This window comes from Pinus tabuliformis, chromosome 9 (genome assembly GCF_031772625.1).
Source record: "Pinus tabuliformis cultivar Carrire ecotype Pingquan chromosome 9, CPIR1, whole genome shotgun sequence".
Classification (NCBI taxonomy): Eukaryota; Viridiplantae; Streptophyta; class Pinopsida; order Pinales; family Pinaceae; genus Pinus; species Pinus tabuliformis.
The window spans coordinates 477,500,202-477,572,290 of record NC_142307.1 but is presented as its reverse complement, the minus strand read 5'-3'; positions in this window follow the sequence as shown (position 1 = coordinate 477,572,290).

Below are 72,089 nucleotides of genomic sequence, written 5' to 3'. Positions count from 1 at the left end.
AATGTATGATTTAGTTACAGGAAGATACCTTCTTGGATAGTAAGGTCTGCACTTCCAGGCGAGGAGATGTTGAGTATCTTCGAGTGTGACTCAAAGGAATGAATCCAAGTAAAGCAAGGTGGATGGAGATCGGAAGGGTGAAGGAGTTATACCCTCACCTCATGTCTACTTAAAACCAAAATTTTGGTTGTCCAAAAGCTTCCAGTGGAAAGGAATGATCCAGGAGGATCCTCAAAATGCTCAAAATTTTATAGTCTCATATGCTCATGTAACCAGCGCCAAGTCGAATAGCTCATTGCATTGATTCTAGTAGTATATACAGTTTGCAAAATGGCCTCTGTATGAGGGAGAAAACGCATTCTGAAGTTTTTCCCAAACAAGAAAAAAAATGTTCCTTTTCAGGCCAAGTGGAAGTCTCACATCATGACATGTGGCAAGTCAAATTCAATGCATGTGGTATTCAAAGTCGATGCAATATGTCAGAGGTCAAATTGGTAGCTTCAGGGTCGAACCCGTGACCTCCCACACAACATCACAAAACTTTACTATTAGCCCATGGGCTTGTCTTTATATTACAATGGCACGTGGATACATTTAAATTTTTGTTAAATGGTATGTGGGTGTAAGGTTTGGCAAAGCCCACCAACCTTTCAGCCATGCCAAACCCTCAGCTTGTGTTATCATCGCTACAACACTAACTCCAAACTTGGCGCGTTCAAACTATATGATATGAAACCATATGCCAAAACTATTCCAGGTCATAGAAATGGCGCGAGAGTTTAAGTCCAATGTTAAACATTTGTTATAACCACCTGCCACAGGTATCACTATCGGTCAACTGTAAAACGTTGGCTAGAAACTATATGATATATATACTACCACAGGTTGATACAGGTTCCATTGTTCCAAGGTTTTAACCATATGCTATATTAACATTTTGTTAAAACAATAATTGGTATGTGGTGCATTCATATTCTATATTTTATACATTGTATATTAAATATGGCGTAGGGGTTGTAGCAGTAAAGACATATATGTAATGTGGTTGTAACACATTACCATATTTAAAATGTTGTTGCACCAATATGCTATTGTTTCCATTCAAAACCTCGGGAGGTCCGCGAGTTTGACCCTAGGACCTGCTTGTTGGCATTATGATTCAGGTGTTGTCCTTGATGGCAAACTCATTCAGGTGGTAAATCAAGAAGGACGCAGGAAATATGTTCAGCAAGTGCGTCCCCGCAGGTATACCATACAGAACCCGCGTCCAGGGACGCAGGCCAGCCGTTCAGGAGGTGCGTCCGCCCAGTGCACACATTTCAAGGCAGAGAAAAGCACGTGGGGGTTTCTTGTGTGGTATCTAGCCGACGGTTTTGTGTTTCTATGGTGTCGGCTCGTGGTTTTGTTCCATGTTTTGGGGAGAAGCTTGCCTATATAAAGCAAAGGAGTTCATTTGGATTAAGCATCATCTTGGTTGAATATCTCTTGGTGAGATCTAGTCCAAATCTATAAGGGCGAATCTTCTAATGGACTACGATCTATATGGCGCATAATCAGATCTGTGGATCTGAGTGTTTGGGTTGGTTCTGAAGTCCTCTTATCTTCTATATCTGAAGGGACGCAGATTCAGTGAAGGGAAAGTGCGCCGGGACGCAGTACAGTAAAGGCTCAGGTGCGTCTCTGAGGCAAAGGACGCGGCGCGACTGTGGTATTGGGTGCGTCTCTGAAGCGAAAGACGCGGCGCGATAGTGTTGCTGGGTGCGTCGGTCGCAGAAAAGCAAAGAGGAACAGTGCGTCTGCACGCAGAACAGCATAAGGTATACTGCGTCCAGTCACAGGCCACAGAAAGAAAATATGCGTCCCTGTCTTAAGATGATCTGTTGATTGTATATTTCTGTTCATAAGGTGTTCTGGGTTGTTTCTGTAATTACTGATCTGATATCTGTAGTAGACTGTATCTGTTGTATACTTGTTGATCATTTGATTCTTCATGAAAAGAAGTAGGGGGTTGTAGCTCCCTTCCAGGAGAGACTGGAAAACGAGAGAGAGTTGTAGCTCTCTGCAGGTTGCAGCCTGCGTGCTGGTAAAGGACTGCACCAGTACAAAATCATTGTAAAAAGAATTTCTTGAAAGAAGATAGAGACATATTGCAGCAGGTGGTTTTTCTCCCGCATTGGGTTTCCACCTTACATCTTGTGTTCTTTGGTGTGACTGTCTATTTTCTTTATTCATGCTCATTGTTTTATGGTACTGATATGCAAGAATATTTCAAAAGATCAAATAAGGAAGATTTGGTAAATTGCTAGATAATACTGATTCACCCCCCCTCTCAGTATTATTTCCAACAATTGGTATCAGAGCAGGTCCTTCAGAAAAGCTTGATCGCTTGAAGGTAGATCGTTCATCATGAGCAACTACGAGAGAGAAGCATCAATCAGGCCACCCGTCTTCGATGGGACAAACTTCAATTATTGGAAGGTAAGAGTTACTGCATATCTTCAATCTCTTGGTACAGAAGTTTGGAACATTGTAGAATCAGGCTATGCCTTTCCTTCAGCTACTCCTACAGATCCAGCTGAGAAAAAGCAGTATGAAACAAATGCAAAAGCAGTCAGTACTCTATTAGGAAGTATATCCCAAACAGAGTTCATGAAGGTCATGCACTTCAAATCAGCAAAAGAGATATGGGACAAAATGATCACTAGCTATGAAGGAGATGAACAGGTAAAAGAAGCTAAACTTCAAACTCTCAGGATTCAATATGAGACTCTCAAGATGTATAATGATGAAAGTGTGGCTAATTATTTTCTTCGGGTAGATGAGATTGTTAATTGTATGAAAAATTTGGGTGAAGAAATAAAAGAGACTATAGTAGTTCAAAAGATTCTAAGATCTTTATCCCCCAAGTTTGAATCTAAAGTATCTGCAGTAGAAGAAAAGGAAAATCTCCGTGTTCTCACTATGTCTCAGCTGCATGGAATTCTAACTGCTTATGAAATGAGAAAGGGAGGTCCATCAGACAGAAGGGAAGCTGCTTTTAAAGCATCAGGCAAAGAAGATCACTATGAAGCAAGTCATGTTCCAGAAGAAGAGGAAGAAGAATCAAATTTTGTCAGAAATCTTCAAAGGGGTTCTGGAAGGTTCAGAGGTAAGCTACCTTTCAAATGCTTTGCTTGTGGAAGAGTAGGTCATTATGCTGCAAAATGCTCTTATAAGGATAAAGGAAAGGAACCAGTTAGATGGAACAAGAAACAGAGTGCAAATAAGAAAAGCTACTACACCCATGAAGATAGTGATGGCTTATCAAACAGTGATGAAGATGAACAAGGTAACAAATATAGATTGTTAATGGCATTTGAAGATGATGATTATGAGGATGTTGTAGATGTGGATAACCTTTATGATGAAATTACTAGACTCAAGAGATGTATAGAAGAAAAGAACATGATTATTGATACTCTACAATTTCAAATTGATGAAAAGGAAAAACATCTTGAAAAATTAGAAGGTGAAATTGTTGGTCTTAGAAAAGAAATTGAGAAAACAAAAACTATTAATCTCAAGTTTGTCAAAGGATCTGAAACTTTGAATGAGATTATCAGTGTGCAGCGGTCTCCACTAAATAAGACAGGTCTGGGCTATAATGGAGAAACTTCTCAAGCATCCACTTCAAAAAGTTATCTTGATGCAGCAAGAAGAAATGAGCAAGAGCACAAGGAAGATCATCAGGTAAAGCAGGGACAAACGTCAAACAGAAACTATCAGGGGCAATCCAGCTTAAGGGTGAACAAAAGCCACAACCAGCCACAGGTAAAATCTTCCCAATTTGGTTCAAGAATAGATGAAAATAGAAATTACAATCAGTTGGCTGGTAGATTCAATAATCGCAGAAGCTTCTTCAATGGACAATGCTTTTCTTGCCATAACTTTGGTCACAAAGCAGCTCAATGTGTTGCGTATAAAACAATCATGACTAGGGAAGCTCAAAAACAAAGAAGTATGACAGGGATTACAAAAAGGACCTATAACAACTTTTCAGCTCTTGAAAATGAAGTTGAATGCTCTATTTGCAATAATTTTGGACATGAAGACTTTGAATGCAGAAGCAGGTTTCCGGAAAGAAAGGTACAAGAACAAAAAAAGGAACAAGCCTCAGGCACCAAAACATGGAAAATAAAGGAACCTCAAACAGAAAGATGTGGGATAGCATTCTATGCAGAAGGACAAGAAAATCTATGGTACATTGACAGTGGATGTTCAAAGCATATGACAGGTGATAAAGAAAAACTTGAATCTTATTCTAATTTAGAAAAGGGAAAGAAAGTCTCTTTTGGAAATGATACTCCTGCAACTATAAAAGGAAAAGGTATTGCTCCTTTAAAAGAAGATGTTAAGGCTGGAAATGTTTTGTTTGTTGATGGACTAAAGCATAATCTTCTAAGTGTAAGCCAGATGTGTGATCAAAGAACCGAGGTTATATTCAGATCAAATGGATGTCTTGTTCGTGATCTTGATACAGGTAAAACAGTTCTCAAAGGAAAAAGAACTCCAAATAATCTATACATATTTGATGAAGGACAACAACAATGCTATCTAAGCAAGGATGAAGAGCACTGGTTATGGCATCGAAGGTTGGGACATCTAAGCTTCTCACAAATAAGGAAAGCTTGCAAATATCAGGCAGTTCGCGATCTTCCAGATATCAAAATTCCTGACAACACCATATGCAGATCATGTCAGTTTGGAAAACAAACCAGAACTAACTTTCCAGAGAAAGAAGGATCAGCCAGCATGCCTCTTGAGCTAGTACATACAGATGTATGTGGACCATTCAGAAAAAGAACACCTAGAGGAGAGGAATACTTGATATTATTTATTGACGATTTCTCCAGGTTTGTTTGGTTAGGACTTATGAAGCACAAAGATGAAGCTTTCGAAAAATTCAAATCCTTCAAAGCTTTGGTTGAAAATGAATCAGGTCACAAAATTAAGTGCCTCAGATCCGACAGAGGTGGAGAATTTACTTCAAATGAATTTTTCGATTTCTGTGATGAACATGGGATAAGGAGAGAATTTTCTACAGCTAGAACTCCTCAGCAAAATGGAGTAGTGGAAAGAATGAACAGAACAATTCAGCAAATGGCTCGTGCTATGCTTGATGAATCAGGAACTCCTGCAACCTTCTGGGGTGAAGCTGCACATGCGGCAGTTATTATTCTCAACAAGACAAATGTCCGAGTGAACAGCACTCAAACTCCTCATGAGCTCTGGAGTGGTAAAACTCCTTCGGTAAAGCACTTCAAAATCTTTGGGAGCAAATGCTATATCAAGAATACTGAGGAGCAGCTTGGCAAACTTGATCCTAGAGCAGATGAAGGAATTCTTCTTGGCTACTCTCCACATAGCAAAGCATACAAATGCTACAATAAAAGACTTGGCAGAATTGTTGACAGCATTGATGTAGTGGTTGATGAGAAAGGATACATTCCTAGGCAAATACATCGTGAAGACATTGAAGAAGATGAAAGCTACCCTCAAAGACAGAATGATGAAGAAGAAGAACCGCAAGAACAATCTCAAGAAGGACCTCACGAAGAAGCAGAAGAAAGAACAAGAATAGAAGAAAAGACTCCATCCAGATATGTTCAAAAGAACCATCCAGAATCTCAGATCATGGGACAAAAAGAAGCAGGTATACAAACTAGAAGAACAGTTGCAGAAGCTTCAAGTTATTTGGCATTACTCTCCTCTACTGAACCACAAAATGTGAAAGAGGCATGCAAAGATGAATGTTGGGTGAAAGCAATGGATGAAGAACTTGAGCAAATCGAAAAGAACAACACTTGGGAGCTGGTTCCTAGACCAAAGGATAAGAATGTTATCGGAACAAAATGGGTTTTCAAAAATAAATTGAATGAAAATGGAGAAGTAATTAGAAACAAAGCCAGACTTGTTTGTAAAGGGTATGCACAGCAAGAAGGAATAGACTTTGAAGAAACTTTTGCTCCTGTTGCAAGACTTGAGGCCATCCGAATGTTTCTTGCTCTCTCAAGTTGTCAGAACTTCAAAGTATTTCAAATGGATGTGAAATCAGCCTTTCTGAATGGAGACTTGGATGAAGAAGTGTACATTGAACAGCCAGATGGTTTCATTCTTGGAAACGATCCAAATCTTGTATGCCGATTAAAAAAGGCTCTCTATGGTCTCAAACAAGCTCCAAGGGCTTGGTACTACCGGTTGGACAAATATCTTCATCAACAAGGTTTTTCAAAAGGTTCAGCAGATAGCAATCTTTATATAAAAGTTGAAAATGACAAATTACTAATACTTGTTGTGTATGTAGATGACATTATTTTTGGCAGTAATGAAGAAGCTATGAGTCAAAGCTTTGCCTCGGTCATGCAGAAAGAATTTGAGATGTCCTTGCTAGGAGAACTGACATACTTCCTTGGTTTGCAAATCCAACAAAAGAAAGGAGGAATCCTTTTATCTCAAACCAAGTATCTCAAGCATATTTTGAAGAAATATGGCATGGAAGATGCAAAACCAGTATGTACACCCATGGTCACAGGATGTAGTCTCAGTGCAAATGATGAATCTGCAGCAGTACATCAACCAACCTACAGATCTATGATTGGAAGTTTACTATATTTGACAGGTACCCGACCAGACATCATGCATGCAGTTGGAATAGTTGGAAGGTTTCAGGCAAATCCAAAGGAGACTCATCTTCAAGCAGTGAAGAGAATCTTCAAATATCTTCAAGGGACTCAAAATTATGGTCTATGGTATCCTAGAGATACAGATCTCACTCTTCATGCTTATACAGATGCAGATTGGGCCGGAAGCGTGGATGACAGGAAAAGCACAAGTGGTGGTGCATTCTTTATGGGTCCCAGACTGGTATCTTGGTTCAGCAAGAAACAGAGTTCAATTGCCTTGTCTACAGCTGAAGCGGAATATGTTGTTGCTGCATCTTGTTGCACCCAACTTCTTTGGATGATGCAGACTTTGCAGGATTATCAACTCACTTGTACACCTCCTATTCCTATCTTATGTGACAACACAAGTGCAATCAGCATCTCAAAGAATCCGGTTATGCATTCAAAAACCAAGCACATACCAATCAAGTACCATTTTCTCCGGGAACAAGTACTTGAACAGAAGGTCAAGTTGGAGTATGTTCCTTCTAAGGAACAAGTTGCTGATATTTTCACCAAACCGTTGCCCAGGGACACTTTTGAATACCTCAGGCAAAAGTTGGGGGTTGTTGATGCATCATCTCACTATTGATCATCTTCCTATTGATGGTATAGGCTCAGGGGGAGCACATAATGCATTGTTGGCATTATGGAGAAGGAGATCTTGGAAATAGCCGCAATATGTCTCTGTCTCCTTCATGATGGATTTCTGGTTACAGATCTGGAGAAGCATGAGCATAGGGGGAGCATACCCTTTGCCCTTGATGTCAAAGGGGGAGAATGATGAAGCTGAAGATTATGTGGTTGCCATCAAGTCCAAAGGGGGAGTTTGTTGGCATTATGATTCAGGTGTTGTCCTTGATGGCAAACTCATTCAGGTGGTAAATCAAGAAGGACGCAGGAAATATGTTCAGCAAGTGCGTCCCCGCAGGTATACCATACAGAACCCGCGTCCAGGGACGCAGGCCAGCCGTTCAGGAGGTGCGTCCGCCCAGTGCACACATTTCAAGGCAGAGAAAAGCACGTGGGGGTTTCTTGTGTGGTATCTAGCCGACGGTTTTGTGTTTCTATGGTGTCGGCTCGTGGTTTTGTTCCATGTTTTGGGGAGAAGCTTGCCTATATAAAGCAAAGGAGTTCATTTGGATTAAGCATCATCTTGGTTGAATATCTCTTGGTGAGATCTAGTCCAAATCTATAAGGGCGAATCTTCTAATGGACTACGATCTATATGGCGCATAATCAGATCTGTGGATCTGAGTGTTTGGGTTGGTTCTGAAGTCCTCTTATCTTCTATATCTGAAGGGACGCAGATTCAGTGAAGGGAAAGTGCGCCGGGACGCAGTACAATAAAGGCTCAGGTGCGTCTCTGAGGCAAAGGACGCGGCGCGACTGTGGTATTGGGTGCGTCTCTGAAGCGAAAGACGCGGCGCAATAGTGTTGCTGGGTGCGTCGGTCGCAGAAAAGCAAAGAGGAACAGTGCGTCTGCACGCAGAACAGCATAAGGTATACTGCGTCCAGTCGCAGGCCACAGAAAGAAAATATGCGTCCCTGTCTTAAGATGATCTGTTGATTGTATATTTCTGTTCATAAGGTGTTCTGGGTTGTTTCTGTAATTACTGATCTGATATCTGTAGTAGACTGTATCTGTTGTATACTTGTTGATCATTTGATTCTTCATGAAAAGAAGTAGGGGGTTGTAGCTCCCTTCCAGGAGAGACTGGAAAACGAGAGAGAGTTGTAGCTCTCTGCAGGTTGCAGCCTGCGTGCTGGTAAAGGACTGCACCAGTACAAAATCATTGTAAAAAGAATTTCTTGAAAGAAGATAGAGACATATTGCAGCAGGTGGTTTTTCTCCCGCATTGGGTTTCCACCTTACATCTTGTGTTCTTTGGTGTGACTGTCTATTTTCTTTATTCATGCTCATTGTTTTATGGTACTGATATGCAAGAATATTTCAAAAGATCAAATAAGGAAGATTTGGTAAATTGCTAGATAATACTGATTCACCCCCCCTCTCAGTATTATTTCCAACACTGCTCACGGCCTTATAAAAGGTATTACCAATGCACCAGTGTTTATGGAGTTGTGAGGTGAAGCCTTCGAACTTATTTTATTATGTTCCTGTAAATGCCTTTTGAGGCATAACTTGGCCAATATTGGGCCTTTTTGAGATCTGTTAGTTGTCTTGGATATCTGAGGTCGAGGCCTATCTTCTGAAAGTATCCTTTGATGCTTGTGTGCACAGTCCAGAATGGTGAAGCTGATGTAAAGAGACGTTTATGAGCATTTTAATATAGCGGACGCCCACTTGGAAGCGAACCCGAAGATGTAGTCCAAGAGGGATGAACTTCGTCATCAAATATCTTAAGTTTGCTTCTTATTTTCTATGTTGTTTATGCTTATGTTCAGATTTCAACTTTTGAATAAAGGCACTTAAAAATCAATTTCTGTCATTCATTCACATAAAAGAAACCTTAGTTAATATTTGTTGAAATTGAGCAAATAGTCAATTATGTTTTTTTGGATCAGTTGCAGGCTTATGATAACAAGGATCATGTTGGTATGGTGTATAACCAATATTGTGAAGGTATTGAAGCTGAGGTTGTCTCTCTAAAAGCGGATGTTGAAAAATCAGATAAGCGAAATGAAGAACTACTTCAACCATTTGAAGAACAAGAAAATGTGTTGAAAGAAGAGATTCTCAAATTAAAAAAACAAATGGAGGAAGGAAGGAAGGTTAAATAATTATGAAGAAACAATATCTAGAAAAGGAAAAGCAATATCAACTTGAGGTAAACATCCTAAAAGGTAAATTAGAAGAAAAAATAAACATTTGCGGTTTCAAGATAGTACTAATATTTTGGATAATATTCTTAGTAGTCAAGGGTCTCTTCCATCAAATCTTGTCTTGGTTTTTCATGAAATTGTTAAAGGAGAATCTAGTTCACAAGCTAAGGCAAGGAATTCTCATGAAAAATCGGAAATGTTCAACAAAGAGATGTGAAGTCAAGCTCATCAACAACCAAGGAAAGAAAATCTTCAAAGGAAATCATTTAGTCCTAACTATAGAATTGTTAATAGATTTTCTCCTCTGATCAATAATGTTGAATGTTTTATATGTCATAATTATGGTCACATTTGTTGGGAGCAGCCCAACTTGACCTAGTTTTTGGTGAAGAGTGCATTTTGTGGAGCAGAGTGCGAAGTAAAAAATGCAGCGGAGCACGAAGTGGACTGCGTAGTGGAGCAACGGAGTGCTAAGTAGATATATCGCGTGGTATATGGGATTGGGGGTGGGCTGAAGCCCCTTATTTTTGTAAAATAATGTAATGTTTTAAAAGATCAATGGTTTTCAAACCATAGTAGCTTGTATTATGGGAGGCCATGGTATGTGGACAATGGTATTTTCATGATATATCCCTCGATGTAATAGTATATATATGGATCAATAAGAATAAGAAATATCATCTTTATGGTCAAGATATATGTTTATGTTCGAATTATTGTGATTTGTAGTTTGTGGTGAAGGAAAGGCTTTGCGACTGAGTGCGCAGAGGCCTGAGTCTACAGCTGAGTGCACAGACAACCTGCAGCTTAGTGTGCAGGTAAATAACTGTTTTTTGTACAAGATTCATTATGATAAGAAATAGTTTTTATGGATGTAGTCCCACATTGGGATGAACCACACTAAAATATGTGTCTTCATGTGTATCTTTGCTTATTATCTATTGTAGTGTAGCAGTTTATTACAGTGCATTTTATTACAATTCAATGATGATTATGGGTTTATATGATATGTTTATGTGATTAAATGAATGTGGCGAAGTAATCTATGTATTTTAAAGATAAAATAACATAAAAATACCACATCACATCATCCCTCAACGTTTTAGAAACTTGGTTCTGCATCCTCCCGTAGTCACTTCGGGTGAGACTGTGATCTGCTTGTAGGTCGTTGCCAAAAGGGCCAGTGATTAAGGGTTTTGTTGGTGCGTAGTATAGGTCGAACTTGGGTCAGCCCAATCTAAACCAACAAATGGTTTTGTTGTCAGGACCAAGATTTGTTTGAGGGATATGTTTATGTGGCATCTATCAAGGAAGAAAATTCAAGATTGGTTAGAATTGAAGGAGCGAGAATTTGCAGATCAAGAGAAAAAAAACCCTCGTCTGAAGAGTTGAAATTGCACGAACAACACACCTCACAGCTAAATATTCAAGTAGAAAAAGAGAAAGTTGCGCTTTGGCAGAAGCTCGAGTAGGTGATCCAAGAAAAGGATCAAATAGCATAGGAGCACTAGAAGATCAAGGAGGCAGTGGAAGCAACATGCAAAGAGATTTTGGACCTTGATGTCTGAGAGGAAGAGCCAGTAGAAGACAAGGTCACGAAGCTCGGCCTTGCAGTAAAAGGGTACAAGGAGAAAATTTCCACAGTGCAATTCAAATACAAAATGAAGATTAGTGAGCTGCAAATGAAGCTGCAACTGACTATGCCACAGGAAGTGAGAGATCAAAGGGAGACTGACCTAAAGACTGTAATGGCCAACATCTCTGCAGTAGTGGTAGACTATGGAAAACTCTTGGACGAAAGTTTGCAAATTTGGACTTCACTGCAGGAAGATCCAAATGCGCAGAAACTGCAGGAAGAAATGCAGCAGAAGTAGCAGTAGTTAGAGGAGATTCGGGCATCAACAAAGACCTTACCAATCTCGCAGAAGCTCACGAAGATCAATGAGTCGAAGGCCCTCTAGAAGAAAATTGAGGAGTTGAAGAAAGAAGAACATATTTTGACAGAGAGGACTCAGCCTTGGTAGGATGAGGCCCTCCAACTATCATAGGCAGTGGATGAGAAGCTTCAAGAGCTTCAACAGAGGGATACAATGTTGGTACAGAAGGTTGCAGAACATGTGATAGAGGCACTGCTGGAGGAACTACGCAGTGAGGAAAAGAATGTAACACCGACTCTATAGTAGTTCAACCAGGCCTACAATAGCATCATAGAAAAAATCAGAGGCAAAGCAGCTAAGTGACTCAAGACGAGTCACATGTGAGTGTAGGGGCTCTGTTGGGTTCAGCCTAACTTGGCCTAGTTTTTGGTGAAGACTTCGCATTTTGTGAAGTGGAGTGCAGAATAAAGAATGCAGCAGAGTGCGAAGTGGATCTATGTTATGAAACCAGCTCAAGAAAAGATATATCAACGCCTTAGAATTCAGCCTCTTCAAGGGGGAAACCTCCTTTACATTACATAAATGAACAATTCTTGGATGATACAAATGACAAAACCTCCTTTCTATATATAGGAGTCTAAGGAGTCACAATATAATCCAGCCGACCTAACAATAATAATATAAAGCCACAAAAATAACAATAGAGGGATTCTATGGGGCACAGAAATAACAATATGGGGGTAATAGGGGCACAACAATATAAATAAGGGGTATAACTACAATAGTAATGGGGTAATCACTAGTATTATAGGGACCCAACATGCCCCTCTCCTTCAAAAAAGTGTTGTCCTCAACGCTTGAGTAGTTCTGGATACTTCTGCATAAAATTCTCATCCTCCCATGTGGAATCTTCAGCGGATAAGTTCTTCCACTTGATAAGATACTCTGAAATTGATCGATTTCGTAGCTGTCGAGTTCTTGTTTCTGTGACTGCTTCTGGTTCCAATATAATTTTTCCTTCCTCGTCAAGTTCTGGCAATATTGTTTGAATTGGGAGCTTGTCACCTATAACCTTCTTTAAACATGAAACATGGAAAACTGGGTGCAATCGAGAAGCTGCAGGAAGCTCCAATTTGTATGCCATAGTACCAATCTTTTGCAACACCTTGTACGGACCATAATACTTTGGTGATAATTTATTATCCTTCTTAGCTTGCTTTAGGGACATTTGCTTATATGGTTGTAGCCGTAGGAATACCCAATCACCTACATCAAAACTTCTTTCACTGCGATGTTGATCTGCCTGTTGTTTCATTCTATTTTGTGCCAACACGAGGTTATCCTTTAAGAGTTGGAGGACTTGTTGTTGATGTTCGATGTGATGTTCCACTGCCTGAACCTTAGAATTTTCTCTTAAATATGATGTGATGGATGGTGGTTGATACCCATAAAGTGCCATAAATGGGGTCATTTTTGTTGCTGTATGGAAGGAAGTGTTATACCACCATTCAGCCAGAGGCAACCATTTGACCCATTGTGTCTGTTTATCAGATACAAAGCAACGAAGATATCCTTCCAAACATTTGTTTACTATCTCAGTTTGCCCATCAGATTGAGGATGATAAGATGAGCTATGAGCTAACTGAGTACCAAGACAAGAAAATAATTCTGTCCAAAAATTTCCAGTGAAAATGGGATCTCTGTCACTTACAATAATCTTTGGGTTTCCATGTAGCTTTTGAACTGTTTCCATAAATGCAGTAGAAACTGTACTGGCTTTAAATGGATGTGATAATGCACAAAAGTGTGCATACTTGGTAAGTCTGTCAACTACCACCATGATGACACTCTTTCCCTCAGACTTGGGTAAACCTGTGATAAAATCCATTGAAACCTCCTCCCAACGTTGGCTTGGAATGGATAAAGGTTGTAATAGACCCGGTGTCTTAATTGTTTCAACTTTATTTTGCTGGCAAACCAAACATTCCGCCACAAACTTTTGAATATCTGATTTAAGGCCATCCCAAAAAAATTCCTTCTTAACCCTGTGGTAAGTTTTTAAAAATCCTGAGTGCCCTCCTAAGGGAGAAGTGTGCAATTCCATAAGAATCTTTTGTTTTAGCTGGGAATTCTTACAGAGGTATAAGCGATCTTTGTACCATAACGAATCATTTTTCCAGCTAAATGTATCAGAAGTACTGGAATCTTGTTGTAGCTTTCGAATAAGTGCCCACACTTCTTCGTCATTCTTCCATTCCTCCCTTGCTTCGTTTATCCAATCTGGTTGGATAATAGAAATGGCACACAACAATGCTTCCACATCCTCATCCTTTCTTGAGAGTGCATCTGCCACCACATTTTGCTTCCCTTTTTTGTAGATGATTTCAAAGTCATAACCCAACATCTTTGTGACCCACTTTTGTTGCTCTTCAGAGGATAATCTTTGTTCTAAAAAGTATTTAAGGCTATCATGATCCGTTTTTACCTTGAAGTGTCTTCCCATTAGGTAGGGTCGCCATTTCTTAAGTGCATGGAGTATTGCCAACATTTCCTTCTCATAAATAGCTTTGCTTAAAAACTTTCCCTTGATTGGACGACTTTCAAAAGCAATGGGTCTTTCATCTTGCATTAGAACAGCACCAATTCCATTTCCTGAAGCATCACATTCCACAATAAAGGTTTTTGTGAAGTCCGGTGTAGCTAAGACCGGTGCTTGGCACATTGCCTCTTTAAGATGTTCAAAGGCCTTTGTTGCTTCCGGAGTCCATGAAAATGAATCTTTCTTCAATAATGTTGTTAGAGGTGCTGCTATTCTCCCATAATTCTTAACAAACTTGCGATAATACCCTGTCAACCCAAGAAATCCTCGCAGATGCTTTATGGATGTGGGGATTTTCCATTCCTTAATGGCTTTAATTTTGCTAGGGTCTACCTTAACTCCTTCATGAGATACAATATGACCCAAATATTCCACCTCCTGGACTCCAAAGAAACATTTGGATCTTTTTGCATATAATTGTTTCTCCTCCAATAGTTGTAGCACCCTGTCAACATGTTCAACATGATCCTTCCAAGACTTGTTGTAGATTAGTATATCATCAAAAAATACTAACACAAATTTTCTAAGGAATGGTTTGAAAATTGAATTCATCAAACCTTGAAATGTTGAAGGTGCATTGGTAAGGCCAAAAGGCATGACCAAAAATTCATAATGACCCTCATGAGTTCTAAATGCCGTTTTTGGAATGTCTTCAATCTTCATTCTGATTTGATGATATCCCGAACGAAGATCCAACTTGGTGAAGTAAATTGATCCATGCAATTCATCCAGTAATTCATCAATAACAGGAATGGGGAACTTATCTTTAATAGTGAGCTTGTTGAGCTCCCTATAATCCGGACACATGCGCCATGATCCATCCTTCTTGTGCACCAATACTACTGGAGCTGAGAAAGAACTTTGACTCGGTTGAATTATACCAGCCTCTAGCATTTCTGCAACCATACGTTCAATTTCACTTTTTTGGACATAGGGATATCTGTACGGCCTGATGTTTGGAGGAACACTTCCTGGAATCAGATGAATAGCATGATCATGATCACGCATAGGTGGGAGACCTTTTGGAGTCTCAAATACCTTGGAATGATTGTCCAGGACTTTTTGGAGATCTGGAGAAATAGATGATTCCAATGTGGAAACATCTAGCGAACATAATTGTGCAATTACACCTCTTTGCTCCTTTTTTAGAAGCTTTGTCATGCCATTAGAGCTGATTATCTTTCCTGGTTTCCCTGCAATACCCCTTAATTCAACTTCCTTTCCTTCCGTAGAAAATTTGATGAAAAGTTCTTGAAAATTAAAAGCTATTGTACCCAAGGATTGTAGCCATTGGACTCCTAGTACAACATCAGCACCTCCCATTGGAATGGAAAGCATTGGGCTAGTCAATACATATTCTCCCATGGATAGCTTGATATTATGGCACTTTCCAGAGCAATTTATTGTTCCTCCATTTGCAATCATCACTTGACACTCTGGTGCTGGATATAGGAAGCAATTCAATTCTTTTGCTACCCTACAATGAATAAAATTGTGGGTGCTTCCTGAATCAATCAACACTATTACCTTTTTCTTCTTGATTTGTCCTTCTATCTTGATGGTTTGAGGAGTGGTAATTCCCGCCAATGCATTACAAGATATGGTCGGATTTATTTGTTCTTCATCTAGGCTTTGTTCCTGGAGTATATCTTCTTCTTTTGACCTTTCTTGCTCCTTTTCTTCTTCCTCTTCACAATCTATGTAGAATAATTTCTTCTCAGCACACTTATGACCTTTAGTGTATTTGCTATCACAACTGTAACAAAGCCCTTTTGCTCTTTTTTCTTCCAATTGTTGTGGTGTCAACCTTATAGGTTGTGGAAGACTAGGGGCAACAACACTTCCGTCTTTATAGTTGTGAGTGGTATGCTTCCTGGTTGCCATAATTTTGCTTTCCATTTTTCTTGCTAACCTGAATGCCTTCTCTAATGAATCAGGTTCCCAAAGGCGAACATCATGTTGGATATTATCCTTTAAAGACCCTATGAACACATCAATCCTATGCTCCTCTGGAATATCTTTTACCCTTATGTTCAATTTTTGGAACTCCTCAATGTGCTCCATTACTGAACCCTTTTGTTTGAGACTTATCAATTGGCTAAAAAAAGTGTTGCTTTTTGTATCTTCATAATGTGCTATCAATTCTTCCGTAAAAATTGCCCAAGTGATAAATTTTTTACGAGAGCAAAGCCATTGATACCATACAAACTGATTTGGTTCCAAATATACAGTTGCCATACGTACCTTTTGTGCGTTTTGCACATTATTGAGATCGAAGAATTGCTCCATCTGTAATATCCATGTGGCGGGATCCTTGCCATCAAACTTCCTCATATCGATTTTTGGAATATGGTGATTCTTCGATCCAACATTAGCGTCTATGGAATCATGATTAACATTTCTTTTGTTCTCATCATGAGTTTCCTTTACTACCTTTTCACCATTAGTGACCCTTTCTTGTAGCAACTTCTTCAATTCTTCCATATCTGTCTTCAAATCTATCTTCAAATCTGCCATGTCTCTCTTCAAATCTGTCTTTGAATCATCCATCTTAGCTTCCATGCCCTTTATCTTAGATTTCACGCCATTTATCTTAGATTCCATGCCACTTATCTTAGCTTCTGTTAGCTTTTGTGAGCGTGACATTTGTTGCACTTGTTCTTGTAATTTTGATATATCATGTAGCATTTCTTCCTCTTCTTCATGAGTCATGCTAGAGCTTTCAGGTTCCTTACTAGGTGTTTGCATTTTCTTTCCTCGGGGCATCAGTTACCGATAATAATGCTTTACTATGCCCTTTTAATTCCGTTAAACCAAGCTTACACAAAAATTTAAAAAAAAACTACACACCTTTTTTCACTTTATAGAAGCCTGATATTGAATCTGATGTATCTCTGTAATTTCGGATCATCCAGTTCTGAAATTTCTATCTGTAGTAGCCTTTTGCGTCCTCTTTCCAATGCCACAAGTCTGAGCCAAATTGGATTCTCCAAGGAAGAGTTATTTGAAATCTCCCACAGTGACTTGCTTTTAGACTGGTTCAGTAGAGCGAAATTGTACGACGTGCCACGAGTCACTGTTTCAACCTTTGAATCTGAAACACACACACAAGAAACTACAATCCATCCTCTTTTGTACCTTCTTACGAAATTTCAATCCGATCCCCAGAGAGAAAGTTATGACGATTTTCCCCAAGTCACCTGTTTTGAATGTAATTCAGGAGTCTGCAAAAAGACCAACTTCCTCAGATCATATCTCCGCAAATATCACGCGAAAAGCTCTGAAATTTGGACCCAAGGTTCAACATGATTTCTTCTCAAATGGGTTTTTTTGCGACTTCTGAAATGTCACAGAAAAAAAAAAAGTTATAGCGAAAATTCCACGATGACCTGTTTGGAGCAGCGAAACCCTAGAATCCAAAGCTCTGATACCAAATGTTATGAAACCAGCTCAAGAAAAGATAGAAAAGATAGATCAACGCCTTAGAATTCAGCCTCTTCGAGGGGGAAACCTCCTTTACATTACATAAATGAACAATTCTTGGATGATACAAATGACAAAACCTCCTTTCTATACATAGGAGTCTAAGGAGTCACAATATAATCCAGCCGACATAACAATAATAATATAAAGTCACAAAAATAACAATAGAGGGATTCTATGGGGCACAGAAATAACAATATGGGGGTAATAGGGGCACAACAATATAAATAAGGGGTATAACTACAATAGTAATGGGGTAATCACTAGTATTATAGGGACCCAACAATCGCCCAGTGGAGCAGAAGATCGCCAAGTAGATATACAATGTGGTATATGGGCTTTGGGGCGGGGTGAAGCCCCTCCTTTTTGTAAAAGAATGTAATTTTATAAAATATCATTGGTTTTCAGACCATAGTAGCTTGTATTAGGGGAGTCCATGGTATGTGGACCATGGTACTTTGATGATATATCCCTCGATGTAATAGTATATATAGGGATCAATAATAAGAAGAAGAATCATATTTATGGTCGAGATCTATGTTTATGGTCTAATTATTGTTATATGTAGTTTATGGCAAAGGAAAGGCTCTACACCTGAGTGCGTAGAGGCCTGAGTTTACAGCTGAGTGCGCAAACGACCTGTAACTTAGTGCGCAGGTCAAGAATTGTTTTTTGTACAAGATTCATTATTATAAGCAATAGTTTTTTTGGATGTAGTCCCACATTGGGATGAACCATAATAAAATTTGTGTCTTCATGTGTATCTTTTCTTATTATCTATTGTAGCATAACAGTTTATTACAGTGCATTTTATTACAGCACAGTGATGATTATGGGTTTATATGATATGTTTATGTGATTAAATGAATGTGGAGAAGTAATATACTTATGTTAAATATAAAAGAACATAAAATACCACATCGCATCATCCTTCAAGGATGAAAAAACCTAGTTCTGCATCCTCCCATAGTCACTTTGGGTGAGAATGCAATATGCCTGCAAGTCGTTGCCGAAAGGGCTAGTGATTAAGGGTTTTATTGGTGCACAGTATTGGTCAAAATTGGGCTAGCCCAATCTAAACCAAAAACATTGCAGCCAACTACAGAAGTAGAATGTTTCAATCTAATAACCGCCTCACAGAAATATCATTAGATTTCAGGTACTTTAAGGGATATTGTTTTGCTTGCAATATGTTTGGTCACAATGCCATTGATTTCAATAGAAGGAATGTGAAACATATAATATGTTATGATTGTATCAAGTATGGGCATGTAGAAAAATAATGCAGGAACAAGTCTATGGATCACTGTAGAAAACATGGTAAGAAACTAGAAAAGAATGTTAGAAGACCTGAAAAGGATGGATCCACCAACATTTCTCATAAACAACATGAAAAAGAAGAACATATAAGGTGTGGTATTGCTCTCTTCTCATTTAAAGATGAATATGAATGGTTCATAGATAGTGGATGCTCTCATCACAGACTAGAGATAAGAGTAAAATGGAGTCTCTCAGGAAAAACCAACATGGTAATGTTATTCTTGGAACTAATGTTTTAGCCAAAGTTCTAGGACAAGGTAAAGTTGGGATTAATAAAACTAAAGGAGAAGTTGATGCTTTATTAGTTCAAGGGCTAAAGAATAATATTCTAAGTGTATTTCAAATGGAAGATAAGGGTAATATAATTGTGTTTACATCAACTAAGTGCAAGGTTATGAATGAATTAACTAGAGAAGTCATAGCAAGAGGATATAGAAATCTAGACAAATTATATGTATTTCAAGAACAGAATTCTCATAAATATGAGAAAGGTTTAGGCTCAAAGTAAAAGAAGATGATGCCTATTGCAGTCCCTTATTCTTAGATGAATATTTTTAACAATGAATGCAGAAGTGGTGAGAGGCACTTGACCTCGTGAAAATAAAAGATGATTACCAAGTCCTAAGAATCAGTAATGTGTAATCTCAGGGGGAGTAATACATGTTTTTCTTGATGATGATTCCCATGGATTTTTATTTTATTTTGATGTTGCTTATCGTGCCTCTGGTGTAGTAACAATCACAGGTACAGACATAACAGACTCAAGGGGAGATGAAGGTGTGAAATTTCAATATTCACTTTCTGTACGTGGATCCTATAAGGAAAAGTCGTGTGTATACATGATTTATAAAATAAGCAGTTGCATATATCTTGGTATGATGAAGAAACAATGGGACAAACTCAGGAAAAGGGTTTTATATGCTTTAGTCAATTATTGTTTGAATTTCCTATCTTGATGGTGGCTGATTTCAGTATGTTGTTGATATTTAAAAGTGTTTTTGGCCTTTATAAGTTGTTGATACCTTGATTCATGACTGCCTGATGAAGATACTTTGATGATTCTTATTGATATATGAGATGCTATGATCATATCTGACAGTGACCAGTTGGCACAGGTTCAGGGGGAGCATTTTCTATGCTTCTAATAATGCATTGATTGGCATTATGTTTGTTATGTTGTTGAAGTTCTTGATGAAGTGGTGTGGTGTAATAATTCTTCTTTGTATGAAGAATTATGTTTCTAAGACATGGTTATTATGATAATGCTACATTTGTTGGACGATACTTGGAAACATGTCATTTTTTATGATGATGAAGAATGATGCTACACTACCCTATCTTACATTATGATGATATGCTTGTTGTTGTTGTTGCATACCTAGTCACAGGTTGATGATATTGAAAATACATTGTCTTATCTTGCGAATTGATGATGGAAATGAACAGGTTGTTGTTCTTGTTACTCCTGACAGATGCTTATGGTGCAAATAATATGTGGTTTATGATAGTTACTGATGACTATCATAGTCTTATTGAGGTCTTTGGTGTTATTTATGAATTTCATACATGCCATTTGATGGAAAGGTCATGTAACGACCTACGATGTACTCATTGTAAAATTCAATCATGTATGGACTATTGCGGTCAAATCTTTTTGGGTATGTGATGTAATTTGTAACCCCACTATGCTTGGGAGGTTGATGTAAACATGAAGTCGAATATGTAAACCCACTATGATTGGGTGATTGATGTAAGTTTGAGTCCTTGGTGATAGTAAAATTCATATTCAGTTGAGTCATAGAGTCATGTACTTCATTGTACATCTGCTAGAAATTTTAGTATGTGCTCGGGGGGAGCATGGCCAGTATTCAGTACTCAGCAGTTCATATCTACAATGCTTAAGAGAGAAGCCTTCATTCAAAATTGTTCATCCCTTTGCCCCTGATTTCAAAGGGGGAGAGTAACTTGGTGTTTCAAAATCTTGGTGCTTAGCTTGATGTGTTTTACAAGTTTTGGGGCCTTCATTTTGAATTTTGAAGTTTTGAAAGAATCAAGGCAGAGAACAGGTGGCGGGATCAATGGTCGAGTTGTGGAGATGACAATAAAGGAGGGAAGAAAGAACATAGAGTAGATGGGCAGTTGTGACAAGGTGTTGAGAGTGAGCAGGAACAACCGAGCAGACAAGGAGGAGATATAAAAGCAGCTGAGAGAAAACACAATCGAACAAAACTGAAAGTGGGAACAACGGAAGAGAAGATAAAAGAAGAAAAAAACACGGAGATGGGGTTGGTATGTAGTAGGAGTCAGAAGCATAGAAGAATAGGGTCTCAAGCACCAAAGTAATTATGGAGTGGCCAGAGCTAGACGCGGCTAGAGGTCTAACGCATCTTATGGCTATGGTATTTTATGTATCTGTTAAAAGGCTTTACGCCTGATGTATATTGTAATGAGTCTACCTTTAAGTTAATATGAACAAAAGAACTAGTTTGCATGGCATTATGATCGAGTGTATTGTTTTGATTTACTAACCTGCTCAAATTTGAAATTAATGGCCTTTTCCTGAATGAATATAGTAACTGTAACAGTATGATGTTGTAATGAATGATTTCTTTAGGATCCTGATAAGTTAATGTCTAGATCGCCCTTGATATCTCCCCTAGACTACAATGGATCCTTGTTGGCCCTTTGTGCTTGAACCTAGGGTCTTTTCCCTGATGACATTTTTGTGCCAACAAATGGTTCCGTTATCGGGATCTGAAATCACAAGGAGTGGTTTGGAATATGGTGTCAGGAATATTTAAGGAGATACAAGAATGGTGGGATAATTGGGTAGATCAGTTCGTGTCAGAGTAGGCTACCTTTCGAATCCAATCTACTACTAAGGTGAATGAAGAAATATTGTACTTAGAGGTTGCGAGTGATCAATACAAGATCTTATGGCATAAATTTTTGGAAGAATTGTATAACTAGTTAAGGAGATTAAAAGTGAAAAACCAGCCAGAAGGACCTACACCAGCATGCCACGACTGGGTTCTCGTAGACTTCACGATGTTCCAATGCTTAGATAGTGAACTGACAAGGGCAATAGACTTTTGGGTACATACTACCATAGAGGGTTATGTAGTCAAGTTTGTAGTAGAGATTTGTCAATCTTTCTTAAAAGAGGATGCAGTGTTCAGATCAGGGTTGAGAGGGAAACTAGTGAACAAGGTACCCTTTTGGATTAAGATGTTGATGGTGGAGGAAGGGTTGATACCTCTACACAGAGTAAGTATGGTAGCATAAAACCCTACTACCGGGGGAAGGATCTAAGTGGAGCATTATACCATTTAGGGAAACTTGGATGTTGCTAAAGGAATGGATATAGAAGGATCATGAAGAGCTGGAGATATCAAGGCACAAAGGAGAGCGCTAATAGCATAAAAGTGACAAGAAATAGCGGTACAGGCATTGGAGGAGAGACATATAGGACCCCACCGAGAAGGAGAGGTGTTGGAGATTCTGAAAGAGGGAAATAATATGGAAAAGGATGTAGATCAAGAGAGGGATGTTGGCAGGATAGATGGGAGCCATGAGAATGACAAGAACCCTCTCTCCCAGGTTGTAGGTAAGATACCGGAAGGAAGCAATCACAGCATTTACGAGGAAGAGATGGAAGATTATATGTGCGATGTGATGAGGAGGTTGTTCACAGAGGTTGATACGTCATATGAAATTCAGTAGTAGGATCCCCAAAGTTCAGGTAGTGTTCACGCCGACCTTCCCCTGTTGCTTTACAAAAACCCTGATAAAATCGTTGATAAGTTCCTTAAATCGATACGAGTACACATGATAGATATAAGATGAGATTTAATACATCTAATAGAAGTTGGCCTAACAATATTAGTAACCTGGGATTACAAGGATCTCAGCAACCTGGAAACCAAGGATTCCTGCTCCTAGCACATACTCAAACTAACATGGCAAGATCCTTTACTAGATATCTAGAGTTCTCTAGTAGAGGGAATGAAGATTTGGAACAACATTGGTACCTATGTGAAGCTATATGGAGAGGTCACAAAACACCAGAAAATGTGAAGTCGATTGAGTTCCAGACTACGTTGAGGGAGAAAGCTCTAAGGTGGCTTATCAAATGGGCATAGCTGAATCAGAATCCATCTATGGACGACATCAAGAAAGGCTTCGTTCAAGAGTTCAAAGTACCAAAAACAGATCAGCAAGGATTGTCAGAACTATGGGAGATCAAGAAGAAGGAATGAGAGACTAATTAGGAATTAATGCAGAGGTTCAAAGATGCAATTGGAAAGTTAAGCTATACAATAGATCCTAATCGCCAGAGGGATTGGTTCATTAAATCACTCCTACCCCTTACTAGGAAACTGCTAACATAACAGAAGATTAAAACCCTTCAAAATTCTCTAGAGCAAGCAACGCACATAGAGGCCATGGTAGGATACCCCCATGAGTACTGGGGAGGGATGGAATCGCAAGATACATCGATCATGGACCTCCAAAATTAGATCACCAGTCTAATAGAGAAACTAAAAGATCTACAGTCGATTTGACCAGTGAGACCCAAAGTATGGTGCACTCACTTCTTGGTAGAAGACCATGTAGCGACTGAATTCCAAAGACTGAGAGGAACAAATAGATCAGAGGGAATTGTAGGATCATCAGGGGCCCTACTAACAGTAGGTGTTGTGACAGTGGGATTTTAAGGAGCATTCCCGAGCCAAAATTTACAAGACTACTGTGAAGTCTGTAGAAACTATGGACATTTTTTGCGAGTAAGTCCAATATTGCAGAAGTACTCCAATGTACCCAACACTAATTATTGTGAGTTCTATGCATCCTTGACTCACCACACTAATCAGTGTTGAGTGTTAGATGCCCTAGTAGTATGGTTGGATAGGTGAACCTTCAAAATTAATGAAATTGGTCATGGAGGATAGGGAGGAGGTATGAGAGGAGGAAGAACAAGGGATAGAGGACCCGTAAGGTGTTACAATTGCGATCAGGAGGGACATGTCACTAGAGACTTCCCACTCCCAAGAAGGCCTTGGTGCTCACAGTGCCAGGTCAATGCAAATGCCACATAAGATTGTCCCGATCTTATTGCAATATGGGAAGAAAGGACCAAACAATGGGGAACTAATTTGATCAACATGGAACCATGGGCCACTGACACTCTTCCAGTAACTAATATAAACATAGTTACCAGAGGGGGTAAGAAGACATGAGATGATCTGGGTGTTGTAGACCAGACTTCGATTGTTCGGATGGCATCCCCAAGGCAGTCATATGACCCCACCCAACAGAAGAAATACTATCAGGAAGCAACCAAGTTGTTCGACAATTTAACATAAACTAAAAGGGACAAGAGGCAGGACTTGGGCATAGATGCAAACTCTCGACCAATTGAAGAATGGTTCATTCTATTCATGTAAATTGTTGATAATGAATAGATTCTAAAGGAGTTGCGTAGAAGTCAGAAAGTAGTGTTTTCGAAAGAAGAAGAGAAAGGAGAAACAATATCAACAAATCTACCTGAAATACATTCGAGGAGGATATAGAGGAACAAAAATGAACCGGTAGGGAAATTCGGATTGGTGCTCAAGTTTCAAGGTTCCAAATTAAAAATACAATGCTATATCTAGTATTCAATGTAAATATATTGCCCAAAAAAACATGGGAAGCGCTAGGAAATCGACAACTAAAGTATTCACCAATTCAACTGAGGATGGAAAATTAGTATTGCATTTTACCCATCAGAAGGCTAGAATGCGTAAAAGTAGATGTAGCAGGGGTAAAGGCTCATGCTGAATTTGAAGTAATAGAGGTAATGGGTGATAAGGACCCTTACCCAACACTCCTTGGTATATACTGGGCATATGAGAATTATGTCATCATTGATCTAAACAAGGAATTGATGATTTTTGAAGTGGAAGGGATGCGGGTAATACAACCACTAGATCCATATCAAGGACCAAGGTTCACCAAACCTATAGATGATCGAGATGAGACCGGGATGCTAGATCAATTGTACAAGCTAACTACAGGAAAAAGAGAAGACTACATTGTTATCGGGAAAACTAGTGTCTATTCAAAGCTGCTAGTCCCACTAAGATGGGCAGCTATCTTAGAAACAAACAAACTAAAGTCACTTGTGTTTTCCTTTACGAGAGATATATGAGAAAGAAGCACAGAGTACCAACCTTAGTCTTTCGCTTGGCTCGTTGCCTTTTTCCTTTCCCCTTTGACAAAATTTCGCTACTCCTTCCTTACTTGTCCCGCTTCAAAGAGCACCTGTAGAGTCAAAGCAGCATAATACCATCAAAGCATAGAGATCTATAACCATAAACAATATAGGATCAGATGTATATTAACCATACAAATGCATATATCAATAAAAGATTCAAAGATATACAAGAATATGGAGGAAAAATCAAATAGCTTTATTGATAGAAGTAGTAGAAGAGAGGATTACAACCCATTGGTCTGACCCAGCACCATCCTCCTAGCATGAAAGCCCTCTTCACCTCATACAAGGAAAGATCACCCAACAATGTCTTTAAAGAGAAACCAACAGCACTTCCTTGCAAATTACAAAATTCCAGCCCTTTGGATCTCTGGGATGAGGGATCCATATATAGATGTTTGCAGGGGGGTGAGTCAGCTTCTGGGATTTTTATTAGTGTCATCTCTCTGATAGTTCTTGGTTCCACTTGGAGATTTCATGATCTCTTACTCATCCTTGGGCGAATTCAGAGAGGCAAGTGTCAAATGAGCAGCTTCTAGAAGATTCTCAGGGTCTCCACCTAGCAAACTGCTTGTGCCATTTGTCTGCTCTCACTCATTGCACCCTACAGAAGGGATTTCCAGTATGCATCAGACTTTTTGCATGTGGCAGGTGAGATGCATCGCACCCTTAGCACTTGGTAGTCTATATGGTCCTGCTTTGACCAGTTCTGAGTATTTTTTCATGGAGAACTTTTGGGAGATGATGTAATCAGCTGACCTTGCTCCTCTAGGGTATGAAACAACACTTTTAGGGACTTAGAAGCCCTTGGTTTATCGACATATGTGATTGGGGTTGTAGTGCCCAAACATGTCTATAACATACATGAATCCCACAGCAGGAGGATCAGTCAGTTGGAGAATCATACAAAGTTCATAAGCTGACTCGAAAGCTTCTTGGGATGCTTGGAAACAAGGAGGATATGAGGTTGATACCATATGTTGCTCCAAGATATGTCGAGTAAACTAGATTGGGGCAGAGGTAAGTAATTACTTACCCAAGTAAGTAATTACTTACCCAAGTAATCACTTACTTGGGTAAGTAATTACCCAAGTAAGTGGATAGAACTATAAGGGAAAGCCACAAAGTCCCGTTATTGGACATTGCATTACAAGACACCCCAACAATATTGTGGGGAGCACATCGCAACACCATATGTGAATAGGAGAAAATCAAGAGGGCCATGAGGGAAATATTTAGACAGGAAGGAGACAACCCGCAAGAGATGGTGAAATATAGGGGAAACTCTGATCCCAGGAAACATGTAGAAAACTGCACAAAGAGATGGACAAAGGAACGAGTCCCAAAGGAACTTTGGGTGTACATGTTCATACATAACTTGGGTATAATTCCCCAACCATGGTATATACAGGAGGAACTTCAAAGGCAAACCAGAGACTGGGATGCTATGGATAACCAATTCAATATCAGTTTCTCATTCAGAGATAGTGACCGACGTCTGACTGAAACCCTGTATGCAATTAAAATAATCCTATTTACTCAAGCACAACTATGGGAAGGGTGCATTGATGAGAGATTCCTACAGTATTTATATGAAGTAGGGTATCCAGAATTGATGTCTTACAGAAAATTTAATGCGAATCCAGAGGAGGATGATTTGGAAGGACTCGAACACCTTACATTTCAAGAAATTGAAGGAGAGCAAGATATTCAAGAGGGCCCTTCAACAGATGCCCCCCATTTTCTCCCAGTAAAGTTGAGGAATCAAAATATTGGTTGAGAACAGAAACCTAAGATGGCATCCATTTGGGACTATTGGGACGATAAAACAACTAAGGAAATATTGATTTGCTACGGGAATATGAAGACTTATTTCTAGCCTCCATTGTAGAATTAAAAGGAATAAAAGGGGACATAGAGGAAATGAATATTATGTTGAATCTAGATGCATGACCAGTGAAGCACAGACCATACAGACTCAACCCAAGGGTAAAAGAGAAATTAAAGAAAGAGATTGATAAGATGTTAGAAGCAGGACTTATATTCCCGGTAGACAAAGCAGAATGGATCAACCCGATTGTAATACAAAATAAGAAGTATGCCACGGAAATTAGGGTCTGTGTAGATTACAGGAGCTTAAACAATGCATGTGTGCATGACCCATTTCCAATGCCCTTTAGTGATGAGGTCCTAGATAACATTGCAGGGAATGAAGCCTACTCTTTCACCGATGGGTTCTCAGGATATCATCAAGTTCGAATAGTGGAAGAAGATAAGAAGAAAACAACATTCACCACAGAATGGGGGTCTCATGTGTATCATGTCATGCTATTTGGTCCTAAGAATCCACTTGTTGTTTTCTCCTGGATTGTCATAGCTACCTTCAGAGATTACATTCACCGATTCTTAGAAGTATACATGGACAACTAGACAGTATACAACTTGCTAAAGAAATGTACCAGTCTCCTTTGAGTGATGTTTGAGGGGTGCAGACAGTTGCAAATCTCTTTAAATCTAAAAAAATGCATCTTTGTAGTTCCATTTAGAACATTGCTGGGCCATATTGTTTGCAAGGATGGAATTTGTGTAGATCCCACAAAATTTGTGGAAATTTTAAATATGGATCTGTTGTGCTATTCAAAAACCCCCCCATTTATTGGTATAAAAAGATAATATTCTATTAATAAATGGGGACCCATGATAAAATCCTTGAAAAATAAATTTATCACTTAGACACTTTCTTTTAAGATTTTTGGAATAAAGCAAGATATCGAGTCAAAACCCTTTGAAAGCTAGAAATCTTCGCCTTTTCGCATACCGCTGGACCAAGCGTGTCAAACACCTTATTAACAAGAAAAACTCATGAAAAGTGATCAAAAGAATCATCGTGCTTAACTTAGATATCATTAGGATTTTTATTTTAAAATAATACCTAAGGCATTTCCTATTAAAATAAAGCCCGTATCGCATAACATCATTCACAAAGGGCGTACTCTCACAAAACATGCTAAAACTTGTGAAATATGATATTGTGATGAGACGCTAAACCTTATCGCATCACATCAGAACACTTAAGAAAGGTCTAAAATCTTACGAACTGCGCGATGTTGTGAAATGCGATAAAAGCCCGGACCTGATAGAACCCAATATCATAAAATGATGATTAAATTCTGTCGCGTGATGAAAAGTGCTTTATAAGGTAAATAGCTTTAAATAATAAAGAACACACCACTTATCCCGCATCTCACATCCCGCAAGAACTTAAGGAACTTTAAGAAAGCACACAATCAAACATGTGAAATGTGATTTGAGACATTGCATCAGAATCGTAAAATCGGCAATCTCGCAACTTAAGTTTGCCACCTTCAAAGCCATCCTTCCCATTTTGCAATGTGATACATTAATGAGCAATAAAAGCAGCGATAAGGGACTATTAGTGGCTATTTAATATAGGTTAATGGCATTTATGATAAAAAGCAGCTCGACGTGATACGATATCTTTTCATCTGCATTTGATTAAAACTCCTTTCTTGTCACCTTTTCAGGTTATCTGTATCATTCATTCTCATTTTCATTCTTACTTTTGTTTATCCAATAACTTCCGCTTTGCTCCATTTCAAGAAAAATCTACAGGGAGCATTGTTGGAAACAATGGGAAAGAAGGGAAAGGCAGCTACGTCCAAGAAATCAGAAATGATTCCTCTTTTCTCCGATACTACGTGTAGCAGAGATGGAGGAACTACAACTTGGGAGGCTATGTACAACTTGTTAGAAGAAGAGCACCCAAGGTCACTAGAAACAAAGGCCATGACAGATTCCTAGGAGTCATTTGATGCCTCCTATTTCGAGATGGCATGCTCTTTCTTGCACCGCATAGCTGCACGACCAAAGATAATCCCATATACTGACATGGTCAAGTGGGTAATTGATGAGGCAGACATTGCAAACCGAACATTCAGGAATCACATGCAAGAGGTCATGGGGTCTTTTTCAGCAGACAACCTACGAATCATGTACCAGTTACCAGAGCCGCAGAAGCTCTATAATAAACAGTTCCTTAAGCAATTTTCCAAGGAGAATGAAGACCGAGCAGACATCACCCAAACCTAGACAACAAACGAAGGAAAGCTCAAATGGGATAAAACAGGTATGTACTCTACAGCATGCATTTCTCCCCCTTCTAGTTTTGCAGCAGCAATGCTATGTAGATTGTTCGGTAAACCCAACAATGCCAAGTTTTCCCCGAAATGGCTCCCATTAATAGATGTAGCCGTGAATGAAATGATAATGAATTGGGCTTAAATTTTGTCACATAATTTAACAAAGGCCATTATGGAATATAGGATAAAAATAAGTCCCTCTTTAAGGGTTTATCCCCCGTTTTTTATGAGTGCTCTTGTAATGGATTCAATCTGTTTTAATTCTAAATTTCCCATTATGGGATGGAAGTGGACTGTTCAAGACCCGCTTCCTATCCATGTGTACCATAACACTTTGTGAGAATCTTAGTTTCACCCTCATTTTTACAAAATTTGTCAAGGAGTCATGCTACCCATCCATAAAGAAATATACAATAGAACCACCCCTAGGTTTTCTAAAGAGGTCGAAGTGGTTATCTTACCAGTAGCCAGATGGTTTGGGGAGGATACATTTACCTATATCATAGTATTTAGGAGCATTGCTTCACCGCATGTTCTCCCATATTATGTCCCCGACAAATTATTGGCTAGAGAAATAGCCTACCAAATAGCAGGGGAAGGTGGATTAAGCAGAGGACTGAAGACCAGAAGAAGCCCATTTGACCTACATTTCTGTTACAATGTGGTGCATTTTCACTACATGATTTTGGACATGCATGCAAAGAAGCAGAGATTATTAAATATCTGAAATTAGCTACATTTCCGGGAAGGCAGTATGACCCGGATGACACTGTTAAGAATTTTACTACTATGGTGAAAGTAAAACCATTCACCCATGAAGGGGACCCCTTTGATGACCTCTTCCTATAGGCAGAAACATACTCATAAGTGTTTCATTTGGAATCAAAACTTTTTACACCAGATGATATTAGAGCTTTCCATGTGTATAGGGAGAAAAGATTATTGAAGGTCCCATTGGACCTATTGTAGATAGAACCAATAAGGGAGCCAACTCTGAGTGTAATCTTGCATGACAACTCCAAATAACACTCTGAAGAAGAAACCCAAGAGAGATCTACACATGAGTCAGAGCACTCAAAGCAGCAATCTCAAAAATGGGGGAGGACATACAAATAATGAGTCCGAAAAGGACACAGCTGGAACTACAGAGGAAACAACCAAGCAAAATTCAGTAGAGAAACAAGCAAAAATTGTCTCTACATCAACTTAGTCAGGAAAGAGCCAACTTATTGACTTGGAATAGGAATGGGAACAGTTCAAAAAGAAGCTTCACATAGATTTAAACCCTAAGCAAACATATGAGATACAAACTCCTAAGAAAACCCAACATAAGTCAAATCTGGAAACAACAAAGGAAGGAGTTAAGGACACTCAGAATGTTGAAATCATTCATGTTACATCCACTTCAGAAATTGATTTAAGAGTTGAAGAAATACCTCCACTAGATGTATTTTATAGTCCCACCCACAAATCTCTAGTCAAGGGAAAGAGAAAGAAAAGAAAGCTGGATGTTGTAATTGTTACAAGTTTTGAAAATAAACCAATGGACATTGTTTGGAAGGACTCACCCATGGACCCATATGAAAATCTCATAAAATTATCGCAATACGTAGGAGCCTATGCCATAGAAACTATTGACAAAGTGACAAAGGTCCAAATGTTGCTTAAGGAAAAAGAACAAATAATTCTATTGTTAGAACAATAATTAGCTCAGGAAAAATCCAATCAACAAGCAGAATTACAAGTAGCCCAGCTCCAGTAGGAATTTGAACAAATGAGAATCCAACATCAGGCTAGCTAGTAGAAAGAGATGCATGGATACAAGCTATAACAGATAAGTTTAAGGATAATCTGCAAATCGATGAGTTCATAAAGGAAGCGCTCAGTCTTAACTCCCAACTAATGCAGCAGAACAAAGTACTTTGTTAGAAGATTTCACAGATAAGTCCTTACTGCAAAACTAGTGATAAGCTCTCAAACCAAGTTGTTGACATGAGACTTGAGTATGATGAAATCCTTAAAAGGATTTCTGACTTTATCACCTGGAAAGAATCAAAGGATGGGAGAAAGGTTGATCTGCCAAAGCTGGAGGAATCTCACAAAGACATCCTTTTCATAGATTGGGATTCTCGGTTGAAGCAAGCAGAAAGGGAAACAACAATAGCAATGACAACAACAAACAACATAATTGAAGCCATCAATGAAAATCTACATGGCACCAACCTAGTTACAGAATGTGTACCAGGATTTCTTCCAAATGTTGAATAGTTAGAGCGGTAGTGGAAGCAAGCAACACAGTAAAAGGAGGAGGTGATCAGACAACTAAGCAAGCTGAATTGGGAAGCATACTGGCAGTTTTTAATGAAACCATACAATCAATGGATGACTTTGAGGTGTTTAAAAACCTCAACACAAAAGATGGTGCCAACACTAACAGACGCTATATTTGTTGTGCAGTTAAAATCTATGATCGGCCTACCAACTCAGCTCAAGCCTATGACAGATATTTGCGATCTCAAAGATCAAGTACAAAGGAGTTAGTCATTTAGTTTATTTTTATTTTAGTTTTATTTTCACATAATTTGAGGAAGGTCATTTAAAGCTCCTCAGTTTTTTTTTGTAATAATCTATTTTAGGACCTATAGTTTAGTATTTAAACCCCTCTCATGCATTTAGAGAGGGGTCCAGAAATTTTATCAGAAACATTCTTCAAAACATTAAATTTCTGGAAGTTTGAGGAGGTTCTGATGGAATGAATGGAACAAGATCTATTTTCTTTCAAATATCTAGCATGCTCTACTAAAATGCACTTTTGTACTCTTAGGACGTGTTGGATTGATTGAGTTTGGATTAATATTGTTGAAACACATGAGTAGGAGTCATCATATATGGTACTTTTATCTTATGATCTTGTTTTATTTATGTATCAGGCAATACTTCTTTAAATTATTTTATGTGTGAAATTTTGAATTACAGTTTAGCATTATTGCACTTTTGTATGATGTTGGATTTAACTTTATTCTGAATACATGAATGATTTTATATGTGATATATCTTTCAAAATATTTTTGTCTAACTATTTATCCAAAACGATTACTGTTAAACGATTTCACTTCTTATTGCAGTTGAATGATCTATATTACCAATTGTTGTAGGACATCATTGTAGATCACATATTGTATTTAATTGTCGGGTATATTTATAGCTAAATAGTGCTAAACTAGGATATATGCATGTGTTTATTAGTTAGATTAGATTAAACTTAGCTCAACCATTGTCGCGTTACATCATATATCACCCCACCAACAATATCAAAATCTTTTCTGGTAAACTGGTCCCATTATCCCCAATCAAGACCACTACACCAAATAGAAAAGGTGCTGCTAACCAAGGTCTGGACCAAATGGTTTTCCCCCATTTTGTCGCAATGATTTTCGAGGCTTCAACATTTTGGCGCTAGAAGGAGGGCCTAACTATGAATGGAAAGTAAATTCAAATCAATAGACCATTCTAAGAGTAAAACTCCCTCACCATCTCCTCCAACTTCTCGATCGCATTCCAAATATCCAAATCCTAAGAGAGAAGTTGTAAAGAAACCTTTAGAATCTACTACTGTGGTCTCAAAGAAGTCAGATCAATATTCTTCTATAGAAACCCTTGAAGTCCAGTCTTTGATCCATAAGCCACAGGGGATTTTAATATCTCAAGAAGAATCTGAGGCATCCCAATCTAGTGTTTCTTCTCCATTTCCCTCATCTCAAATGTTAACTAGAACATAGAGTGAAAAATATGGGCCCCCGCCATTTGAATTCCCTCTACCAAACCATAAGAGAGCTAAGAAGACACAATTTGAATCCCATGGTGAGGTTCTCTCATCATCACCTCAAACATCATCATTCATTTCATCCACTTCATCACAAAATCAACCATTCGCCTCACAACTCCAGATCATGGTTTACATTGGTACTAGAGCACATGCCTCTACCCAATCACCTTTAAATACAGGAACATATTCCTCTACATAGATACCTATGATGGCTCAAAACCCACAAAGGCCATGGACAAATCCTAATGATGGCTTACCAACCGAAGAACACATAAAAAATATATATGTTGTCCATAAACCTCAACGAAGTAGTGGAAGAAGATGCAGTTGTAAGACTATTCCCTTATACCTTACAAGGATCAGCAGGATCATGGTACTTTTCATTACCATCAAGTTCCATTAATAGTTGGGATGCCTTTCAAGAGCAGTTCCTAACCAAGTTTGGAGATGATAGATCAACGACTACTCTTATCAATGATCTCTCCAACTTGAAAGTTGAACCTAGAGAACCGATTAAGGACTTCAATTCACGTTTTAACAAGTTATTGAATAAAATCCCAACGGCATCTAAGCCCAATGATGAAGTCCAAAATGAATGGTACATTTCTTCCCTTCCCTCAAACATAGCTATTTTTGTCGATAGAGCTGCCAAACCAACTTTGGCAGAAAACATGAAAGAATCCATAGCTATAGAAAAATGTATTTTAGCCTTAGATAAGAAGAATGCATTAGAAGAACGAAAATCCAAGAAAGTAACTTTTAGGGATGAATCCAAGAAAAAACCACCTAAAGATCCTTTTGATCTTGAAGGTCTACAAAAATTCCTTAAAACCATGTCCAATGAAATGGTTGATATCAAGAAATAGGTAGCAGAGACTTCCTCAAAGAAATATTTTAGACCATACAAAAGAAATCCCTCCTCTGATACTAAGCCTCCAAGCACCATATCAAATTTTGAATCAGATGTGGAGGAAGAAGAAGTCTCAATAGCTGAAGAACAAACAGATGATGAAGAAGTAGTCAAGTTACAAGGAATGTGGGATTTTATCCTTCCCAATGAAGAAGCACAAAAAGAACTACCTGTTGCAACTAGGAGTAGAAGCCATGTTGATTTGCCACAAACAAATCCAAAGCAGAAGGTATCAACTCTGGCTCCCAAAGACAAAGAAATAGGTAAGAAATATTCATCTAAATCCACTCAAACTGCTCCTCCTCAAACAAATTCTTCACCTTCAGCTAAAACCATACTAGTCTCTAATGAAATAGAATACAACATAGTATAAATATGAAAAATACTAGGGCGAACATCACTTTCCATGATCTTAGCAAGTTAAAGCATCAACAGAAGTTATTGCTCAAATATCTAAAAGAAGTCCCTACTTCACTTCCTATTGCTGTAATCTCGTAAGCTTCCCAAGAAATGGGAAGGCCTCTGAATACCTCATTAGACATAATCGGTCCTATTGATATTTCTCTAATAGGAGGAAGATCCAAATCCCATACTCCTCCATTTATTTTGACTTTTGAAGTTTTCAACAAGAATCTACACAATTGTTTAGTCGATTCTAGAGCTTCATCCAACATCCTACCAAGAACAGTCTGTGCAAAATTAAATGTGGAGCCCCAAAAATATGTTGTTCGCATTGTGCAGTTAGACCAATCCCAAGTCGAAGTTATAGGAGAACTCAATCAAGTCACTATTAGACTCTCATCAAACCTGAAAGTATGTCAAGTCATTGACATTCTTATGGCTGATATCCCCGAGTTCTATGGATTAATCCTTAGCAGAGACTGGTCAGAAAATCTTCATGGCTATTTTGCAACTAACTAGTCCCACATGTGGCTTCCCTATAATGGCAAGCCAAATCAAATAAGGGTTGACCGCGAAAAACATCAAAAGTATATCGTTACAGAATTAGAGGGAGAGAATGAGCTAGTCGCATATAGCAGCAATATCATCAGAAACTACTCAGTTGAATCATTTCTAGGAAATTTTAATGCAAATACTTCACCCTTCTTGGAAAATTCTGTTATATCGCAAGTTGAAAATTATTCTCAAACAAATGCTTCTAAGTGTATAAATTTTGTAGATAAACCTATAGTTAGCTCTTTATTTTGGAAATTATTTTTTGACGGATCCAAATCTAATGATGGAGCTGGAGCAGGATGCATATTAGTTAGCCCAGAAGGGGAAAAAAATATATTAGCATGCACACAAACAACACTTTCGAATATGAAGCATTGGTTCAAGGGTTGTATAAAGCCATCGGATTTAATATCAAACATCTTCAAGTGTTTGGAGATTAACAAATTGTGATAAAATAGGTAAGAAATACTATACATTATTTGTTTGGACATTTGAAACTTTATCAATCATTAGTCCATGACCTCACTTCTCACTTTACAACGTTCAATATTCCCCTATCCCAAGACTCCGAAATGCAAGTGCCGATCTTTTGGCTAATGTTGCATCCAAGTTCATTCCACCAGGAGATTATAGCCTTGATCGCTTTTCTATTAAATTTATTTTTAGGCATTCTATTCCCAAACATATCACCAATTGGTGAGTCTTTAAGAATGATCAGGGTATCATAAGATTTCTAACATCTGAAGGCTCTTACGACGACCAAATAATAGATGAAGATCAACACGACTCACGACTTAAGCAAGAAACAACTATGAATTCCATACCTAAGTCTGTGGTTACATTGGAGGACTTATATGATCTCAAGGACAGATTAAAAAAACCCACTAACTCAAAAATCCAAAGTTCAACTTTGAGGTTTGAATTAGTTAATCTTGGAACTGACCTTAAGCCTCATAATATCGATCTAGGACTTGGTCTTACACCAGATGAAAAATCAGCCTTCATTCATTTGTTGAAGAAATACAAGAATGTCTTTGCTTAGAACTATGAAGACCTTAAGACATATGACACTTCCATAACTCAACATTCCATCCCCATGATATCTGATGAAAAAACCGTGTAACAAAAGCTAATAAAGATCCATCTGAATTTAGAAAATCAGATCAAATCTGAATTGAATAAGTTGCTCAAAGCCAAAATTATCTTTCCTGTCACGCACCCAATGTGGGTTTCCAACCTTTTTCCAGCCAGGAAAAAGAATGGTGGTATTCAAATATGTATAGACTTTTGTAATCTCAACAAAGCTTGACAGAAGGACAATTTCCCATTACCTCCTATGGAGCAGATACTGCAATTAGTTGCAAGCTCATAACTAATGTCATTTCTTGATGGATTATTAGGTTACAATCAAATTCTAGTACATCCAGATGACCGGCTAAAGACTACCTTTCGAACCAAATGGGGCACCTATGCCTATCAAAAGATTCCATTTGGGTTAATTAATGCTGGTGCCATAGTTCAGAGAGCCATGGACGTATCTTTCCAAGGCTTGGTTAATAAATCAGTGGTAATCTATTTAGATGATATAACTTTGTACTCAAAAAGGCATGGTAATCATTTAAAGGATTTAAAATAAATCTTTGAGCATTGTCAGAGGTATGGAATTTGTCTCAATCCCAAGAAATATTTCTTTGCTTTAAGTGAAGGAGAGCTCCTTGGATGTGTTGTATCCAAAGAAGGAATTCACATTAATCCTGATAGGATAATAGTAATTTCTGGAATCCCATTACCTCATAACAAGAAATCCATGCAATATTTCCTAGGTCAGTTAAATTTTGTCAAAAGATTTGTCCTTGACTTTTTGCGAATTGTTTTACCTCTCCAATATATGATTAAGAAAAATTGTCTTTTTAAATGGGGACATATTGAGCATGAAGCCTTTGCTCTGATTAAACAATCAATCATAAATGCTCCCTCACTAGCAACCCAAAATTTTTCTAATCATTTCATTTTATATACCTTTGCTTCGGAGAAATCATATGCAGCTATATTAACATAGGTCAATGATGACAAAGCCGAAGCACCAATTTCTTTCTTTAGCTCCAATTTGCAGGGGGTTGAATTAAAATATTCAGATGTAGAAAAACAAGCTTTCGTTGTTTTCAAATCAATAAAGAATTTTAGAGCCTTTCTCTTCAAAACTCACACCAAGGTAGTAGTCCCGTTCTTTGCAGTGAGAAATTTATTAATAAAAAGAGATGTAGGTGAGAAAAGGGAAAATTGGGTAACAACACTGAAAGAATATGACATTGAGATCAAACCAGCCAAAATTGTGAAAGGTCAACATTTTTGTAGAATGTTAGCAGGAGCATCCCACTTACAAGTGCTACAAGATTTAGGTGATGATATACAAGTATATGAGGTAAGCCTCAATGACACTGAATCCAAATATTTTGATACCATCTTTTATTTGAAAAATGGATATGCCCTACACAATTAAGTTACAAAAGGAAAAGGGCTTTGAGGTTAAAAGCTAGATAATATCAAATCATTAATAATGTGTTGTTTAGAATAAATTATGATTTTGTCTTTCTTAGATGTCTTGAAAAATCTGAGGCAAAAAAGGTTTTGTAGGAACTCCATGATGGACCAGCTGGTGGACATTTTGGAGGGGACACAACCGTACATAAAATATTGCATGTTGGCTATTATTGGGCAACCTTATTTAAAGATGCACATGATTATGTAAGGAAATGTAAAGTTTTTCAAACAGCTACTGGGATACATAGGAAACCCACATTACCATTGAAACCAGTCAACATTGAACAACCATTTGAATAATGGGGACTGGACATAATAGGTGATATCGTTCCTCACTCTTCAAAGCAGCATAAATATATCCTTACAACAACTGATTACTTCACAAAGTGGGTGGAAGCAATTCCACTTAAGGTAACTAATTCTAAAAACATCATTGAATTTATTGATCAGTTTATTATTACCAGATTTGGTCTTCCATGTGCCCTCATGTTTGATAATACATCTTATTTTACAGGAAATGCTATGAAATAATTTTCTCTTAAAAGAGGTTTTAAACTTAAATACTCTGCTAAATATTATCCTCAGGGAAATGGCTTGGCCGAGTCTACAAACAAAAATATCATAAGAATCATCAAATAAACCATTGATCAAGGTCAGAAAAACTAGTACAAATCTTTAATATTTTCTCTATGGGTAGATCGAATAACACAGAAGACCTCAATAAGAACTTATCCTTTTCATTTTTTCTATGGGAACTTCTCCCTACAAATTTAGTTATTCCCTCTCTAACCCTATTCAATTTTTTGAAGAAACCCCTTCCTCTTCTATGCAAGTAAGACAATCACAAATCCTTAAGCTCGAAGAAGAAAGGGAAAAGGCCGAAATCACACATGCATATCATCAACAATTAGTCAAATCTTCATTTGATGCAAATTCTGTAAGCTCAAAATCCTTTCAGCTCCAAGACATGGTATTGAAATGGGATAAAGCACACGAGGAAAAAGGTAAGCATACCAAATTCCAAATAATGTGGCTTTTCCCGTTTCAAATTGTCGAACAAATGGGCCCATCAACCTTTTTATTACAAGATTTATCGGGTAAGAGAGATTCTCTGACTGTTAATGGGCAAATTCTGAAAAAATATTTTTCATAGAAGATAATCTCTTCTATTCATGTTGTATATTATTGCTTTTACTTTTTAGGAAAATAAAATTTGAAGTAGCATTTACATTTTGGCCTTCGTAAATAGTCTCTTTTATATTTTGACTTTTCGCTTGTATAAGTAGAGATTGTTAAGAAGATAAATTTTTTACATTTGAAACATAAGCTAAGTTCTATCTATCTGAAATTTCTTGTCCTCTACCAAAATTAGTTGTCCTTTGGTAAAACTCAACTTTGTCAAAGAACCTTTGTTTTACCATCAGTTAAGAAAAGTATCTATAACAATGCAAGGACTCTCTACAGAGAAGCATCTTTAACTCTATAATTGTCATCCAGAAACTCTTAAGGAGTCAATGATTCTCCCCATGTAGTGAGCTTTCACTTTTAGAGTGTAATTCTAAAATATGCTTAAACTTCAAGGATAAGAGGTCTCATCAAGAGCTAACATACCATGATCATAGGGAAGTAACAGGCTAATGTTACCAATATTACATATCAAAACAGGGTAATGGCTTGAGATTATGTTAACCAAAATGCAAGGGGTCTCATCACGAGCTAGATTGTTCAGTTAAAGTTACAACCAATGAATGGAATTTTCAATTTTGGCCACCAAACCAAGACAATGACCTTTTAAGAAGAAAATGAAAATTTTAAGAAAAAGGAATTGTTTAGAAAAAAAATGAGAAAGAAAGTAAGTATATGAATATGAATTTATCTTTAAAATATGCACTCTTACCTAGATGAGGTACTGAATCATTATTGGTTAAAAGGTAACCTTATCGAGGCTATGGACACCTGCTGGCAGCAGAGGCTCTACCTATGACAACTGAGTACATCTAAAAGCTAATTTGCAAGAGTGCCCTATTTTTATCTTTAAAACCAAGTAATGACTGATGTAGACAAAGCAATTTTCATATTGAAGAGGATAATCAAATGAATGGTAATTAAGTATATATTTATTTTTGATTCAGAGAAATGTTACTTATCTTGTATTCCATGTATTTTTATTTTCTAAACTACCTTTATTTTGGAAGTTTTTAGAAATTTCAAAAGACTGTCAGAGATAACTGGTTCTTCCAAAAAATCGCCAATTGTTGTGCTATTCAACAACCCCACCCCCCCCCCCAACATTTATTGGTATAATAGATAATATTCTATTAATAAATGGGGACCCATGATAAAATCCTTGAAAATGTAATTTAGCACTTAGACACTTTCTTTTAAGCTTTTTGGAATAAAGCAAGATATCGAGTCAAAACCCTTTGAAAGCTAGAAATCCTCGCCTTTTCGCATACCATTGGACCAAGTGTGTCAAAAGCCTTATTAACAAGAAAAATTCGTGAAAAGCAATCAAAAGAATCATCGTGCTTAACTTAAATATCATTAGGATTTTTATTTTAAAATAAGACCTAAGGCATTTGCTATTAAAATAAAGCTTGTATCACATATCGTCATTCACAAAGGGTGCACTCTCACAAAGCATGTTGAAACTTGCGAAATGTGATATTGTGATGAGACGGTCAACCTTATCACATCACGTTGGAACACTTAAGAAAGGTTTGAAATCTTACGAACTGCGCGATGTTGCGAAATGCGATAAAAGCCCAGACCCGATAGAACCCAATATCATAAAATGATGATTAAAGTTTGCCATGTGATGAAAAGCACTTTATAAGGTAAATAGCTTTAAATAATAAATAACACACCACTTATCCCGCATCTTGCATCCCGTAGGAACTTTAAGAAAGCACACAATCAAACATGCGAAATGAGATTTGCAACATTGCATCGTAATCGCAAAATCGTCACTCTCGCAACTTAAGTCCGCCACCTTCAAAGCCATCCTTCCTGTTTTGTGATGCGATACATTAATGAGCAATAAAAGCAGTGATAAGGGACTATTAGTGGCTATTTAATATAGGTTAATGGCATTTATGATAAAAAGCGGCTCGACGTGATATGATATCTTTTCATCTGCATTTGATTAAAACTCCTTTCTTGTCACCTTTTTAGGTTATATGTATCCTTCATTCTCATTGTCATTCTTACTCATGTTTATCCAATAACTTCCGCTTTCCTCCATTTCAGGAAAAATATATAGGGATAATTATTGGAAACAATGGGAAAGAAGGGAAAGGCAACTACGTTCGAGAAATCAGAAATGATTCCCCTTTTCTCTGATACTACGTGTACCAGAGACGAAGGAACTACAACTTGGGAGGCTATGCACAAATTGCTAGAAGAAGAGCACCCAAGGCCACTAGAAACAAAGGCCACGACAGATTCCTAGGAGTCATCTGATGCCTCGTATTTCGAGACGACATGCTCTTTCCTACAATGCATAGCTGCATGGCCAAAGATAATCCCATATACTAACATGGTCAAGCGGGTAATTGATGAGGCAGACATTGTAGACCGAACATTCAGGAATCACAGGTAAGAGGTCATGGGGTCTTTTTCAGCAAACAACCTATGAATCATGTACCAGTTACCAGAGCCGCAGAAGCTCTATAATAAATAGTTCCTTGAGAAATTTTCCAAGGAGAATGAAGACCCAGCAGACGTCATTCAAACCTAGACAGCAAATGAAGGCAAGCTCAAATAGGATAAAACAGTTATGTACTCTACAATATCCATTTCTGCCCCTTCTAGTTTCGTAGTAGCAATGCTAAGTAGATTGTTCGATAAACCCGATAGCATCAAGTTTTCCCCAAAATGGCTCCGATTAGTAGATGCAGACATGAATACAATGATAATAAACTGGGCTCAAATTTTGTCACATAACCTAGCAAAGGCCATTATGGAATATAGGAGAAAAAGAACTCCCTCTTTAAGGGTTTATCCCCCATTTTTTATGAGTGCTTTTGTAATGGATTCAATTTGTTTTAATTCTAAATTTCCCACTATGGGATGGAAGTGGATTGTTCAAGACCTGCTTCCTATCCATGTGTACCATAATACTTTGTGGGAATCTTAGTTTCACCTCAATTTTTACAAAATTTCTCAAGGAGTCATGTTACCCATCCATAAAGAAATATACAATAGAATCACCCCTAGGTTTTCTAAAGAGGTCGAAGTGGATATCTTTCCAGTAGCTAGATGGTTTGGGGAGGAGACATTTACCCATATCAGAGTATTTGGGAGCATTGCTTCACAACATGTTCAGCCATATTATGTTCCCAACAAATTATTGGCCAGAGAAATAACATAGAAAACAACAAGGGAAGGTGGATTAAGCAGAGGATTGAAAGAGCAGAAGAAGGCCATTTGGCCTACATTTTTGTTACAATGTAGTGCATTTGTGCTACATGATTTTGGACATGCATGCAAAGAAGCAGAGATTATTAAATCTCTGAAATTAGCTACATTTCCGGGAAGGCAATATGACCCGAACGACACTGTTAAGAATTTTACTACTATGGTGAAAGTAAAACCATTCACCCATGAAGGGGACCCCTTCAATGACCTCTTCCTACAAGTAGAAACATACTCACAAGTGTTGCATTTGGCATCGGCACTTTTTACACCATATGATCTTAGAGCTTTCCATGTGCATAGGGAGAAAATAATATTGAAGGTCCCATTGGACTGCTTGCAGATAGAACCAATAAGGGAGCCAACTCCCAGCGTAAGCTTGGATGATAGCTCCAAAGAACACTCTAAAGAAGAAACCCAAGAGAGATCTACTCATGAGTCATAGCACTCAGAGCAGAAATATCAAAATGGAGGAGGACATACAAATAATGAGTCCGAAAAGGACACAGCTAGAACTACAGAGGAAACAATTGAGCAAACTTCAGCAAAGAAACAAGCAGAAATTGTCTTTAAATCAACTCAGTTGGGAAAGAGACCAATTATTGACTTGGAACAGGAATGGGAACAGTTCAACAAGAAGCTTCACACAGATTCAAACCCTGAGAAAACATCTGAGATACAGACTCCTAAGAAAACCCATCACAAGCAAAATCTGGAAACGAGAAACGAAGCAGTTAAGGACACTCAGAATGTTGAAATCATTCTTGTTACACCCACTTCAGAAATTGTTTTAAGAGTTGAAGAAATACCTCCACTAGATGTATTTTATAGTCCCACCCACAAAGTTGTAGTCAAGAGATAGAGGAAGAAAAGAAAGCTAGACGTTGTAACTATTACAACTTCTAAAAATGAACCAATGGACATCGTTTGGAAGTAATCACCCATGGACCCATCTGAAAATATCACAAAATTGTCACAATACGCAGGAGCCTATGCCACAACAACTATTGACAAAGTGACAGAGGTCCAAATGTTGCTTAAGGAAAAAGAACAAAGAATTCTGTTGTTAGAACAACAATTAGCTCAGGAAAAATCCAATCAACAAGCAGAATTACAAGTAGCCCAGCTCTAGTAGAAATTTGAACAAATGAGAATCCAACATCAAGCTTGCCTAGAAGAAAGAGATGTGCAGATACAAGCTATAATAGATAAGTTTAAGGATAATCCACAAATCGATGAGTTCATAAAGGAAGCACTCAGTCTTAACTCCCAACCAATGTAGGAGAACGAGGTACTTTGCCAAAATATTTCGTAGATAAGTCCTTACTGCGAAACCATTGATAAGCTAACAAACCAAGTTGTTGACATGAGACTTGGGTATGATGAAATCCTTAAAAGGATTTATGACATTATCACCTGGAAAGAATCAGAGTATGTTAGAAAGGCTGATCTACTGAAGCAAGAGGAATCTCACAAAGACATCATTTTCACAGATTGGGATTCTTGGTTGAAGCAAGCAGAAAGGGTGACAGCGATAGCAGCGACAACAGCAAACAACATAATTGAAGCCATCAACGAAAATATGCATGGCGGCAACTTGGTTACAAAATGTGTACCAGTATTTCTTCCAAATGTCAAACAGTTAGAGCAGCAGTGGAAGTAGGTAGCGCAAGAAAAGGAGGAGGTGATTAGACAGCTAATCAAGTTGAATTGGGAAGCATACTGGCAATTTTTAGTGAAACCATATAGTTAATGGATGACTTTGAGGTGCTTAAAAACCTCAACACAAAATATGGTGCTAACACTAATAGACGATATATTTTTTGCGCAGTTAAAATCTGTGATCGACCAACCAACTCAACTCAAGCCCATGACAAATATTTGTGATCTGAGAAATCAAGTACAAAGCAGTTAGTCATTTAGTTTTATTTTTGCATAATTTGAGGAAGGTTGTTTACACCTCCTCAGCTATTTTTTGTAATAATCTATTTTAGGACCTATAGTTTAGTATTTAAACCCCTCACACGCATTTAGATATGGGTCCAGAAATTTTATCAGAAACATTCTTCGAAACATTTCACTTCTGTACTTTTGAGGAGGCTCTGATGGAATGAATGGAACATGATCTATTTTCTTTCAAATATCTAGCATGCTCTACTGAAATGCACTTTTGTACTCTTAGAATGTGTTGGATTGATTGAGATTGGATTATTATTTCTGAAACACATGAGTGGGACTCGTCATATATGGTACTTTTATCTTATGATCTTGTTTTCTTTTTGTATCATGAAATACTTCTTCTTTAAATTGTTTTATGTGTGAAAGTCTGAATTACAGTTTAGAATTATTGCACTTTTGTATGGTGTTGTCTTTGGCTTTATTCTGAATACTTGAACGATTTTATATGTGATATATCTTTCACAATCATTTTGTCTAACTATTTATCCAAAACGATTATTGTTAAACGATTTCACTTCTTATTGCAGTTGAATGATCTATATTACCAATTTTTGTAGGACATCATTGTAGATCGCATATTGTATTTAATTCCTAGGTATATTTATAGCTAAATAGTGTTAAACTAGGATATATGCATGTGTTTATTAGTTAGATTAGATTACACTTAGCTCAGCCATTCTCCCGTTACATCATATATCACCCCACCAACACTATCAAAATATTTTCTAGGAAACTGGTCCCATTATCCCCAGTCAGAGCCACTACACCAAACGGAAAAGGAGCTGCTAACCAAGGTCCAAACCAGGTGGTTTTCCCCCATGTTGTCGCAACGATTTTTGAGGCTTCAATAGGATCCACCGAATAATGTGAAGAAACTCTGATCAGAACTAGGCTACACCAGAATTATCGTTGATTCATCCGCAACTATGCCTCGATTACTGCTCCCATGAAGAGACTGCTAAAGAAGACAGAAGCCTTTCGGTGGACAGAGGCCTCTAAAGTAGCACTGAACAAATTAAAAGACAAAATGGTGAGCACTCCCATCCTAGTATACCCAAAATGGAACAAACAGTTCCATGTACACATTGACGCATCAGGAATTGCACTAGGAGAAGTACTGGCGCAACCCGGCGAAAGGAACCTAGACCACCCACTTTACTTCGCGAGTAAGAAACTGTCAATGAAAGAGAAGAACTACACCACAACGGAAAGAGAAGCATTGGCCATGGTCTACTCCTTACAAAAGTTTAGGCACTATCTACTAGGAGCACCATTCAAGTTCTTCATGGACCATTCAACTTTAAAATATCTGGTAAACAAGCCAATCCTGGAAGGAAGGATCTGTCGATGGTTGTTACTATTCCAAGAGTTCACATTTGAAGTTGTTATCAAACCAGGAAAGTTAAATGTGGGGCCAAACCACCTGTCAAGGTTGGATTCAGGAGAGAATGAAGGACCACTAGATGACCAACTGCCAGATGCCAACTTGTTCCGAATAGAGGCCATACCAGATTATCTGGAGGAGATTGTTATTTTATTAACAATAGGACATTGCCTGTAAGGATACATAGCGACGAAAAAAAGATGCTTGATAGTAAGAGTGGCATATTATCAACTAATTTCAGGAAATCTATATAAACTGGGACTTGATCAAGTTCTGTGGCACTGACTGCTTCAACACAAGAGGTAAGACGTGTTGTGGGAATGTCACACTGGGGTTGCAGGCGGCCATGTCATGGGAAAAGTACCACAAGGAAAATACTACAAGCCAGGTTATGGTGGCCTACCCTCCATAAGGACGTTAAGGAGTACACAAAGAGATGTGATGTTTTTCAGAGAGTTGGGAAGCCATCGCATCGATATGAATTTCCATTACATATGGTACAGACAGTACAATTTTTTGAGAAATGGGCAATAGACTTTATCGGCCCAATTACGCTGCCAACACGTCATTCCCATGATAGATACATCATAATAGCTACAAATTACCTCACTCGGTGAGCCAAGGCAGCACCATTAAAGGATTGTACAACCGATATAGCAGCAAGATTCATCTTTGAAAGCATAATATCCACATTTGGATGTCTGAAGAGCCTAACCAACGATCAAGGGGATCATTTCATAAATGAGATTCTCACCTCACTCCTGAGGAATTTTCTGATCCAACATCATAAGAGAAGCCCTTACCATCCTCAATCAAATGGAATGGTAGAAGCCTTCAATAAGATACTCAAGAAGGGCCTGACAAATATTGTATCAGCAAATCGAGATGACTGGGATGAGTGGGTGCCAACCACATTATGGGCTTACAGAACAATAGTAAAACAAACACATAAGAAAACACCGTTCCAACTGGTATACATGCGAGAAGAAGTAGTACCAATGACATTCATTGTCACAAGAATCTTCATTTCTTAGGCCCCTAAAATGATAGACGATGCATCCTTAAAAAAGAGGTTGGAAGAATTAATGGAGTTTGATGAATGAATATTTTTAGCTAAATTCCACCAATTAGTCGAAAAACGGAGACAAAAGGCTTGCAATGAAAGGCACAATAAAAATAAATCTTTCATGTTGGGAGATCATGTTCTATTATATGACAGCAAATATAAAAAATTCCCAGGAAAACTACAAATGCATTGGTTGGGGCCATTCAGGGTTGCGAAAATCAAAGAGTCTGGTGCGGTAAAGGTAGCACAACTAGACGGGATAATGTTACCAAGATGGGTGAAACCTTTACATAAGTCCAAAGTCGCGTCATCAAATTAAAAGGGTATCGGAGACGAGTTCGTAAGTAGGTTTAGATTCAATAACAAATAGTCAGTTGCATAGTCAATTATATAGTCAGTTGCATAGTTAGTTACATTTCGGTTTATTTTTATTTTTCCCAGTAAATAAATAGCACGTGTCAGTTGGGTGGCAGAAATAATGCCATGACAGCGCAACCCACTTGTGTTAAGGTGGATGGTCACATGTTTTACGAGTCTTGTCTATCGTATTACTAGTCTTTTCCAAAATAAGTAACAATAATACACCTGTCAGACAAATTTCTGTAAAATCTTTTCCCATTAGGGAAGAAATGAGCTAATAATTATCCGCCATTATTGAAACTTTATGAACCATGTACCCCACTCTATCCTTTCTCGTGCTACGTCATCCCAGTTAGATCCACGTCAACCGATGGTGGAGTAACACGATTAAGCCTGCGTAGGGAATGTTGCCATAGTAATTAGTTAGCGAGTCTAGTCAGAAACATTGTGTCAAATTTGATCTACTTAATCTGCATGACTACGCAAGAAGTTACAGAGTTTCAAACACAGGTGATAAAAGAGCTTGAAATGCAGTCTAAGAACCAGCAATCACAGAGACACGGAAACTATAAACCTCTAGTAACAATATTCTATCAGAGGCGTAGCAAGATGATAAAGGAAATTATATCAGTCCCAGAGAATCTATTGGAGGAACGAATTGCAGTTTTAGAAACTCTGTATGGAAAGTATAACAAGGCAATGATAGTGGACAATGATCTCTCAGATTGTTTCTAGTTCCCAACTTTGAAGCGAGAAGTATATACAGAGGATGTTCCCAAGGGAGATGGCACCATGACCACAAAATTTAAAGTTGAATTCAGAGGCCTCTAGTGATCAACATTGATTAATCTTAGAAGTATACTAGTTTTTGGTACGCAATTGGCTGCGATGCAATGTACTAAGCTCCTCGCCAGCAGGATGCATCGTAGATCACTATGGCTGGACAGAGAATACCCAATTCATGTCGATGATATCCAATGATTGAGAGGACTCTCGGCAGCTGGAAATGCAGTTTCTTCCGCGTTCCAGGGAGGAACAAAGCGTGAAAATAAAGAAGGCAACAAAGATTATATGAAAAATATAAGACCAAGTGCAAAGGCAAAGGCGCAAATATTGAACTCATCAGCAAGGAAGAAATAAAATTCGCTCACTATATCATAGTAAGGAAGACAATGAGACATTTTTCCCGGAACGAGTGTACCCTGGACACCATATCGGTTGCGGAACACTGCTATGAAGCGGAGTTGGTTAACTAGTCGACTTTCCTGCTGAATGAATGCTTCGAAGCTTGTGAAGGCATATAAAATAGAAGCACCAATTTTATATTTGGATATATATTCATGACACTAGCAATGTGGAAATGGCATCCGTTGAAAGGAAGGGACCTGGTTCCAATTAGAGAATACCAACCTATAGCACTCATGTATGACCCATGGAGAACTTTAGGAGACCCGAGTAGCAAAGAAGTCAATGAAGTGGATTTCAGCGACTGGTACATAACGATGCTGACTACAATCAGAATGGCAGAGTGCATACCCAGAGTGCTATTGGATGAGTTTTTGAATTATTCCTAGTTTGGGGTTACCCATGGGAATACCTATATCAGATCAAGATGTGTTCATCCGAAAACATTCCAAATGAGGCCACAAAAGTTTACTTTAATAGAAGCATCATTCCACACTGAAGTTGGTTCATGGCTAGGGGTTTCATGTAAGATTACGGAGGGAAAATACAGGTACCTATTGGTAGGCATGCAACCACAACGGTCAACAGGGGAAGCAGTAGGAAGTGAGCAGCAGAGGATGATCTGGACCCCATGTTTACTCAAATGGAGATGCAGATGTGTTCCATCGAATAAACAAATGCAAGTTTCATAGAACCCTCAAATAAGATCACGCAATCCATACCTTCTCAAGGATCTACATTGTGTAGTCCAATTATCACCACACCTCCTATCTATAGAAATTCCTCATGTCGGCCCTCATGCACAACCTAAGCCAATAATTCCTAAGCTGAAATAGAAAAGAGGAACCAAAAAGCTAGCTACTAAGAATCCCAAGACAACCCCTATCGTTCAAATTGTTGACCTCACTAGTGAGGCAACCTAATCAATATCTGCTTCACCCATAAGCGAAGATAATCCTCCATCCACTTCCACAGTCTCACCAGGGTCACGAGATCCATCGTCGCATACAACCTCCACCTCCACAAGCTTGTCTGAATTCATTCCCCCTGATACACGTGTGGAAACATAAGAGATGGAATTAGACTCCATGTAGCTGTACAATGAGTCTCTCCAAGGAAATAGAACTCACACATCCTCACTGATATCCCTACTTCTAGGTTAGGGCCCATTACCAAGCGAAGAACCGATCACATCCACACCGTAGTCTACGGGAACTAAACCTTACTAGACTACCTTCCCAATAAATTTCCCACTAATCCCAAACCCAGTTATCATTCCACCCATTCCTCAGTTCACCACAACTTCACATCCAGCCACCTCACCCCCATCCCACTCAGAAAAATCCATTGCCAGCGGCCTACCCATTCAGAGTAACTTCCCATATTTGAACACCATGCAGGCAGAGACTCTGCAACACTGGTCATCATCGTAGTTGTTTGGATTTAACCAACAAGCTGCACAACAGGTGGAGAAAATACACGATGACCTCATCCAAGAGCATGAACAACAGAAAAGGAAATTGCAAGTGGTCACAGAGGAAAGGGATAAACTCAGACAGGAAAACCAGGATTTTCAAACACAAGTAGATCAAGTCACAGATAAGTTTCAGGCACTTTGGCTGACAGTTTCAAACCTTGTCATTGAAGCTCTCAAAGACTTTACATCCTACACATTGGTCAACTATTGTGAACACATTCAAGCAATGTGTTCAGGCTTGATAGCAACAAACATAGAGTTGAAAAAGAAGTTGGAGACATTTAGATCAGCGCTCCATGATTTGACTGAGATTTACGTCCAGTCAATTGATGAAAAGATCAACACTGTGGCCGCTACAAATCAAAACAATCCCTTGCTAAAGCACTTACATACGATTATGCCCTAATGGAGAAAGTGCACGACTAGTCGGGCAGCCTAGCTCAAAAGAATCATCTTGTCTATGCCCTTTGTGAGTAGCTACAAAAATACATTGCAGACAAAAAAACATGCATAGACTCAGTTCGGTTGTATAATATTGATGAATAAATCGCCTCCATTGAGGCACAACACAAACAAATAGAGGAAGAGTTTGCAAATACCAAAAAGAAAATTTGTGGCGTCCGACCACCAGTCCACCTACATGTTCTTGCTCTGTGAGAGGTTTGCAACAATAGTGAAGCAAAATGGAACATGTTACAAATTAGCATGCCAAATCAGCCAACCTCTGGCACGACAGACGAATTCATCAAGCAGGTTGACTCAATAACGAATGCATGGAAAGAAACACTCGACAATTATAACAACTTCAGACAAGAAACGACCACGACTGTCCCGGAATTGGGACCTTCATTTTGAAAAGGTCAGCATGTGGCAGAAGCAACTGAAGTAGTATCCTTGCAGAAGGAAGGACCAGCGTAGTAGCAGACAGAAACATTCGCAGAACCAGCAAAAGGACCCATAATGCTTGATATAGATTGACTCGGGGACGAATCAAATAACTATGGTCAGGGACCGTTGGGGCCTTCATTTTGAATTTTGAATTTTTGAAAGAATCAAGGCGAAGAAAATCATTTTGAATTTTGAATTTTCGAAAGAATCAAGGAGGAGAAAAGGTGGCGGGAGCAATGGTTGAGTTGTGGAGATGACAATCGGGGAGGGAAGAAATAACATACAGTAGATGGGCAGTTATGGCAAGGTGTCAAGAGAAAGTAGGAACAGTCAAGCAGACAAGGAGGAGAGCGGAAAGCAGTCGAGGGAAAAGATAGTCGAACAGAACTAGCGGTGGGAATAGCGGAAGAGAAGATAAAAGAAGAAGATATCACAAAGAGGGGGTTGGTATCTAGTAGGAGTCAGAATCATAGAAGAACAGGGTCCCGAGGACAGGAGAAGTTGTGGAGTGGCCAGAGCTAGACTCGGCTAGAGGTCTAAGGCATCCTGTGGCTATGGTATTTTATGTATTTGTTAAAGTCTTCACGTCTGATGTATGTTGTAATGATTCTAGCTTTAAGTTAATATGAATGAAAGAACCAGTTTGCATGGCATTATGACCGAGTGTATTGTTCTGATTTACAGACCTACTCAAATTTTAAATTAATGGCCTTTTCCTAAATGAATATGGTAACTTTAACAATATGATGTTGTGATGAATGATTTCTTTAGGATACTAATAATTTAATATCTAGATCGCCCTTGATATCTCTCTAACCCTTCTCAATTATGGTTGTGGCATGCCTCGGATGAGACTCCTTACCATTCAGGTAAGGTGAAAATGTCGATGTTGTGCTATACTACAATGGACCCTTTTTGGCCCTTTGTGCCTGAACCCAGGGTCTTTTCCCTTGTGACATCTTTGTCCTAACAACAGGTATCTACAGGTTGTGGTTACCAAGCACCAAAGTGGTTCCCACCAAGTCCAAAGGGGGAGATTGTTGGCATTATGACTAGTGTGTTGTCCTTGATGGCAACCTACTTGATGAGTTATACTTGGATGGAAACCAACTTGATACAAATGTAAATAGGATGTGTCTACATATGAGATAAAGCATTTTGACAAAGGGATAATAGTTCAGAGGTAAAGGAATGACAAAGATGAAATTTCAAGAATTATACGTGGGTTCTATTAAGAAAAAATGTGTACACACGCGAGTATGAAGAAGAAAAGGAACGTACAGTTTCCACACCATGGTATTCTAAATAACAAGGGTACTTACCATGGTATTTCCCTGTGGTATTGAGCCTAGCAACAGATATTTGATCTCGTCTAAGAATACCATCGACATTAGTATGGTTTTGACCTGTGGTATTGGATAAGGGTTAAGCTATATAAGGAGATGAATATCAAATTGATAGAATGTGCAAGTGATGAATATTTTATGGAGAATTAGATGTGAAGAAAATATGCATGTAATGGGTTGTTGATGTTTTTCTTGATCTAAAAATAAGTATGCACCCAGGAATTTAATGATGGATCAGATCCAATAGATCTAAGATGAAAATCTTGCTTATGAGGTGATTTGATCTATGTTGATAGTGTCTTGACAGGTGATTTTATGTGTATGCCAAGATCTGGGTATGCCTGAAGTTTTGTGTTGCAGCCAAGGTTTGAGTTAAAAGTTGCAGATCTGTATGCAGGTTTTATAGCCTGAAAGGCACGTACACACGTAGGTGTGATACTTTTAAGTCATGTATATTTCCTGATCTATACTCGGGTTTTTTTCCTGAAATGTGTGTATACACGCAGATATGATTTGTGGAAAGCACATACATAAACTAGGTTTTTTGATTAAAAGGATGTATGATTAGTTTAATCATTCTAACTGTGTTTCACTTGTCTATCAATGAAGTCTTCTTGATGATTTAGGCTTAACAATAATGTTTAAAAGATGAATTAACTGATTGAATAATGTTGAAGATACCTTTTTTTTATTGAAGTTTAGAGAAGGTTTTGTGATTATTTCATAATGATGTAGTGGTTATGTGTATGACATAGTGTTTAGTTCAGGATGACAGTGGTTCAATTTCAGGATACAGTGGTTTAAGATCTTTATGAAGGTATGCTTCATGGAAAGTGTGTACACACGCAGGTTTTCTATTGTGAAATAGCGTATAATGATGCAGTGGTTATGTGTATGACATAGTGTTTAGTTCAGGATGACAGTGGTTCAATTTCAGGATACAATGGTTTAAGATCTTTATGCAGGTATGCTTCATGGAAAGTGTGTACACACGCAGGTTTTCTATTGTGAAGTAGCGTATATATTTTGATATATGGTTGATCAAGGTTTGTAGTAATAGAATCTGGTTTTTGTGATGTGCAGTACGCTGATTGGTATTCTGGTTATAGTGATCTAACTTTTCTAGTTGTTTAACTTTGGGTTTCAGTTGATTGGTTGAGTTTTGGTTGATTCTATTGATTCAGTGTTTGGGTTTCAGTTGATGGTTGATTCAGTTGGGTTAGTGATTGAATGTTTTTGATGATGATTGAGTGATTTGTTGTAGTGATCAGTTTCAGTTTTGATATTTGTTTTTGGGCTTAAATTTTGGTAGTGGGTCTAGTCTGAAAATTTGATGAAACATGGAGTACAAGTTGTGTTATGTTGTAGTAGGTGGATCTAGTATGAAAATTTATTAAACATGGTCCTCAGAGGTCTTAAGGGTTGGAGCCTTTAATGAGGGATTTGAAGCTTCCTTCCAGTGGTAGCTGGTAAATCAGATCGGCGGGTTGGATCTCCCTTCCAGTGGATGTCGGTAAATGAGGTCAGGCGGTTGGAGCTCCCTTCCAATGGGTTTTAGAGAACAAGTGAAGGTTGTATCCTTCTGCAGGTGGGTGCCTACGTGCTAGTATAAGTCTGCACCAGTAAAGATTGTAAGAACTTTTTATTTATATTAAAAAGAAGACAAAGACGACAACAACAGTGGTTTTTTCCCACACTGGGTTTCCACCTTAAATCCTGGTGTTCATGTGTGTTTCTTATGTGTGATGGTTTATTTTGTTCTTACTGCACATGGTTACTATATGTTTAATGTTTAATGAAGTACTGATGCACTGTCTTAAGATAAAGAAAAGACAAATTAATTGAAAAATTAAGTTTACTGGGTGTACGCTAGTCGTCTAAATACCGTCGCGTACATATGTGGGTTACCTTCAATAAAGTTGCGTACAAAAATTTGGATAATAAATTGAAAAGTTTAATGATTTGAAGATACTGATTCACCTCCCCCCCCCCCCCCCTAGTATTTTTCCCAACATTGAAGTTATGGAAAGAAGTGTGAGGTAGCTCAATGTACCATTTGGCTTTCAAACTGATTAAAGTTCGTTGGAAGTGGTGGAGTCAGATAGAATCATAGATTAAAGAATTTGATGCACACCAAAGATGATATCTCATCATATGATTAGATGGTTCTTCTCTCGATTTTCCTTCAAATTTGGGTATGTCACTCAGTAACTTGGTGGGAATCACGAGCTAAAAAGTATGATAATAAATAAGATCATTTCTTAGTTGGGATAAATTAGGTAAATCTAGGGTTGCAATGACAGATAACTATCAGTTAGGGTCTTGTGGCAGAGTTTGAAAATCTTGTGGGTTAAGTCCATCCCCTGGAGGAGGATACTTAAGATATCCTGGAATAGCTTGTGCAGTTGGAATTGGGATTCCAGTAGGGTAACCAGGGTGAACCATACTAGGTTGAGGTTGAATAGGGACTTGATAAGTATGACCAGGGTATGGTTGATGAGCTTGGCCCATTTGGCCTAAGTAATGTTTCCCCTATACAGGTTGAGCTTGTAAAGGTTGACCTTGAACAAATTGACTTTGAACAGGTTGATTTTGGATAAATTGACCTTGAAAAGGTTGGTTTTGGAAAGGTGGAATTTCAAAAACATGTCCTTGAAAAGGTGGAACATGATTAGATTGACCTTGAAAAGGTACTTGTAGTGTTCATGTACCAGAATGCCCAATAGGAATTTGTGGTGTAGACTGAACGGTAGGACCAGTTTGATAAGAATAAATCTAAGGGATTTTTTTATGTAGTTTGAGGAATAGGAATTTGAGGGGTAATTGGAATGGTCATTTACGATACTCCTAGGATAGGTGTCTGAGATGAACTTGGGACCGACTATGAAACAAGTGTGTGAATAGGTGTTTGAGGTGCACTTTGAATAGGTTGTTGTATGGGTTGCTAAACAGGTTGTTAGATTGGTTGTTGAAAAAGTGTTTGAGGAATTCCCTGAACACGCTGTTGGACAGGTACAAAAATATTTGGAATAGACATTTGAGGAATAGGTTGTCTAGTATGCTAGACAGGTTGATAAGTTGGCACTTGTGGAGAAACTGGACCAAACTGTTGAGCAAAAGCAGGGTTCCAAATAGTGTTCATCCCAAGATAAGGAGTACCAATCAAAGGTTGAGCTACAACAGGTTGACTAGGACTGAGCTGAGGTATCTAACCATAATTTCCAATAAAATGTTGACCTTTAACCATAGGATGAGATTCGACAACAAGTTGTCCTCCAGGTGGAAGATAAGGTGGTTCCCCCCCATGCGGGTAAGAAACACCTGTTGGGTTTACCTGAGGGGTACCTAAGTTAACATACACCATGTGAATATATTGGTCTGATACCGTAGATGCTTCAAGCATGGATTTCATGCTCTGAACAATAGATGTAGATAAACCAGATGACCAAGTATAAGGTTGAGGAGAAGGAGTAGCTCCTGAAAAAGTCCCAGTAAGTGACTGGTATCCAGGAGGAACTGATGGACCACCATACAACAGTGATTTTGGGGAGCTAGTAAACATAGATGAATCAGTAGGTTGGCTCCCAAGAGGAATTTATGACATGGTTCTTCTCGGTGAATAAAAATGAATGCGATGAGGTGGAAATATAGGACCTAAAAATTTCAAAGGGGTAGAATACCAAGGATCGGGTTGAAAAGGATCGAAAGAATATCTTGGAAAAACTCTTGGATCAAAAGTTTCACCAGTGGTAACTGGAGTATGGGGTGAATCTTAATCCTCATTCCTAGTAATTTATTCAATTTTAAATAATCCAAGAGGTAATCCAGTCGTAATTATCAGCGTCCTTCAAGGTGAGGGTGGAGTAGGAGCTAAAATAGTCAAAGGTGATTCAGGTTGAGAAATATCAGACTAAGGTTCTTGTATGTCTAGTTCATTTAGTTTAGTGTCTGAAACTTCACCGCTATCAGATTCAATTTGAACTACTTCAGTAATTCATGGGACAAAATGAACTAAGCTTGATTCTACTTCTTGTGTTAGACTCACTTCAGTTTCTACTATATCATAATGTAAAACTATAGATGTTTCAAGTTTTTCTGAGGTTCCATATCCTGTTGATTTTGACCTTTCAATTTTATCTTTTCCAATTGACTAGGTATATATTCAGGGGGTTTACCTTGCATTCTACGTGACTACATTGGTGAATCAACCACGATGAAATTTTGATTAAATAATCAAACAATATTCACAATCCAATCCTAAAGCCTCTAAAAAATAAAAACAAGAAATTAACACGCTCTAAAAAAATCTAAGGATTCAAACCACGCAAACAAGATTTTCACAGCGAACTCACTAGTTGGTGATGAAATGCAACGTCGCAAAGATCAAAGTGAAAGTGGTTATAGATAGAGCGGGTGGAACCAATTATGCTGACAATATACTTAATGTACATGATCTGGTGCAAGTAAATTTCATTTATTCTATCTCGAATGAAGAATACCCTCCAGAAAGGTCCAAGTGATTCTAGCCAAAGTTTGTTCCAGGTACAGCAGAGACTTCCCCTCCGTTGTCACCTCAAGTAAAAGCCCTAATATTATAGTCACTAAGGTTACCATGTAAAACAATTTAACCTGGGGGGACAATCATAGATCGTATGTATACGCAAGGGCAGAGTAACAAATCTCAATCCCCTTAAAAGTTCTTGAACATGCTTAAACTGAGGTTTACTTCCAAGTGACTCCCAAGTACCTTTCAGCACCATTTTTAATAGATGTAAATCATTCTATTATTGCCAATGAGGTGGGGTCGATCACTTCACCGAGTCCAATATGCTCTCGTGCTTGACTCCTTTGTAAGGGGAGCTTCCAAGAGAAAAATTGCAATAAATGGATTTTTCTCCCTATCACAAGCTGCTAATTTTTGTTTGCAGCTTTGGAAAGTTAACTCACTTTCATATTCCATAGCCCTATAACCTAATCTACTGTAAGCGGAAAAGATCCCTAAAAATTATATATATATATATATATATATATATATATATATATATATATATATATATATATATATATTAATTTTATTAGTGTTGATTTCGAGAGTTGTTTTTTACTCAAAGGTAATGGACATGAAACTTGATGGAATTGTGACTTGATGCAATTCCTAATGTAAAAAAAAATGAAAATGTTACCTTTTTCATTTCAATGAATTTATATCTGAAGGAAAGAGTCTTTCAATTTTTTCAACGGAAATGTAAAAATAACTCTATAACCACTATAACCCTTTTCCTACAATGCAGATATCCAATTTCAAATTACCCAAATATTGAAAATAAATTCAAGATTTTCACTTTTCCCAATAAAACAAAAAATCAAGAAAGTTCTCTTTAAAGATATAATCACTCGGAAATTCGCAAAATGAAAGAAGAAACTAATGGTCACTAAAATGAATTTTTCTCTAATTGAATGTTATGAATTCACTTGTAGCTAAGATTACAATTCATAAACACTTCAACAATGGAAGGAAAAACTGACTTTTCATTTTGAAACTAACATAAGAAGTATTTTTCACAAACAATACTCAATCTCGTCAATCATTGCTTTCCACACATAAAAAAATATTTCACAAAAAATCAAACTAAACTAAAGCCCTGATCTGACCGAAAGAAGAAAGACAGACAATCAATAAGGCAAGACCAAATGATCTCTCTTTTGATAGATCGACCATTCACTAGATGATACTTTCCCTAATTTGAAAAAAACAAGATAATCACAAGAAAATATTTTCACAAAACTCAGCCATACTGATAGACACTCAAAGAAGGTACAAACAAGTGTAACTTAACGGGAAAAACCAATAACACTAGACCTGACGAGGATAAAAATGAAATTTTTAAAAATTCCAGGTATGTGTGCAGGTCCTAGAGCAAACCAGTGCACATATGGTTTGTTGAAAAAATACAAGTGTGCATAAGTGTGCTCTGTGCCTAAATCCTAAGTGTGCAAAATGATAAATTTTGGAAAAAATAAAAAACAAGTCAAATCAAACCCGAAATCCAAATTTTTAAGATTTCCAGACACTTAAAAAGGGCTTGTACAAAAGGTTTAAAAGGTCAAACAAGGAAAATAATGGAGAGTGAGGCGATTCCCCAACAAAGTCACCAATTTGTTATGTGGACTTATCCCTCTTGCGGAAAAGAGTGATGTCCCTAGACCTCAGAGAAATCTATTAACAAACAGGCAGGAACTGTTACCTTTCTCTATACTACGATTGACTGAAACAAATAGAATGATACAATCCACTTACCATTTAAATCAAAATGCCTAATGAAGTCATGTTCAGAGCTTTCAACCATTTGTTTCTCCTCATTGCTTTAGAGATATTCCTGTTGCTTCCCACAACTTCTCCAAGATGTCCTGAAGGAGATTTGCATAGACATAAACATACACGAAATCAAAGCATCTAGAATATAGAATAAGAAATAAATGGACCAATTAACCCAATCATATACCAAAATGGATCAATATGCAATCACAATTTATGTAGGTGATTAAGGAATCCTACAAATTATAACAATAGAAGCATAATTGAGAAAGAACAGTTGCCTTTATATTAATAAAAAATGGAGAATAAACTTACAACCTTGAAGCCTTGGTGTTGCACGTCCCCTCCCATAATCTCCAACCCTCTCCTTGAATGGATAGTCGTTCAACCTTATTCCAACAGCATAAGCCTACTTCCACAGTCTTCCGCAATCCTCAGACTTGTGATAGCTTTATAGGCCAACCGTGGGAAGTTTGGGACCCATTCTCCAAGGGATGAGATCCACTAATAGCAGGATAGGGGTTCCATAAAGAAAGGGAGTTGCTCCATGATGGGAGGGATCAGGGTTGAATAAGAACCCATTTTAGTTGGGATAGATATGACTAGCAATGCTTCTAGACTTCACTTTTTATTTTTTCATTCATTAAGTCATGTGCGTAGGCCACAAGGTAAGACAGAACCCACTTATGCGCAGTTTTCTAATGAACTTCTCTACATATGCATAGAGATTGACTGGGGAACTACGCAAGAAGCCAAAAAAAAGGTTTTGAACCATGGGATCCAATAATTTCACCTTATTTTGGATAGTTTGGATTCTAAATTTGTAGGGGAATGCTTTGGGACACATTTATGGATATAAAAAGATCCAAACGAATGGTCATTTCCCTAATAGTACAAAATGACATGTAACATGTTCCTTCTTTCTAGTTGTAGAAGCACCCTTTCTCCGTGCTAACCATGTGCACTTCTTGGGCTACAAATTCTCCCTCTGAATATGGATGTTTATGACTTAAGTAAGAAGATAAGGTTGGTAAATGTCTACAGTCCTTATCTTGGCCGAAAAACCTTTTGGGATAATTCGGTTTCATCTAGTGTTCTTTAATATCATCCACTTATCCTCAAAGGTGATTTAAAATTCACTGCATCAATCAAATAAATTTTAGGTTTGACTTCTTGCAAAGACTCGTCGGATGAAAATTTTGCATATTTCATTTGGGACAACAACATAACTGATTTAGAACCTATTACTCTTTTCCCCATATGGAGGAACCTTAGAGCCAATGAAGGTTCCCCTTCCAAAAGACTGAAATGTTTTCTAATTTCTGATTTCCTAATTTCTTCATCCCTCGGAACATGCTCGTGGGTGGAAGATGGTAGTATTTCAAACCATTTCCCAATTGTTCTCAAAATAGCAAGAATGGGCCCATACCTCCATCTCCATTCAAATTTAATCCAATTTGGTTGGAATAAGTAGATTTCATAAACCTAATCAAAAGCTCATGGACTTCATTAAGCCCAAATCAAGATGGCCCTTTTATGTTTTAGATGGTAGAGAATCTAAAATGTATTAAAAATATTTTGAGGAAATGGGCTAAAAATTTTAATGCTACGTATTAGGCAGAATTAAATTATCTTGAATCTAAAATACATGACATGTATTCCTCAAATTCCACAAAAGGGGAAATGCTAGCAACTCTCACATGCATGAAAAATGGGAAATGGGCTAGCCTGGATGGGATGGCGATTGAGTTTTACACTAATATTTATGATCTCATTAAGGAAGATCTCCTCAAAGTTGTTACAGAGTCTCAAGCCTCTAGAAAAGTTCTAGGATCTTTAAACTATACATTCCTCACTCTTATTCAAAGGGTCCAAAAAGTTGAAACCTTCGATAATTTCCATCCCATATCTTGTTGTAATATGATTTATAAAATAATCACTAAAATCATTTCCACTCACCTGAAGCCCATTCCCAATGATATTATCTGAGAAGAGTAATTTTGTCTCTTGCAAAATCATCAAATTCATGATGTAGTCTCCCTAGCATAAGAGGCCCTCCACTCAATTGAAACAAAAAACCTCTGTGTGGAAAACTTCAAGATTGATCTCTCTAAATCGTACGATCATGTAAGCTATATGTTTTAAAGGTTACGGTTGATCCAGTTGACTATGAACCTAAAAATAGTGAATTGGATTACGTGGTGTGATCATTCAACTAGTTTTATAATCCTACTTAAGGAATGTTCAACGTATTTCTTATACCCTTCCAGAGGCCTTTATTATGGGTGTCTTTTATCACCTCTCCTTTTTTATTGGTTATAATATCTTTGAGCGGGATTTTCTCTAAAGTATCTTGTAGAGGTAATCTAAAAGGGTTTGGAATATCGCAAACAGTCTCAATCTCTCATCTACTTTTTGTCAACAATGTCTTCCTCTTTAGGTCTTGGAAATCATTTTCAAGTTCTAAAGTATATCTTGGATTTTTTCTCCACTGTCACTAGCATGATTATAAACATCCATAAATCATGCATGATTCTTCACAATTTTTCAGAAGCCACTATTTACCTCATCCCAATTTTGTTCCAATTCCAATCCAAAATTATTGTTGATGAATTCAAGTACCTGGGTTTCATGCTGAAGGAAAATGATTATAGATTTGATGACTAGTATTAGCTATATAAAAAAGTGGAAAAACATGTTAACGTACAGATGAACAAACTCTTGTACAGGGGAGGAAGACTTTCCTTGGTGAAAGTTGTCCTCCAAAGCATCCCTAGGTACTGGACATCAATCGCCTTAGTACCTAAAGGGATTTTCAATAAAATTCATAAATTATGCTTCAAATTTCTCTGGTACGAGAAGGGCATTTCAAACGGTATATACCTAGTCTCTTGGACTATGATAGCAATACCTAAGTTGATGGTGGAATGGGGTCTAAATAATATTCATATTTTTTGTCAAGCAATGGTTGCTCCTAGACTATGAAGATTCACAAATATCACCTCTTTATGGGGTTAAGACTTGCAGTATAATTACTTGGGCAACAAATATTTCCTCGAGTGGTATCTTAAACCCAAAAAATATACTCCTATTGCTTCCATTGTGTGGAGAGCCTTCATATAGTTTTCCCCTTTGTTGGCAACTAAGCAGTCGAGTGGATTGGCAATGATCACCTGGTAAGGATCGGTGAAGATCCATGGCTTGGTGTAGATGATAATTTTCATTTTTCTTTAAATTATCCATATTTTGTACATTGTTGGGGTTTACATCTTCACTAACACAAAATTTAATAATGACTCCCCATTAGGAACTTGAGCATAGAAGTTCGTTGTTGACTTATCTCTCACAAGGTCTGAAGATATAGAATGGTTAGAATATGTTAGGAACTTGGTGTCATCCCTTACTTTCCTGGTGGAAGATGATTCAAATCATCTAGTTTAGTCAAAAAATCTGACATCGGGCTAATACATAGCAAAGTTGGGTTATATCACATATGTGGAGTCTATGTAGGCTCAAAATCATAGGTGGTAGTCATGCTTCCTGTGGAAACACCATTTTCCTTTATGTGGTTGCTCTCAATAATAAAATACTAACCTGGGATAGTCTCTTTAGAAAAGCTTGCAATGGTCCCAACCACTTCGCATTATGCCACTGGGATTCTGAGTCTGTTTCTCACTTTTTATTTATTGTGCATATGTTGTGAAATATTGGAGCTTTATCAGTTAAGCTTTCTAGCATTCCTCAACTAAATGGAATAAATTCTCCCTCGTTGATTGCTTTCAAGATTGGGTTGCGAGCTCCTCTATTCAAAATTATCAAGCTCTTCCAACCATATTTGTGTGTAAGACCATTTTTCAGGAAAAAATATTTTTCTTGAAGTTCAGAACGATCAAGAAATCAATGGAAAGGAATTCCATTTCTAAAGATCATGTGACAATTGATAAGAGGTATCTTTAAAGTATAGGTCTAAGATTTTTAGAAATTGAAGTCTCATCTTTTGGACAACATGATATCCACATGGACTCGAATCTTTGATTTACAAATAGTCTATATGGATAGCACAAGTTTATTTTCATAATAGAAATATAAGTTTGTTTATATATATATAGTAAAAAATAACACATTTTTCTTTGTTTGTTTGACCCACGAGGATTTGAATATTATGGTTCACATCATGCTTCATAACATGGTTTTCGCCAATTGAACTTCCCTTTGGGCAAAAAAGTAATACTGTAATTTCAAGGAGCACAATTAAAAAAATTTAAATAATATGGCAAATTAAAAAAACTTAAATAAATTTAAATTTAAATTTAAACATTCAACTCATTTGAAATGCATCTAACATATATATTATATAAATGAATGAAATTCTATTATCCCAAATGAATTGATGATCCTTTTTTTTAATATATATATTTTTATTTGAAATATATTTATTTTTTAAATATATAGTGTTATTTATAATGCTAATTTTAAAACATATTATTTTTTATTCTTTTAGGTTTAACCATATTATTTAAAAAGAAATTATAGATATATAAAATAGAAAAATACACCTTTATGATATCCATCATCTTCCCCCAAAGTGGGTGTTCTATAGTGGATCTCATTCCCCAAGACAAATGCTCCAATGCAGCTCCCCATATCGCACAATGACTCAATGAGTACCCATCATTGGATGGAAGGAGGCATATATGCCACTCATTGCACTTTGACACATCATATCAAGCTTTTCATGCTCAATGTAGTGATCTCTCAATAATGATTAGCTCACGTGCACCAAGCAGCATCACAATAAGGACATATTTTTCTATTCCATCATTCTGAATTAATCACATCTCATCATCATCATGCACCCTCTTCACAATCCTTTGAGGGTAGCATTATAAAATGTTTACCATGCACGATATTGGTAACAAATTCGATTAGGTTACGAATTATTTAAATTCATTAGCAACATTTTGATAGAAACTCAAATGCCTCCGCGCGATTTTCATAGAATTCTCTCCACCAAGATGCCCTCAACTCTTTATCAAGACCATGCCATTTGAGGAAATCCCACATAGTTTATTTGAGCTATTTGTAGTGGAAATTTAGATCCCCTTCCTCCTATCCCCACAATCGCTCAACATCGTGACTCCAAGTGGAACGCAAATGTACCTTACAATTAAAGACAAAGGTGGTAAGTGTTGTCACAAAGGGAACAAGGAACATCAACGTAAAAACCTACAAAGAGGATTTGAACCATGAGGGAACCACAAGAGCAAACAATCACCTCACGCCCCCCACCCCACACCCCCCCCCCAACTGACATCATGGAAAGTGTCCATCAAACCCAAGAGGGTTGGTTAGGATTGGAAATTGACACTATCTAAATGAACCTAGAGTCAATCTTTGTCATTCAACAACCACTGTTGATTTGGTTTAGATGGCTACCATGGTTGTCGAAGCAAGTACCCAAAGACAAGGATACTTGCCTCCATTTTGAACCGTGTACTAAAACAACAAACAACCCATCTCCTCATTGTTCTCTCTTCAAATTATTTATGTACATGATTTGTAATCTCATCCTTAGTCTTAGTCTATTCAATCTATCATATTTTTGTATGCTTTATATCTCAATTCAAATCCTAATGTGTCATCTCTAGTCTAGCCTACTAGATAAAAAAAGCATTGAACTCCATGTAACATTTTTATACTAATAATACAAAATGTCAAAATATATATATATGAAGTATATATTAATTAATAATACTTTTTAAATAATTACATTTGTTAAATTAAATACAAATATGCAATTCATAATTATAATTCTTAAAAAAAAAAAAATTGTTTTAAATTTAATAACAATGTTTATATTTATATTTAATTTGATAATTTTACCATACAATATTATTAAATAATTTAATAAAAAATCAATATACTAATTTGAAGTAATATAATTAAAACAAATACTATGATATATCAAATTAACTCAATTTTTTATTTTAATAAAAATGAACACTAATATAATGTTTTATATTATACACCCGCAACATTCAATTTTATATATATATATATATATATATATATATATAAATATATAATTACCTATGAAATGTATACTAATCAATAATATTAACCAAAATAAAAATCCACTTTATTAAATTAAATATGATATAAATTAAATCTAACATATAATCCATTATAAATGTAAAACTTAGATGGATAGTATATATAATCCTATAATATTATTGTTATTTATATTTTTCAGATATATAAATTAAAATATGATATTTAAGCTCTTCTATATAATATTATTGATGTATAAAATTATAAATATATTATAGAAAATAAATATAAATACTTTGAATTATATTATAAAAGGAGACATAAGTTTATGGTTGTCAAAGCAAGGGCCTTAAGACAAGGAGACTTGTGTCTATTTAATCTATTGTATTTTTGTATATTTGATATCTCAATTCAGATTCCAATGTATAATTTTTGATCTATTATTATTATTATTTATTATTTGTGATGTATTTTTTAAATATATATAAATTAATAATGTTGGTAAAAAATTATAATAATGTAAAACATTTGTTGAATTGAGGCTTATGTGATCCATATCAAGTTTATGAGAGATTTTTTGGAGTAAATCACATGATATTTCATTTGTATGCCGGGTTCCAGTCGCAGGTATGGTTGGCCCCTTCTACGTCGACGGTGAAAGCACAAACCTCCCCCAGTGTGTTGTTCTGCATAATAATAATTTAAGATTGGTACGTAATAATAATAATAATAATAATAATAATAGTAATAGTAATAAAAGTAATGGTAATCATCCTTAAGTCACCCTCGAGAGCTCGAGCTGCTACGCGCGCGGCCAAGGGTTTCAGCAACGCAGCCAACTGGTTCTTCACTCATCGCCTATGGCCCCTCCGGAGGCTCCACCGGAGGGGAACGACATTCAGCAGGCCTTTTCAAACTTGGTAAAATCACTGCCTCCTCAGCGCCCACGACCTGCTGTTTCAAAATTTGTTAAGAAACTCGATGGCCTTCAAGAAGTTCACTTGCCTCCTGCTCTACCTCGCTTGGCCGCTCTTTCGCTGGCAGAAAAAGGGCTCATTGGACAGTTCACGGGCCTCTGGCCCTCTCCGAAAACCGTCCAGAGATGGGTCGAGAGAAACTGGTCAGATAAGATACAAGGGAAAATATCCATAAGATTTTGCGGGAAAGGGTATTTTACATTTCACTTTGAATCCAAAGAAGACAAGGATTTAATCTTCAGAAATGGGCCCTATTTCATGGATTCTAGGGGCCTGTATCTCAACAAATGGACCCCTGATTTTGATCCCGAGCTTGATGTGCCCAGCGTTGTCCCAGTTTGGGTCCGGCTCCCTCACCTCCCCCTCCATTGCTGGGGGGATGACTCGGTTCGAGCCATAGGGAATGCAGTGGGAAAATATGTCGATCGAAGTGAGCCCAAGGACAACATGCAATCTTGTGCTCAGATCTGTGTGGAAGTGGATCTCGGCAAAGGCCTCCCTGAAGCCATCAAGCTAAAATTGGACGACTGGAGCCATATTCAGCAGCTGGACTACGAGCAGATCCCGTTCAAATGCAAGGTATGTCACGAGTACGGCCACTTTGCAAATCGATGTACTAAGCTTATTAATGTAGAAAATGGTCCTCAAGAGGAACAATGGGAAGTTGTTAAAAAAAAAAAAAATCGGCTTCCCTGGTCAAAGCCACCCATGAAGCAGACCCATTGACTTCAGCTGAAGGCCATCCTCCCTCCTCCCCTCATGCACCCTCCAAATCTTCCCCCAGCTCCCCTCTTCTGCCCCCTTCATCTAACCCCTTTTCAATTCTTTCTCTCCCTGAAGGCCATTCCCTTGACCCTCCCTCCCATGAGAGCCACCCCCAAAGCCCTCCTAAATCCTCCCTGCCCCTGATCACCTCCACTCAGCCCCTTCAGGATCCTCCTATAAACAGAATCACCAGAAGCTCTTCTAAAGATCATGGAGGATCGAGTGATACTTACAAGAAGCCTGGTCCGGGCAGGAAATCCGCCAAGCAGCATCGGGACGAGAACGCGCAGAAAGACATCGCTATGGGAACCCAGACACCCATAGAATCCTTCATCCTGAGTCAGAATGACAAAGAGACAGTCAATAAGGAACAAGGGGGGTGAGCACCACCCCGGACATCACACCTGCAATGATAAAAATCTTGTCTTGGAACAGCAGGGGATTCGGGCACCCCTCCAAGATAGTTTCCCTCAAAGATCTCATTCACCAGAGAAGCCTGGAATTATTTTGCTGCAGGAAACCAAACAAGGTCAGCGGGAAATGAATGGTATCATTGAACAACAGAAACAGTTTAAAGGAAGTTTCAGTGAAGCTAGAGGAGCTTCAGGAGGTATAGCCACTATGTGGAATCATAACATATGGAACAGCAAGTCGGAAACCATCAACCAACACTAGATCAAAACAGTCTTAGAAAACAAAGAAGACATGCAAACTGTAATTATTTACAATATATATGTGTCCAATCATTACAGAGACAAGGATCGCTGCTGGAGCGATTTAAAGTCTAATATTGACGAAGAAGAGTGCTCTAACATCATATTGGGCGGCGATCTCAATCTAATCCTCCACGCCAATGAAAAGAGAGGCGGCACTTTCATAGCAGATCACTACAGAACCCGCTTGGAAAACATTATGCAGGAATACGATCTAATGGATATCGTTCCCAAAAATTGGAGATATACATGGAGCAACCGCCGGTTTGGAGCAGGCAACATCATGGAACGTTTAGACAGAATATTAATTAACGTTTCATTGCTTTCCAGATTTTCGGTTGGGTATGCCAGCGTTCTGTCATGCCCTATTTCAGATCACTTTCCCATCACGCTCATGCTGGAAAAACACAGCAATTTGGGGCCAATCCCCTTCAGGTATAGCTCTCTTTGGAACAGCATACCGGCAGTAAACGAAATTGTTCTCAGAACCTTGAGGCAGCATGTCGAAGGATCCCCTAGATTCATCTGGGAGTCCAAACTAAAAAGAACCAAACAGGCAATTAAAGAATGGGCCAAAGCAAGTTATAAAGAACCCGAAGAGGAAAAAAAGGAGCTTAAAAATAATCTCAATAGCACGCAAAGGGAGATAGAAGAGTTTGGACTCACCCAAGAAAGCAAACAACAAGAAGACGACCTCTATTCACAACTGTGTCGAGTTAAAAAAGCAGAGGAATTAAAATGGAGGTTAAAATCTAGGCAATTGTGGCTGCAGGAAGGAGACAGAAATACAGTGTTTTTCCATAAACAAACAACTGCTAGAAAGATAAGGAATAGTGTAAGCTACATTATAGATGCTGAAGGAAACAAACAAGAAAACCAGGAGGCCATTCGAAGGACAGCAACTGAGCATTTTCAAGACCTTCTAACAGAAACCAAAGATCAAGAGGATTACAATGAGCTTTTACAACATCTGCCTGTGGGGATTACCAAAAAAATAAATGACAGTTTAACCAAAGAGATTGACGAGGAAGAAGTCAGAAGGTCGATTTGGGCTCTTCAACCTAATAAAGCCCCAGGCCCAGATGGCTTCCCCATATGTTTTTACCAAACGTTCTGGGGAACCATTAAAAAATATCTGATAAAAATGTTAAAGTGGACCCAACAAAAGTGCAAAGTAGGGGGATTCACCAACGCCACTCATCTGGCCCTTATTCCCAAAGAAAACAGACCCTCTTCATTTACCAGATTCTGCCCAATATCTCTTTGTAATTCTTCCTACAAAATTTTGTCCAAAGTCATCGCCTCCCACCTCAAACCCTTTCTCCCATCCCTCATCTCTGAAAACCAAGGGGGGTTTATAGCAAACCGCCACATAACTGACTCCATTCTTCTAGTACAAGAAGCCATTCATTCGAGCCAATCCAGGAATGAGAAAGGATTTGTTCTCAAACTAGATTTGGCCAACGCTTTTGATAGAGTGAGGCACTCCTATCTCTTTGCAGTCCTGAAGAAGATGGGATTTGACGTAGGCTTTCTGAACCTCATCAAAGCCTGTATTACCGGACCTTGGATCACCCCTCTCGTCAATGGCAGACCAGGAGAAGCTTTCCAATCCACCCGTGGTCTTAGACAAGGATGCCCCCTCTCACCCTACCTTTTCATTCTGATGGCTGAATCATTTAGAAAATTGCTGGACTTCCATCAGAGAGTTGGCCTAATAACAGGAATAAAATTTGGGAATGGAGTCAAGAATATCAATCATTCGCAATTTGCTGATGATACCCTACTAATTGGGGGGTCCTCCATCACAATATCTAGGCGCTTCAAAGTCCTTGTGGACAAATTCATGGATTACTCTGGTGGCCTGGTTAACCAGCAAAAAAGTTGTGTTTATGGCTGGAACACATCAGTGCAGGTCCTCCACAATATAGCAGCAACATTTGGGGTCTCATGCAACTATGACTGGTCTCATTTTTCATATCTGGGCATTCCTGTAAGCGCAGGGCACTTAAGGGCAGAAGTTTGGGACACTATAATCGATAAGATGAAAAGGAAAGTCGAGCAGTGGGGCTCAATGTGGTTGAACCCAGCTGGCTGCCTCATCCTTCTCAAATCTGGTATATCCTCTTTGCCTCTATACCATTTCACTCTTCTTCAAGCCCCAGTCTCCTTTCACCACAAAATGGAAGGCATCCTTCGACATTTTTTATGGCAAGGAGGGAAGCAGGATAAAAAAAAATTCAATCTGATCAGGTGGACGCAGGTAATTCAGCCCCAGGAACGAGGTGGTCTGAGCATTAGATCCCCTAGATTTCTCAACTTAGCTTTTGGAGGCAAAACTGTTTAGAGACTCATAACTAGTCTTCCTGCATGGTGGAAAAGGGTCTTGGAAATCAAATATTTAAATTATCCAAGGCATCAGCTCCTTGATCAAGACATCCCCAACAGAGATTCCACCAAAATCTGGCACTTATGTAAGAAAGAAATTCCCATAATCGCCCAAAATACCTCCAAAATTCCTAAGGGAGGAGCCAGCATTAACATTGGAGCGGACAAAATCATGGGGCAGCAACCCATCAATACGCAAGCAGGAGTCAACCCCATCCTCTCATTTTTCAAAAGATCTGGTATCCACCATTTGAATCAGATCTCTCAGTGGGATCCTTCAACCCATCTTTGGGTTGGATGGTCCTTTCTTGCTATTCCCAACAATCTCAAAGTCAGCTTGTCAGCACTTCAATCTCACCTGCATAGCATAGCTCCTGTAAAAAAAAATGATTTAGATGGCTTCAGCTGGGACCCTTCCAGATCTTCATACACCATTAAGGCTGCCCACCAACTCCTCTGCAGCAGCAACCACCCGATGCCTATCTGGAATCATTGGAAGGTTGTTTCGAAGTCCGAGGCCCTTCCAAAAATCAAATTTTTTATGTGGACTCTTCTTAAAGGCAAGACTCTTACCGCTGAAAATCTGTAAAGGAGGGGTATCATCGGCCCTTCTCGTTGCCCCAATTATTTGGCTACTGAGGAAACCATTCTTCACCTTTTTATTGGCTGCCCCTTTGCTATAGAATGTTGGGGAAACTTATATCAGAACAACCACATTCCATGGACCAACCAAATCACCATAGGAGAAATCTTGCACAAATGGAAAAAGAATTTCCCCTGGCAGAGAAGGAAGAACAGCACAGCGAAGAGGGTATGGGACCTTCTCCCTTATACCATGTTATGGAATCTATGGTTGGCCCGCAATCGAAAAAAATTTAAGGACAGGGGATCGAATGCTAGAAGCCTCTGTAGTAAGCAAGGGGTCTCGCCCTTGAAATCATATCGGCCAAAAATCAGAGGGGAATAGACATCACCGAGCTCAGTGTGGAAGAACGAAGTTTCATTGGCCCTTTGTTGGACAAACACAACAGCAGGCACACAGGTAGCATAGCTAGCAACAGACAAAACGCTGTCCCTCAGAACTGGAAAATAAGGCTCAAAGAAAATGAGTTTGCTGCCTGGATTCAACATTCCAAAAGGTACAGTCTTTTTTTTTACGGAGCTTCAAAGTCGAATCCAGGGGCTGCAGGGGCTGGAGGAGTGATCCTTGATGAAAATGGAGAAACTGTTTTATCATATGAATGGGGTTTAGGACATATCTCCAATAACAGGGCAGAAGCCCTGGCACTATATCAGGGACTTCTTCAGCTTGGGAAGCTAGGCATCGAAGCAGCCTCCATCTTTGGAGATTCAGCAATGGTCATCAGTTCCATGGCCCAGAAGAGAGAACCCCTCAATGTGCGCCTCCAGCAGACTTTAAGCCGCTGTCAAAGCCTAGCTCACCATATGAAAGATCTTCGCTTCCATCATGTTTTACGCAGCTTAAACAAAGATGTAGATAACCAGGCTAATAAGGCGTGCGCCAGATCGCAGGGCTGCTTAGTTTGCAACGGAGTGGAGACTATCCAATATTTGCCATGACTGTTTACAGCATCTCTCTCAACCAGCTTTGCACCAAACCAATAAGGACAGACGCAGCGGAAGGATCGAAGAACTTTAACTCTCTCATCGTGATTAAGATAGACAAAGGACTCAGGAGCGTTCAAAAAATCAAGGGAACGAGATTCTAGCTAGGCGGTCGCCCCACAAGATCCCACCGCTTCTGCATTCTCGACACAGTCTCATCTCTTTCGCCAGCCCACCTTTCTCTTACTCTGCTCAAAATAACGCTCGGTATATGCTTGGTGTATGCACCCCTCCCACATGGATTCTCTATTCGGGCAACATCCTTCAATTACAGAGCATCAAGGGCAGAGTTCCCACGGCACCGCATCAGGATCAAGCCTCGGTCCACTCAGGAATTGTTCTCTTTTCCAATTTTGTCGCAGATCAACCAGAATCTACAATTAAACAATCAGGCTCCTCCTCTTCAATGGTGCGGAGCAGTCAGGCGCATCAATTTGGCAAATCAGGCTTCTCCTTATCTATCATAGTCAGGCACAACAATCACCTTAATATTAAGTGAAAATGTTCTGCAAATGTCGCTTTTTAGTTTTTCAATTTGTCAGGATATACAGTAGCTTAGCTTTCATCTTAAAGCCTAAGTGGTGGGAACCAGGAGGATGTTGTAAATCATTCACTCCCAGTACCACTCGGTGAATAATCATGTATTACAGGAGAGCAGTCCCATTCTCTCCTTTTTTTTTGAAACGTAATATAGCAACCGATGTTAAAAAAAAAAAAAAAAAAAAATTAATGGTAATAATATTAATAATATTACTAATAATAATAATAGTAGTAGTAGTGATGATAATAGTAATAATAATATTAATAATAATAATAACAATAATAGTGGTAATAATAATAATAATGCATTACTTATTAATAATAATACAAACAATTATAGTTCTAAGAATAATAATGTAAAAAGTAGTAGTAATAATGTATTTATTAATAATAATAATAAGTCAAATGCGCATGATACGAATAGTAATAATATTACTAATAATATAATAGTAGTAGTAGTGATGATAATAGTAATAATAATAATAAGTCAAACACGCATATAAACAACTTTGATATAAACAATAATTTTTTGTTTAAGAAGAATAGTAATAATGATAGTAATATTAATCTTCCCCCTCCATCTCATATTAATAATAAGGTTATCAATTTATCTAGTTGCTCTTTTCCCCCTTCGGTTTTTAAGCTTTTGGGTAAAGGTTTAAATTTTGCTTTGGCCCCTAGGAAGATCCCGGTAGATGACATTATTTGTGACATAGAGTTTGGGATTAGAGGTTTACCTGATAGTATTAAGAACACTATTAGACAAGATTGTGTCGTTGTCCTTTGGAAGGCAAAACCCCCTAAGAGCAACCTTAGCAGGGATGAATTTGTAGCCCTCAGATCCTTAAACCAGAACAAAGATATCTGTTGGAAATACTGAGAGGGGGGGTGAATCAGTATTTCTTTTTCCCACTATTGTTTTACCAGTTAAAACATATATATTCAAAACACAAGATGAACAGCAAGAATAAATGCTTTTATTAATATAAACTGTGCAGTAAAATAGATACAATATCTAGATGGTTGCAATCAGTTGCCAAGCTCCAACTTGGACTTTGGTGAGGCTCCAACCTCCAGAGCACCAACTCTATTTTGCCAAGACACCAATCTTGGACTTAGGAGCACAAACTCTCAAGGACTTCAATCCTTCTTCCTTCTGAGGCTTCAACCCCAAGGACTCCAATCCTACTTACTTCTGAGGCACCAGCCCAA